Source organism: Anser cygnoides, chromosome 3 (assembly GCF_040182565.1).
Source record: "Anser cygnoides isolate HZ-2024a breed goose chromosome 3, Taihu_goose_T2T_genome, whole genome shotgun sequence".
Classification (NCBI taxonomy): domain Eukaryota; kingdom Metazoa; phylum Chordata; class Aves; order Anseriformes; family Anatidae; genus Anser; species Anser cygnoides.
The window spans coordinates 42,234,943-42,290,985 of record NC_089875.1 but is presented as its reverse complement, the minus strand read 5'-3'; the positions used below and the strand labels follow the sequence as shown (position 1 = coordinate 42,290,985).

At 40.8% G+C, this 56,043-nt stretch overlaps 2 protein-coding genes across 5 annotated transcripts; one reads left to right on the top strand and one right to left on the bottom strand.

Annotated features, from left to right (window-relative positions):
* The first annotated feature begins 276 nt into the window (after window positions 1–276).
* On the top strand, window positions 277–23,417 carry TBCE (tubulin folding cofactor E). 2 transcript variants are annotated; one of them, XM_066994028.1, is made up of 16 exons: window positions 277–477; window positions 2,049–2,133; window positions 10,797–10,986; window positions 13,125–13,209; window positions 13,926–14,025; window positions 15,436–15,538; window positions 16,451–16,527; window positions 16,830–16,925; window positions 18,300–18,364; window positions 18,454–18,518; window positions 18,988–19,140; window positions 19,589–19,742; window positions 20,260–20,328; window positions 21,290–21,349; window positions 22,704–22,795; window positions 23,039–23,417. In XM_066994028.1, the coding sequence occupies exons 1-16, from the start codon at window positions 378–380 to the stop codon at window positions 23,129–23,131; spliced, it is 1,587 nt and encodes a 528-aa protein (XP_066850129.1). In that variant the 5' UTR covers window positions 277–377; the 3' UTR covers window positions 23,132–23,417. The 2 variants fall into 2 exon arrangements, with proteins under 2 accessions (XP_066850129.1, XP_047903875.1); XM_048047918.2 differs by having other exon boundaries at window positions 279–477; window positions 10,797–10,982; window positions 13,121–13,209.
* B3GALNT2 (beta-1,3-N-acetylgalactosaminyltransferase 2) lies at window positions 21,904–53,949 on the bottom strand. 3 transcript variants are annotated; one of them, XM_066994030.1, is made up of 12 exons: window positions 53,710–53,949; window positions 43,228–43,375; window positions 41,828–41,928; window positions 40,515–40,708; window positions 38,869–38,964; window positions 33,161–33,271; window positions 32,503–32,581; window positions 31,099–31,279; window positions 29,288–29,413; window positions 25,381–25,540; window positions 24,938–24,994; window positions 21,904–24,566 (listed from the first exon to the last, which is right to left on the bottom strand). In XM_066994030.1, the coding sequence occupies exons 1-12, from the start codon at window positions 53,810–53,812 to the stop codon at window positions 24,432–24,434; spliced, it is 1,491 nt and encodes a 496-aa protein (XP_066850131.1). In that variant the 5' UTR covers window positions 53,813–53,949; the 3' UTR covers window positions 21,904–24,431. The 3 variants fall into 3 exon arrangements, with proteins under 3 accessions (XP_066850131.1, XP_066850132.1, XP_066850130.1); XM_066994031.1 differs by having other exon boundaries at window positions 31,099–31,282; window positions 43,228–43,321; window positions 53,710–53,948; XM_066994029.1 differs by having other exon boundaries at window positions 31,099–31,282; window positions 53,710–53,947.
* Between the last annotated feature and the right edge of the window lie 2,094 nt (window positions 53,950–56,043).

Genomic DNA, 56,043 nt, shown 5'->3' with positions numbered 1-56,043 from the left:
TGTCGGCCTGTGCTGCCTGGCACTGCTTTTTTGCCCTTTTCTTTTGCATTTTTTTTTTTTTTTGCATTGCTTTCCTTGCAAACGAACTCCACGCGGAAAACCTCGCCTTGCCGAACTACACTACCCATAACGCCACACGGCGCCGGCGCCTCGCCCCTTTCACCCGCGAAGGCGACTCGGGCAGGGCCGGAGCCGGGTGCGGGCCAATGGCGGCCGCGACGGGGCGGGGCGGGGCGGGGCGGGGCGGGCGCTGCCAGTCTGCGCAGCGCGGAAGGCGCCGGGGCCCGCAGGCGCTGCGTGTGCTGCTCTTACTGCTGCTGCTGCCGGCGCTGCGTGCCCTGCCGGCGCTGCGTGCGCTGCCCCTGCCGCTGCCCGCCATGAGCGGCCGCCTGCCCGCCGAGGCGCTGGGGCGCAGGGTGCTGTGCGGCACGGAGCGGGCGACCGTGCGGTACGTCGGCGGCCTGCCTGCCGCGGCGGGTAGGTGGGCGGCACCGGGGCGCTCCTCGGTGGCTGTTAACCAACCCCTAGCCCTCGGAAGTCTGTGGTTGTCGGTTTAGAAGTCCGAGTTGCCGCGAGGGTGGGGCGGCTGCTGGCGCCTGGGGGAGGATAGAGGAGGCAAGAGAGGTGGCCGGGGACCTGTAGGCTCATCGGCCTCACCTGAGAGACCGCAAAGGTCATGGAGCTCGTGCCCCGGGGATACATTTCCAGGTGTGTGAGGGGCAAAATGGTAGCTGGGGATGCTTGTCAGAAGGGACAGGTCCTTCTTGGCCAACCCGGATACCCTTGTGATGATAGGACGGGGAGTGTGGACAAACCAAACGGGGGATATAGTATCCCTTGACTTTAACACGGCTTTTTATGCTTTCTCTAATAAAAAATTAATTTGGAAGCTAGGTAAATACAAGGCAGATGGAAGGACTGTTAAGTGGGTTGAAAGTCCGCAGGTCTGTCAAGCAGAAGTGTGGTAGTCAATGACATGACATCTGGCTGATATCTGGTAACATACAGGTAACCCAGAAGTAAATTCTGGGGTCTGTATTGTTCAACATCATTGTCAGTGTCATGGGTAATGAACGGAGATCACCCTCAACTGACTGGTGTAACAAAAACCAACCCACTTAACAGCCCTTCTTGTTACAGCCTTGTATTTATCTAGCTTCCAAGTTAAAACCCAAATCACCCTTAACTGGCTGATGTAACAAAAAGCAGAACTGCAATCCAGAGCAAGCTTTACAAACTTTAGGAGTGGGCCTAAGAAATTCAAGGGGTATGAATTTTTGCATGTAGTGTGAAATAAACCCATGTATTGCACTAATAACGTACAGGATGTGTTGTAAAGCACTTGGGAGGTAAGATGGCTGCTGTGATGGATATGAACCAACAGTGAGCTCTTGTCACAAGCAAGATGTGCATTGGACTGGGTTACCTTGGAATGCTGAACATGGCCAACAAACTAAGGGAAGCTGTTGTCTCCCCTCTGAGGACAAAGGTTTTAGATAAGGTTGCACTTGGAATAATGTGTCTGGTTCAGGTCATCCCAGTTCAAGAGGGATGCAGATAAACTGGAGAGAATCCAGTGGAGGGCTGCCAGGGGGGTCAAGGACATGGGCAACGTGTCTTGTGAAGAGAGGTTGAGGGAGCTGGGCTTGGTTAGCATGGTAAAGAAGGGAAGTTAGGTGGCATCAAATAGTTGTCTATGGGCGTTTGAAAAATGGTTGCAAAGATGATAGAGCCAAATTCTTTTATAACAAGGAGCAACAGCCACAAACTGTGTCTTGAAAGGTTCAGATTGGACAGCAGGAAAATCTTTTTCCCTACAAAAATAACATGGCTGGAATAGGCTGCCCAGAGAGGTTGGAATCTCTTTTCTTGGAGATTTTCAAGAGCTGGCTCAGTAGAGACTTAACTGTCTAACCTGATCTAGGGCTGGTCATAATCTCCTGCTTTGAGAGGGAAGGTTAGGCTAGATGAACTTCAGAGGTTTGTTCCATAACGTTTCTATGGCTATAATGCCTTACATTTGAAAATGTATCTACCGTATTTTTCAGGAATTTGGCTTGGAGTGGAATGGGATGATCCTCAGAGAGGAAAACATGATGGTACCTACGAAGGAACGCAGTATTTTAAATGCAGGTGAGTTGATTCCCATTGTTAACATGTCCCGCATATTAGCTATATGGTTATGCCCTTTGTCAATTTCTCAGGCAAATCCTGTTGTTATCAATTGGCTGATATTTAAAAAATAAATTAATTTGAATGCTGTGACAACCTGTGCCAGCTCTTGCATTGTTATTGATCCAGTTGTAGGGATTAGACTATGGTAAACAGTTGGAAAATACAAGTTGTGGTTTCAGAGGTGGGTAATGAAATGTGATTTTTTGGATATTGTTAGTCTTACCTCAGTAGGCCTTTATCTTCTACTTCAGTAAGAAAGCCAGTATGTCCTATTTACCTTTCTTATGTAAGTGAAGTATTGGTCTGTATTAACTGTCTCAGATATAGTTTTGTTTTGGATTTAAGATAACTTGCACACGTATTGTTAAGAGAAAATAGTAACTGATAATGATTGGATGATACTTGTACCACTCAGTTACTGTTAAGTAAGTTCACTTGTGTTTAATGCATGCAAAACACAGTGTAGCTGTGTGGACTTCTATTTTTATTTAATTAGTATATGCATACATTAAATATAATATTGAAGACTCAAGCACTTAACATGTTTGAAATTGGGGAATGCAGGACTCCAGGGCAAACAGCTGCAAGCTGTTGATTGCCCTGTCAGGGGACACTGCAGCTGCTGAAAGTTTGGGTTAAAGAAAATACCTGGGTGAATTCATAGAAGAGAAGTCCATCAATGACTCTCAAATACTCACTGGACTGCTAGCTCAGTAAGTTCCAGAGCAGACAGTTGGTGAAGGATAAGAGAATACTCTGAGGCTGTATCATTAAAATACTTGCCTTGCTTTCACATTTTTCCCAACCACTTTCTATTGGCTGCTTTTGGAGAAAGGGTGCGGCATTACGTGGATGTTTGTTCTGACCAATGGATCAGAGCCGATCTTATATTAATGAGACAAAATGGAGACAAGATTTATACGTCTTTTTTGTCTTCCTCTTATGTTCCCAGGCTGGTAGTAACTGTAAAAGGTCAGTTTGATTACTATTTGTTACAAACTTTGTGACTGCTCATTCAGGTAAAATAAATCTAATATGAATCAAATTCTGTGACAGTGAACACTTACATTTTCAAAAGCCTTCAATTCATTCTGAAGGAAAATGACAAAAGAAAATAAGTTGTCTGTGGTCTTGCTTTAGGATGTGTGTTTGCTTTGGTTTGTTGGAAAATGTAAGACTTCTCTGAAATTAATTCCTTGTGTTAATTATATTGAGAAAATTAAAGTCATTGATGAGAAGATAAGCAAATTGTCTTTTCTCCAACTTGCATGTGAATGAAACTCATAAGACTAGCTGAATGAAGTCAGTCCAAAGATTTGTCTGACAATGGCTAATAGCAGATGACTGCAAGAGCGTGAAAGAACAAGAAAAGTATGTAGCAACGGTCTTGCTAGCTTTAGCTAGACATGGTTCAAAGACTTTTCTGAGCTTGAGGTAGTTTATTTGTATATCTATTTTGCTCTCAATGGATGATTCAACGGAAAGAACTCTTTTATGTGAATTTCCTCCAAAAGAATAATTAAAAACATGTAGTCGTGCTGCATGTGTTTGCTAACTCTAGAGCATGTGTTTTCAGCTTGTGGAAACTGTAATTGTTTCCATTTTTATGAGCAGATGAGTCTTGGCACCTTCTCCAAACTGAATTATAGCTCTATGATATGGAAGGGACTGAGAACTGTACTGTTGCTGTATGTCACATAGAAGAAAAAGAACTGAGATCAAAATTATTATTTCTATATTGTGGAAAAAAGTCTTCTATTGGCTGAAATATCTCCAGGGGGACAAATGGAATACACTGAGGTAGCAGAAGAGGCTTCTGTACTTGGGTCAAGACCTGATAGTAGTTCCAGGCCTGTTAGAGAATATACTCTGCTATCAGTTCACATGAAAGTTGTTCTCAAGCCAGCAAGCAGAGCTGTTTGGTCTCAGACTAAATCAACAGAATTTACCTATTAAATAATTCAAAACTAAGAAGTAGCTATTTTGAAATCCTTTCTGGGAATACTCTCTGCCACCCTTAGCCAAACAGGGAAGAGGTAGATTGTGTTCAGTAGTGCAAATCAGAATTCTTAGTCTGTGTCTTCTTAACTTCCACATTTGTGCATGGTGGGAGCCCTGGAGACCTCATTATGAGAAAATGAGATGATAACATAAAATATGGTCTTTGGAAAAAAACGAAGAAATATGAGAACTGATTCACTAGGTACAAGGAAAAAAAAAGACAAAAATAAGGTGAGGCTTAAGGAGGATAAGGATATTTTTGATGGAAGAGAAGAAATTCAACATTCCTGGATTTTTCCTAGCTAAAGAATAGAAAACTATGGTCTTTAGACAACAGTGTCTTCTGAATTTGTTAGCAGAAGTTCCTTTTTAAATGCCTTGAATTCAATTGAAGCAGTTTCCAAGGTAAAGGTGGTTATTTTCTGCAGTACGGGAAATAATAGAAGTAATCATTAGTATGCTCCCAGGAAACATGAGCTCAGAGAATGCACTCAATTTGTGTTGTAAAAAATCTGCTTTCTGAATGAAACTGCACATATCCATAACAACTTTAAATGTAGTGATATTTGAATATGTTGTTCATACAATAGCTGTTCTTTGTATTCTGCTTTCTGGAGTATGTCTGAAGATTAAGAGAACAGACATAACTTTCTGTATAAATGAATGCCTTATTTTGTCAAGAAGATGGTTTAAAAAAAAAAAAAAAAAAAAAACACCAAAACCTCCAAGTATCAACTCTATTTTTTATCAAACAATAGTAGTAAATTTTTACATTGTTTCTTTTATAATGAGTATATATACATATATAAGAATAAATAAAACTTCTATGTTTTTTTATATATATATATACATATATAATCAAACCTTATCAGTAGTATCCTTTGCTTAGAAGCCTGCTTCTCTAACGCCTTGAATTCTGATGAGCAAAAGCAGCTGATGGAGTACCTTAAACTGTAAACAAATGCAATGAAAAGACAAGTTTTTATTTTTAATTCTTCCTAAGGTAATTTTGAAAGGGGTGCTTTTTAAAAAAAATAAATCTTTCACAGTGATGTTTCAAGATGACATCACAAGAAGAAAACAAAACTGAATATGAAATTTTCCTTACCGAAAGATCTTCTTAGTAGACCTCATTTGGATAAATCAGTGGGTCTGCAGACAGCTATATGTAGCCTTTGGAGTATGTTTTGTGGAAACACCATCTAAACCCATATGTTTCATGGCAATATGTATGTCTGAATCATATATTATGTGATATGAATTCAACTTCATAAGAATCTGAGAACCAAAGAACAACACAGCAGTGCTTCAAAAGTATGCAGACATCATGAGCATGTTCATCAAATCTGGAGTAGCTGGAAATGACAGTGCATACTCTAGTGGCATTTTTTTGATTCTTCTTCCTGATAATAAAGTCTTGTTTCCTAATAACTGAGGAAGCTATTATTTTACCTGTCAGCTGCACTAGTGTATCGTGTAATAAAGTAAGCTGTGTTCTACAGCGCCTCGAGGGAAAGGAGAAGTGAATAATCGAGCCTTAAAGCAGTGTTAAAATGTACACACAGTGATGAACTGCTTTCAAAATGAAGTTCTGGTCGCACACCCCCTTTCCCACAGTGACACGCGTGTCCTGCCCTGGCAGGTGTGGGTTACAGGGGCAGGCACCTGCCCTGGGCCGGCGAGTCCCCTAGGTGCGCGCACCTCCTCAGGGGGACGCGGGCACTCCAGCTTTCATGTCCCTGCATTGCTTCCTGCAGTCTGCTGGTGCGTCTGCAGGTAGGAGGCACCCCCAGGTTCCCACCTCCATGTTGAGATGTCGGGCATACAGTTTGCTCCCCACCACGTCCATTCTCTCGCTGGGCACAGGCTCACCTCAGCACCTGACCGCGGGCAGCTCTGTCTGGCCTGGGGAGGCCTGGGGAGAGGTCGGGCTGCTGGCAGGGTGACTTGGCAGCTTCAGACTGGGTCTTGACTGCTGGTCTCATACCCTCTTCCCTCTCCCCCCAGGTACAGATGTTTAGGTTTCTTTTATGCTTCCTTTCAAGCCAAGTCTTACCCCCCCACCCTGATTCTCCCCCCCCAGAAAAAGTCTCTGTGTAATTCCCTGGTTACTGCTAAATCTGGCAGAAAGGTCATCTTCCTCCTTAACCGTACGGGGTTTTTGGACAGACATCCTCTCAGACAGTTTCAGGTATCCCATTCACACACAGTGTTTACACGTGCATGGCTGTTTTAGCAGCTGGTTTTTATCCACACCATTTTGCTGGGGAGATGTTTGGATTCCCCTGTGCTAGCTGACATACTTCTCTGCTTACCACATGAGCTGGGAGTGGCGTCCTGTTTTACCACACAGAGTTGATTCACAATTGGAAGGGATGTGTTCTTTCCTGCTAAAGAATAGCTTTGTTCTTTACAGAGGAATCCTGATTTTATTTGGTTTGATTAAGAGCAGTGTGCTGTGCCGAGTGGGCATCCGCGCTGGGCCGGCATCCATATGGTGGCCTGTACCAAAAACAAACCCACAACCTTGGCGTTATCAGCTGATGCTATTGCTAGAAGTATTGACCCCATGAAATTGTCACCTCTTTCCCCAGGGTTGCCTTTCAGAGGAGGACAGAGAAAAGGAGGAAAGTGCAGTAACTGTAAAACTTGCTTCTGTGATGCGTTCAGCCAGGCAGAATTGCAACTGCTTCTCAGCTCTTCAGGACTTGTTTTTTTCCCTTTGCTTTATTTTCTTCTGGTGGGAATTTTGACTGTATATTTTTGTAGTCCTGAAATGCCAAGCTAGCCTTGCAAAGGCATTACATGTTTTCAGTTTCTTCTTCAATGAATTTTATCAGTTTTGAGGGGCATGTTTTTAAATTTACAGACAGCACTTGTGACCATCAGCTGTTACTGTTTGCATGGCATTTATGTTCCTGCCTAAAAAAAAAAGATCTGTTTATATTAAATTAGACTCTCCTTCAGGAATGACAGATTCACCTCCAGGAATATCTGCTTAGAACACAAACAAATTCTTCAAATACAGGGAGATGTCAATCTCATTTTAGTGTCTATGAAGAAAAAGCAACTTAATAAGGGGAGTGTGCATTCCCAAGATTCCTTTTAGCCTCCAGAGATCTCAGATAGGAAATTTGGATTGTTTCACTGTGTGGTGTTCTACCCAGCTGAGATTTCTGCTCTCTGCTGGCAATGGAAGGGTGTTGAAACAAAACTGCTGGCCCTAACCATTATTCAAATGTGTCATGTGCACCAGCAGAGCCTTCAGATGAGCATCTGGAGCTGCAGATGTCGTGGTTTTATTTTTTTTCTTTCCTTGTTTTGTGGAAGCTGAGACAGCTTTCATGTCTGTGTGACTGAGGTAAACTTATGAGAACTTCAGTTACTTGCTGATGTTTGCAAAGCTTCAGCTGTACAGTCAGGAACTTGATACACCATAGCAGATTAGTCCTGGGTGTCGCTTACAAACCTTGTTTGATGTCACAGCTATCACTGTCTCTATTCAAAAACAAATTGGAAGGGCTTTCTTTACCAAAGTGTGTAGATTCTTCTGAAAAGAAGTCTGATCTATTGAGGACCTTCCCCTTAAAGGAAAAGACCTCTTTAGAGTTCATCCAGACAAGATAGGCACGGATTCAAACAGCTCTGATTGGTGACACCCTCTGATCCGTGCGGTGTGTGTGCCTCCAGCCATGGTTATAATTGCCTTGAGGTAGTTGTTGCGAAACAGCCAGTCCTGAGCAAAGAAACCCTTCCATCTACCTTTACCATCCAGGCAGATAAAGCTGAGAGCTCTCCTTGGCTGAGAGGCATGCTCAAACGTGTACCTGTTGGCAGAGCACAGCTTACATACAGCTGTGTTGTACTTTGGGCACTGAGAGGTGCACGTGTGTGACATCCACTGGCATGTGAAGAGCCATCATGTACCTGTGATGGTAGGCAGTACTGCTACTTTGTTCTTCATCATCAAATAAGAATGATGCCAGATATTTATTTTTTTCCCCCCAGGGAAATGGTTAAACAGCGGAAACTGATAGCTTACCTGAATTTTAATGAGTATCCTTCAAGGGCCCTGAGCATGCTAGCAGATGGGCTGTATTGCTTCAGGCTACTGAGTTGGGAATAGAAAGTGCCCTACAAACTGTCTTCTGAGATTGGGGTCAACCTTCCTATTTTAAAAGTCAGTAAGAAGTGTCACTCACTCGCCAGAGCCAGGTGGTTGCCAGAGCCCCACTTGGGCATATTCCAGATTTTCTGTTTAAGGAGCTGGGGTGTGTCCACGCCACTTCATTTCTGTGCGGTGCATTGTCTTGGTTCTCGGACCTTTTGCACACATCAGGGCAAAATCCCTGTTCTCTGACTTCCAAACACTCGGCTTAGGTCAGGTTGATGATTAGTACTCATATCGTACCATCTAATGGTGTGCACACTGGGTGACTCCTTGGGTTAGGAATTACCTGCTTGTTTCTCAGTTGCGGAGACTGATGGCTGATAGGTGTGCTTCTTCACGAGTCCAGGTGCTGTACATCGGTTGTGGGATACATACATGTGGCTTGTACAGCTCGTACCCCCTAGCGTGAAACTTAATACAGGCAGTGTGTTTTAGGGAAAACAACTTACAGGTAAGTGACCTCTCTCCTTGAACATGTAGTCATTTTGCCTGAAAATAGGTTCTTATTGCAGCATCTCCTTTTCTGTCCTTCTCTGTGACAGTTCTTTAAAAAGTAGATCAAATTAGTAAAATAGAACTGAAAAAGAAACTTAGTCTGTGGAATGGATTTGAGTATATATTTGAGTGCAGAGGAATAGAGATGACAAAATGGGAAGAGTCGAGGTGATAGGAAAAGGGATAGCAGATTTTCAAATAAACATACAGCAGGATCTAGGGTAAACTACAGGTAAACAGAACAAGAAACGTTATTTATGGAGACCCTAGTCGAATCTTGCAGCATCTGCCATCTACAAAGCTGTTTAACTTAAGTAAATGCAAGTGTAGGAGTGATGTACGTCACGTGTAAGTGATGTTATAATTAAGGAGTGGAAATGTGATCTTTTGTTTAAAGAAGTATTGTTAAGAACAAGTCACATAATTTTTACATTAGAGGAAATTTGACATTTGAACTAAGCAAATGTTTGCAAACTATGAAGAACTTCAAAGAAATGGAAGGAAAGGCTTAAGAGAAGTTTACTAGATCAAAAATGTCGGTAATTGAAAATGCCTGTTGAATATGAATATACACACTGGCTTTACATTCTCTGGGTAAAAATGCCTTTCTGCATGTTTTGTAACCATTGTACTCTAAATTTAGTTGCCACAAAACTAGACTGAAAATTGTTTTTAAGTAAATAATATGTTGGTTCTATCTGGTTCTTTAATTATGATATGAGAGTACTTACTTAAATAAATACTAGAAATGTTAATGAATAAAACTGGCACAGACAATTTCCAGTACTGATCTTTTAATGAAAATGTGAATATGTGGTGCCAAAGCTATCCCATCTACTTGCAATAGGTCCATAGGATTCATGGCCTCTAGTTACTGTTTTTCTGAGAGAATTTTGGACTCTGTAGAGTTGATGATGTATATTATGGTTTGCTAATGAGCCACTTGACGTTTACATGCTGTTTTGAAAAGAGGAGTTTTATTTACGTAAGTGGTTTCATCCTCCTGAGTACTTTCCAACCAAAGTCAGTGCTCTTCTCAGCTGGAAGGCAGGCAGGTAATCATAACTACCAATTTTCTTCCTGCTGTTTTCTGGCTGATCCTCCTATCAGATGCTCCATCTGTTCTGTGATACCATTCCCACAACTTGTCTTTGCCAGTTCATCCTACTGTTTCCTTTCTAGTTTTGATAGAAATTGTCAAAGCAATTGCATGGCAAGAAATTGCCATGTGTTTTTGAGCTCAAGGGAAAACTAAGAAACTTCATAGGACTCTGTAGAATGTGCATTAGCCAGGTAATTTTGTTGAATATTCACTTTCAAAATTCTACCAAGTTAGTATTAGATTTTTTTTTTTTTTTTTAAGTTTGAGTTAGTATAACAAGAGGTACAATTTGCATCTGATGTCATTTGACAAAGCTGCATTCTCTTAGAATTATGAGTGAATTATTCAAGTGAAATATAGTGAGGGAATGCTGACTATTCTGATTCCTCTCTTCTTCCTACTATTCTGAGTATTCCTCAGCCTTAAGCTGAGCTAAGGCTCCAGACAAGTTTGTCATATGATTTAGGTATGTTTGTGTTTGTCCATAGGTAGAAACTTATTTTCTGGGAAAACTCAGTTCACAGTGAGTTTGGAAACAATGGAACGGTTATTCCTGATAATGGCACTGACATGGTAATCTCGATGTGTAAGCACGTTTGGAGATGTGGTACTTCAGTTCTCATAGCATCTCACAGCGCCAACTCGCTGGGTCAAACGCTGTCAATGATACTTTGCAAGTCTTGCCTGGTTTTGCTGAGTGGGAGTGGTGCTCTAAAATTAGCCTGTAAAATTTCCCTTTGACTGCTTTGGTTCGTGGTATTTTTAATAAAGTAATAATCAGTACTTTTTATACTTTCTTAGTTTATCATTCCTTTGATAACTTTTCACTGTTTCCTGGCTGTTCTTTTCTAGGCATCCCAGAGGAGGATCATTTATCCGGCCAAACAAGGCAAATTTTGGAGTAGATTTTCTCACTGCAGTAAAGGACCGATATGGGTTGAAGGAGCAAGATGTTCAAAATGGGACAAAGAATACATTAGTATTGGGAAAGAAGACCGTGGAACTTATTGGCATGGATTCTATTGCAGAACAACAAAGGCAAGTGTGTTATATCAAAATCTAGGATACATTGCTGTTCAACCATAAGGAAAGAAAGATTATATGTTCCTCAAAGACTAGGGTAATTATTCCATAGTTCTTGGAGTACTGTTTCCTCTAAGAACATTCAAGAAAGTTGGTGATGAATTATAAGGTTATTTGAAATTTCTGATACTGATTGTATAATTTTACATGATATACTTTATCTGATGTGATTGTAAGCTACTGCCAAAAGAGATAACCTTACTTGTTCCCTTTCTCTGTGTCTGCTGTTTACTTGAACATGAGATCTGGTGTTACGGAACCAAAAGGTGAACTGGTTCAGCTCATTGATCTAGTATGAAACCATTCTTTGTTTTCTGGGTTAGTTTTCCATTGGATCAGTGAATTGGCTCAAATCGTACAGCAACCACATAGTTGCCAAATCAGAAAACTCTAGGAGAATGCATAGAGGGAAACAGGTACATTTCTCTTTTGGCAGCAACTGGTAATTAGACTGGATTAGGTGAAGTGGCAGGCTTTCTTTAGGCCCCTAAACTTACTCTGAAATTTCGTGTTAAATTAGTCAAGATCTTGCACACAAACTACATTCAAGTAACTTGGGTCTACAAATACTGCCATTCTTTATCATGTTGGTACATTTTTATTTTAGTGTGGCATTACGGCAGGACAGAGAACAGGTTCCTGCCGATGATAAATGATAAATATCATGTTATTGAGATGGAGAACAAATTTCATACAATAGACAATTGCAAATACAGTGTTTTTGCTTGAGATTTCAATGAATGGATGGTAAACTGAAGATTTGGATAGCACACAGTTAAGATGATCTGCATATCATCAGTAATGTCTTTTATAACCTTATGTTTACCTATACACTTTGGTGGTCCTTTTAAAAATGATGGATTTTTATATTTTCTGAGTATTGTACAGTATTTCTTTTTTCATCTTTGTTTAATCATATCAGCACTGACTATGTAACTAAGAGAAGGAAAGCAGAAAGTCACTGTACTGCTAGTAAAGATGTCTTTCAGTCAGTTCATGTCAATGCTCATTTATCTAGGAGGCTAAGAAAAAATAAATAACATAATGATGTGTAGTAGACTGCAGTTCTAATGACCTCCACCACCAGAGAGGTAACAGCTCAGTAGGTGGCAGTCTCCTCTCTGGGACCACTGATGTACTCCCTTTGCCTCCCATAACATACTTATCAGTAAAAAAAAATCCCTCATTTTTTTTTTTTAAAGTTATATAAAGAATGCTCAAATAACTTAGAACCCCTTGCAGAAAGTATTACCAAAAACAAGTTTAACTTGGAAACTCTAACTAAATTCCATTTTGCATAGCTACAGTTTGTTTTATGACTCTTTTTTTACAGTTGGGTAAGTATCAGTTGTTGTTGTTTTTTTTTTTGTGAGGAGGCAGAGGAGAGGGGAGTGAAGGGAAAGAGGAAGGTGGGGGAAAAGTAAGAAATCGTGATTCAACCAGACCTACTTTGCAGTATGAGAATCCAAGGAAGTATAAATATCCAAGAAAGATACCAAAATGTTCAGTGCTAATTCATAGCATCATCTAGGTTGGAAAAGACCTCTAAATCATCAAGTCCAACCGTTAACCTAGCGCTGCCAAGTCTACCACCAAACCATGTCCCTAAGCACCACGTGTACGTGTCCTTTGAAGACCTTCAGGGATGGTGACTCAACCACTTCCCTTGGCAGCCTGTTCCAGTGCCTCACAACCTTTTCAGTGAATAATTTTTTCCTAATATCCAACCTAAACCTCCCCTGGTTAACTTGAGGTTGTTTCCCTTTGTCCTATTGCTTGTCACCTGGGAAAAGAGACCTACCCCCACCCCACTACAGCCTCCTTTGAGGTAGCTGTAGAGAGCACTAAGGTCTCCCCTGAGCCTCCCTTTCTCAAGGCTAAACCACCCCAGCTCCCTCAGCTGCTCCCCATAAGACTTGCTCTCTAGACCCTTCACCAACTTCGTTGCCTGTCTTTGGACACACTCCAGCAATTCCAAGTTCTAAAGGAGGTATTTATGAAAATAATATTATTTGGTTGTAATAGCCAGGTGTTTATATAATGTGCTTATTTCTGTTCAAAGATAACTTAACAGAATGTTCTTTCTCATTTAGCCAGCTGAACCTACTGGTAGATATCTCGGTGCGTGAGTGTGCAGTGAGCCATGCTGGTCAGAAAGAGGAAATCAGCAGAACATGTGGTAGTATCCTTTTATGAAGGTGCTATATAATATGATACCACAAAAAGTATATATTTTAGCATTCCAAGTGTTCACTTCAAAGAATGAGGAACTGTATTTGTATCCTTTTATTAAAAAAAAAAAAGTTTAAAACCATAGTTTATGTTTGGAAGCTTATTTCAGTGCTTGCAGAGTTAAAATGTAGAAGCCTACAACTTTTGAGAAGGAATGCAGACTGGATGAAAATAGCAATGTTGTCATAAGTTGCTACTGTGACTGCAGTTCCAGACGTTTCCAGCAACGCGATTTTTTAAATTTTACTCTAGAATAGATAACCACATAAAAATACAATCGATAGGTTCTGTAGGTACCCCAGGTGTCAAATACGTAAGAAATAATGTATTAAGTATACTGCATGTTGTAGCTATATTAGAGAAACAGAAAGCATATTTGTTCATTTGTAAGGATTGGTAAGAATTCCCGTCAGCACAAAAATTAATCCATTTTTAGATTTATAAAGTTAAGCTCTCTTAAGTCATTTTCGTACCACAGAGCAATGTACCACAGAGCAATTTGCTGTAACTGAGTGGTAGTACCTCTTAGGGCAAACAAACGTATTCTATTTCTGCTTATTTGATTAAAAACAAAACAAAAACAAAAAACAAAACCCACCCTAATTCTACTGTCTGAAAAAGGAAGTTCAGATTTGAGATGATTCTTTTCTTAATATGAAATTTCAGATATCAGACATATAAATCTATCAAAAAATCTGTTGTCATCTTGGGATACAGTCACAGATATTGCTTCTCAAGTTCCAAATCTGGAAACACTTAATATCAGGTATATTCATATTTGGGTTTCTGTACCTTTGGGGGTAGGGACAAAAAAGAAGAGGCTCTTTTAGATACGAGGTCAGCTTTCGTAAGATAATTGAATGCCTCAGTACTGGTTTTAATTGGAGCTAAGTTTTTAAATACTTTTTTTTTATCATTATGTCCTTAAACAACAAATACATATGGTCGTGTATGTGATCTCTGTTGTCCTATTACCAGCTTCGAAAGCCTTCATTGTGCAGTACACACAATGCAGCTAAAATAATTTTAAAGTGATGTAAGCTAAATTGAAATAAATGCCATGTTAGTATAATAACGATGCGAGCACAATTTTTGTATTTATTTTTATAGATAAAGTGACAAAAACAATTTTTAAATAGTTGTAGGTGTTCCATTTTCTTTAATATTTTGCACTGAACAGGTGTTGCAACCTGGGTGCTATTTGTAAAATTAGGATCTAACTTTGCATGAAGCATACGTAGTCATTTATTATTATCAGCATACGTGAGAATACGGGAAATTTATGTTAATTCATTAGAATAATTATTTCATTTTAGCATTGCTGAGAAGTGTGGCCTAGGCTAACGGGTTTTCAGAAGTTATTTGTGATTTATTTGTGATAAAAGTGGGATGTAAAGTGGAAATGATGGTGGAACTTGAAGCTTATGACTACAAACTGAAATAGTTTGAATTTGTTTTTTTTATTGTTTTGGCCTTCTGTTAAGAGTTTACTTTAAAAAAGAAAGACATTACCAAGTAAGTCTGTTAATGAATTTTTTGTGCAAGGAATGTTGGAAGAATAAAATTGATTACCTTTCCACCAGCTCTCTCAGAGCTTGTTTAAACGGGAAAAAATTACTTACAAATATGTAAGTATAACTGCATCGAGAGATTTTTTTGTCTTAATATACAGGTAGATCATACTTCAAGAAAGAAACAAAAATGTCTTTGGGGGGCAGGTTAAGAAAGCTAGTTTGAAGTCTCCAGTTTTGAATCTTTTAACTATTTGATAGTGATATTTTTGTTATCGACAGTGGGTATCACATCCTTTTGTTTTACATACATTTTGTTTCAATCTAAATAGCTTCAATCAACACTAAGGAGTTTAAGCCCCAAATCAGAGTTTGTTTCATTTAATATTAATGAAAGTCATTCTTTTCACATTCAAAATTTAAGGAAAGAAAAGGGGAGGGAAGCCATAGATGAATAAATATGCATTTGTGAATTGGGAAAGTAAATAAGGAAAAAAGTTTGAATATAAATAATATTTTGTAATATTTTTAAATATGTGAAACAATGTCAGTGATTTTAAAAAAATTGCTTACATTATTTTTGTACTTCCTACATAATTCCAAATTAGTGACTTAAATAATTGTGTTTATTTAAGTTTATGGTGATAATTATTCTTTTTACACAGTGAAAACAAAATGAAATTTCCATCTACATCAATTTCTGTATGTAATGTATTTTCAAAACTGAAGATTCTGGCACTTAATCAGACTGAGATAACATGGACAGAGGTAATGACCTTCTTGATTTTGTTTTTATTTATATTGGTAGGTTTTAAAACATGTAAAGCACATTAAATATTTATACATTATATTCTTCTTCTGAAGTGTAATCATCCTCAGAAAAGGTGCTGTGACTTAACTGTATTTGTTGGAAATGTAAGTTATATTGGCACTGGAGTCTAATGAAAAAATGTTTAACTTCATTTACATTTTTAAATTAACGAGTCAAGATTAAGCAGTTTGAAGTAAAATTTAATTTCACGTTCCAAAGGTTGAAAACTATTTGTTTCCTTGTACTTAGTAAAAGTTTATCTATATTTTAATGCATATATATGCATACAAATGCATATATACAAATGCAAAGAGAAAGAACATAGGTCAGTATGACATGAAATACTTGTTTTGGCATCACTTTGCATCAACATGAGATTGGCTTAGTATCTTTGCATCTACAGAAAATGCTTGAAATACATGATACCTAGTTACATGCAACACAGGCACAGCACAGAATAAACAAAGCTTTGACTTGTTTTCAGGGACTGAAACGTGCAAACATTTAAATGATTCTATTCTAACATCTTGTTTCATTAAGGATGAAGTCCTGTTGTTAAATACGTTAGCAGCGGGCTGTTTTGGGGCTATAGGGCCTATGAAGCCCATCTCAGTAGTGCTGTCTTCCAAGTTTGGAACCACAAATTGTGTGGCTGTGCAGAACCCCTTTGATTTCATCTGTGCTAGTAGACCTAGACACAGGAAAGCACCAGCTGGAAGAAAAGGAGGGGTAGGCAATCTCCAGTAGTTATTTCTGGTTTTGAAACCTACGATTTGTTTTGAACATGTTCTGAGGAAATCTGCATAAAGTGTAATCTCTGGAATAATTTTTCTCAACTTCTGTTATATTAAATTAAGTTTTGCTCTTAGGTCCTTGTTTGTGCTCGAGGATGGCCAGCAGTTGAAGAGTTGTACCTTACTTCCAATAATATTACAGTTTTGGAAAGGTAAGATAAGTAACGTACATGAGCTTTTTGTGACTGATGTTCTGCGAAGTTATATAGTAGATAGAGCTACGTTCCTGTAATGTTCGCATTACCATGACATAATTGTAAAATAAATGGTGCAAGCTTCATGTGGTGTACTTCAAAACATTTAAATAAGTAGGCAATTATTTGCATGCAGTTATATGCCTAGAAAACTAGTGTTTTCATTAAAAATAACTTTAAATATTCTTATTTATTTATTTATGTTTATTTGGTGCGGGTTTGTTGATTTTGTTTGTTTGTTTGTTTTTTCAATGTGGCAGGCCTGATAATGTCCTGCAGACCCTGAAATTGTTAGACCTCTCAGACAACCAGTTACTGGATGGAAATCAGCTGCATCAGATAGCACATCTCCCCAGGTAGCTGTTAAACAAATTTGCTGGAAATTCTTTGTTTTGTTCTTATTCATCTTCATAGTTTTTGTTAATGGAAATATGATCATTTTTATGTTGCATGGAAGGTTTATGGAATCTTGAAATGGAAGCATTTTGCCCTCTTGAGGAGAGTAACTGCATTATTTAATTGAGCTATACTAATATAATCTCTTTTTTTATTATTTTTTTTATAAGGAAGACATTCTTAAGCTGTTTGTTATTAGATTTTTATTATATACTTATGAAACTAAAGTGATTTATCACATTACTAAGTTCTGTATATATTCGTATGTACACCTTTGTATCCAAGATAAAAGGACTGGAGTTTTTCTAGTCTGGCAAAGTAAAAGAGATGCAGAAGTGGCTTTTTAGGAAAAATTTTCTGACCACGACAGTGTCATAGAGGTTCATTAGTAGCTGCACAGCCATCTCGTGGTTGTTTGAGTCTGCAGAACGCTGGTGGACAGGTTGTTGGCAGGTGTTACTCCTGAGACTGGCACATTAAAGATCATCGGTGATGGGCAGTTTCCAAGAGCAGTTTACACCCATGCTCTCTACCCATTTGTCTTTTGTAAAGAAAGCAAAATACAGTGAGTTTGGAGGGAGTTGGCAATAATTCTCCTGCTTCTCTGTCATCTGCTTGCGATTGTTAACTATGGTGAAGGTTACAGTTGTTACTCTACTGGTAGTGTGTCACTATGTTTATATTGGCGTGTCCCCTGCACAAGGACTCTGTTTGGAATTTTCAGTGCTTTTTGAGGGTAGGTTAAAAACTTTGAAAGATGTGTGCTTCAAATTCTATTTTTAAAAAAAGAAAAAAGTATAATTTTCATACTGCGTAACATAAATGTATTTTCGCTTTATTAAATGAATGTGGTGGTACCCTTTACACAGATTCTTCTGCTTTACTGTACACTCAGTAGCAATGTCTTTATGGTATTTATGGGCTTGAACTATGATTTGCTGCTCTGGCGGTTATCCAGGGAAAGTAGTGTTCCTTCGTTTTAAGAGCACCTCAGTTCCAGTGAATGGAATATTGTGGGACAAATGAAATAGAGTTGTTAATTTGCAGAATTATTATCTTGAGCTGTATGCCAAAATAGCAGCCATGAGGAATTAACAGCCTATTTTTAAAAAATTATATGGCAAATCACACCATTTAAATCCAGGAGTTATTTTGAAAGCTTGAAATTATTGTACTTATTCCTTGAAAAAAAAGTATTCTCTGAAGTGTGGGTACTATCTATAAAATTGCTATTCATGATGCCAAAAGTTTATTAGATCTTTGTTTAAAATTTTTTTTTTTACAAAAAATGTTCTGTACCAATTACAGTAATCATTGTATCTATTAAATTTCAGATTAGAACAGCTAATACTTAGAAACACTGGAATATCTTCCATACACTTTCCTGATAGTGAATTTGGTATGTAAAAGAAGCAATTTATTTATAGTTTTATAATTCTGTTTATTTAAAGTTTTCATTATTGTCTGTAAACTTATTCTTTTTCCTAGGACACAAGACTAAAATGTTTCCTTCATTAAAACGCCTTGCAATAAATGACAATAAAATATCGCAGGTAGGTTAGATTGTGATGGTTTTGCATTTTGTATATACATCTATCTTTTTTTAAGAGTAATTCACAGTTTGCTATTTTAGTTTTTTTTGATTGCTTGCATAAGATCTTGAGACATCTACTGAATTCTTTGATCACCACAGAGGGATGATTTAGAATTTTAAAAGATTCTTGGCGTCTCGGTTAAACAGGTTTGTGGTAGTTAGTCCTATCCCTCCTCTACCTCATAATTCTTCTTGTGGAATTCTAATGATCTAAAATGCTGAGTAGTCCCTGGTCTGTTTAGTTTTTTAATTAATTAAATTTACTGCAATTCATAGCTAACTGAACAGGATGAAAGTACTTGGTTCTGCTGACCAAAAGAACAGTTTCTTTCATGGTCATTGTACAGGAAAAGTCGATGTTACTGTTTATTGTTCTGAAATGAAGTATGCTTTATGTTTTCTCAAAAGACTGTTCCCCTCCATTTCAGTGGTCATCAATCAATGAGCTTGAGAAACTGCCAAGTTTGCGGTCACTGCAGTGTCACAATAACCCTTTGATGGACACAGAGAAGAACCCAGAGACCCTGAGACAGCTAATTATTGCCAAGATAAGTCAACTGGAGGTTTTGAACAAGTCTGAGGTACGTGATGCATCAACAAATTGCATGAGTCTACGGAAAAATTGTTTTTAAATCATTGCCGTAGGAATTTATTTCTCATCTTCTTTTAAGATTGTGTTCAGAAAAGTAAAGTACTGATTATTCCATCGCCTTTAGCATAAAAGAGGGCAGAAACAGCATCTGTTCTGTAGCTACAAAAAATATCTGCATCATAATACAAGTTAACGTCTTGGCTTAGATACTCATCTATGGATCAGACAGTACATAGAGGTACAGAGCTCATAAGATTCTTACTAGCTTTAAAATGTACTGAATTTATGGATCAGTTAGTACTTAGAAATGGGGTTTGTAAGCTTATTGGTAGTGCTAACATGTACTGAAGTGATTGTAAGGGTCAGTGTCATGAAATAGATTTTATTTTCTGGAAAGTCGTATCATTTTATTGTGCTCCGTTCCCGTGTCAGTACAGATCCTTCCTGCTGAAAGAAAAGGAGCAGAGCTTGATTATCGCAAAATATTTGGAAAAGAGTGGCTAGCAGCTGGCGGGAATTGGAACCCAGAGAGAAACAAACCGAGTGAAGAATTTCGTGCTGCCCATCCCCGATACGCAGCACTTTGCCTTAGTGAGTACAAGTAAAACGAGCATTTCCTCACTTCTGGCATTGCAGTAGCACTAGTTTTTTCTCTCTTCAGTTTGCTTCCCTTCCTCCTGATGCTTTTCCCTGTGCTCCTCCTGCCTTAGAAAGCCCACCTGTAGGCAGGCCTGCACACGACTGGCTTTTGCTGCTGTGGGGCAGCTGCACGGTGCTGCTGCTTCGTAACCTGTGCTCACTGCTTCAGCTGACATCTGCGAGCACCTGCCCCAGAACACTACTGGTGCAGCACCGGGGGCTCTTGGAAGTGGGAGTGTTAGGCAGCACCTCCACCTGCCTGCCGCCTGCTCCGCTCCCTCCTAAATTGCACATTTCAGTGTTTTTATACAGTGTTTCTGCTGCTTTGTGCGCAGCATCCCAGCTGCTGTGGGAGCTGAGGCAGCAGGCTTGTGCCCGATCCAGCACCGTCACTACTGCTTATCTTAGGGCTACTGTTGGGTTTTAGTCTCAGAACTGCTCACGTCAATGCGCGCTTTCCTTCACACAGAATATGGTGCACCTGAAGAAGGAGAACTGAAGGGACAACAGCCTTTGACTCTGAAAAATCAGCTTCTGAGTAAGAGCCCAGAAATGGTCAAAATTATTCTTTCTGCATTTGAAATATTTTATAAATTTTGTGGTTAGGGAGAACAAAGGGTTCAGAAGCCTCTGAGAGGTCACAGGGTTGCAGCATGTAATTCTGTTTTCTAAAAAATAAAGCGTTATCAGTGAGTTTGACTAGATACCTGCTTCTCTGTACTCCATCTCCTTTCCTCCCTATACCCAACCTGAATTATTTTCTTAAATAAGACTTAATGAGGAATAGATATATTTAGTGCTCTATTCTCACAGTCTCAATGACTTTTCCACAGAAAAGATTTGAGATTTTAACCTTAACAGCTGAATTGTTTTCTGATTTTTTTTTGTTAGCTTCTTAATTTTAGGACAGTCAAGAAAATTACAGCTAGCTTTGGTATTTGGGGCTGTTTACATATTTAAGCTAGATTAACATCCCAGATGTACAAAGTCACTTAGCTTTGTTTCCCATTTGATGGAATTGATCATTTTTTACTCCCTGTCCAAAATAGTATTTTAAGGCACTTAAATTTTAAGGTTTAGATGGAAGACTAAATAGAACAAGGAATGTAGTTGGCTAGACATACTAGAAACTTTTCTTAAGGGGTCTTAATTTCTAGTTAATTTCCTCAAAGTATGTTTGTATTATATTTTTAAGACAGTTTAAAGCAGGTTTTTGACCTGGATTAGGCAGTTTTAAATTTTACTGCAGGTTACTTTTATAAGTTAACTAGAACTGAAGCATTTTTAGGTAAACTTACAAAGGACAAAAATGAAAAATTAATTTTAATTTTTTAGAGAACAACTAAATGCTATCATAGCTGCTCAGACACAGGCTTTGTTGTAATTTTTTGAGAAGATCAGGTTGGGGGGGAATTGTATAAAAACAGACTAGAAAGTCTTTGTGCTTCTGACAGAATAGGGCTTACCTTATTCACTAATGCTTCACTGTTCTCCTTAAGCTTTGACAATTAAATGTCCTGACAAACCTGAACAGAAGCCAGTAGAAAAAAAGCTACCAGGTAAGACGTCTTCTCTCTTGTTTCAGCAGGTGATTTGTAGCTCCTTTTGAAATAACTGTAATAGAGAATGACAGCTGCCTCTCGCTTTGTCAGCTTCTGAAGATTCTGTCATATAAAGGAATGACAAAGGTAGAACGCATTTGAGAAAGTCATTATTTTTCTGACCTTCACCCAGTTACTTACTTTCAGTCCAGTTTGAAAATTGAAAGTTGATGCTTGTGTTACCATGTGTGCTGCTGGTTTCACAGTTAATGTGTATGAGGCAATCAAAGGCTAATTAATGGGTATGAACTGGTGGATGTATTTGCGCAGTAACAAGAACACGAAGTGGTAAGAGCCAACTATGTAGTCTGCAGTTCTAGATATTTAGGTCTAATATCTTACAAATTACTATAAATTACGTTAGAAATCTGATTCTGACCTGTATCAAATTTGTCTTTTGTGAAATTTTAGTGCCTGTAGTGTCTACTAAAATGAACAAATGTTGTTCTAAATCAAACTGAAGTCTCAGAGATGTATCAGAATGTTGTCTGAAAGAACAGACTTACACAAACTTTATTCTAAAATAAAAATCACATTTATTATCACAAGTTGCATAAAATCAGATAGATACAGCTTTTACAAAAACGTTTGATAGAAAAATATTTGTCTAAGTACAATGTGTGGTATTACAGGAATAACTCACTATTGCTGTGCCTTTAGGTAAAGCTTTAAAAGAAGTAAAAGTTCAACCAAAATATTAAGTATATCTATTGCAAACACAGGTATCACCTCTGGAACAAACTACATTTACTCATTCAAGATCCATTACAAAAAATATCCTGCCATGTAACTGACTTCATAATAGAAACCGCTATACAACTCTGCTGGCAATTTGGTTGGGATAAGTTAATGTAGCAATATTTCTAAGAATGGCACTAGTTCCACAGTGACATTCATTTATTTGTGCTGGGAAAGCCAATTCCTGGTATGAAAACTTCAAGGAACAGTTACCAGATGCAGGTAGACAGAACTTGACTGGTACATGTCCCAAAGGTCACTTAGTTTAGCGTGTAGCAAATTCAAACTCAAGGCAAATTATGAAGCCGTAACACTTTAATTTGGCATGTGGGATCAAAACGCTTCAAATGTAGTAGCTTATTCTTGTCTGACCCACCAGAGATTGAACCGTTTTCAATTTGACATTAGCAGTTATCATTTCAGGTACAAAATACATTATTGCAGTGTTAGAACTGAAGCAGCAATACAGCCTTTCACTGTTGCTATGAGCAAGTATAGCTGAATAACTGGTACTTCGCTACAGCTCAGTGGTAGCAGCATTTTTCTAACCACTTGGTTTCTTTCCCTTTTCCAGAGTCCATGACTATTCAAAGGGTCAAAGGATTGCTCTATCGCCTACTTAAAATTCCTGGTTCGGAACTGAAACTGTCCTACGAAAGTTCTAAAGTGAGTTAAAATTAGGTAATTCAGCAACAAAATACTTCATGCTGCTAAAGGTCACTAGCATGTTCTAAAATACTACCTAATGAAATTGATTTCACTTAAGGAGGGCAGTCTTCCTGCTGTTAATTTAGGACCTGATTCAATGCCTGATCCTCCCTGACTGCAACTGCCTGATCTAAATTTGGTTTGCAATAACAGAGGTCTGGTAAGACTTAAACTGAAATCTTTTTTCCTTTCTTATTCTAGCTGGCAGGAAAAGAAGTTGAACTAGACAATGACTTAAAGCCTTTGCAATTTTACTCAATTGAAAATGGAGACTGTGTGCTAGTACGGTGGTAACAAGGAGCTCCCTTGATAGACTGAAGGCAAAACCAAGACGGGAACTGCAGAAGAGTTACGGACTGCCTGCAGACAGCGTGTACAACATGTGCCTGAACACCTATGGGAGAACACGAATTTCATACATGGCACCAGAGCACTATACAATAATACTTCCAGCTCCTAAACTTAGTAATTAATCTTTATGAAGGCCTTTGCTTTTGATTGAAGTGTCTTATGTGGGAGATACCAAATAGTGCTTAAAGTCTTCAATTGAATAAAACTCGAGGTAACCCTTTTGCCAATATTTTATACTACCTTCCCACTGCAGTGGTGAGAATTTGTTTGTATGGAACTGATACATGATCTGGTTGTGATGTCCTCACTTGTAATAGCTCTAGGACAAAATTAGTGCGGCACTGAAATAGGCTACTTGCGCTGTTTTCACCTACTTCCAAAGATCCTAAAGCAAAGAAGTGAAAAACAGCAGTAATTGTAGAAGTATCTACACAGCCTTATTTAAGTATTTAAGTATTTAAGGTCAAAATCTGACAAACCTTAATTCTACCTGCAGAGTTAACATACCACGGTGTAAGTCAGTTCTCAGTATACTGCAAGGCATTGATATTTCGTTTACATTCTTTAGTGTGCAGTTCCTCAATCTTATTTTACTTTCACTTGTGTACCACCAACTTCATACATGACAACACACTGAGCTACCAGAAAAACCTCTTAGTCAGGCTAAGTTTGCAGTACTTCAAGATTTGGTATAAGCAAACTTTGATTTATTTTTTTTAAAATATATATATATCTAAAGTGATAATGGTATAAACAAACTAAACCTAACAAATCCCAAACCCTAGCTGTCCCAGCCCCTGCACAGATGAGAGCAACCCCTCAAACTGCATAGAACCTGCTGCAGCAAGACTTACCAGACGCCCTGGTACTAAGCACAGCTCTCCAGTGGATCCTGGAACGGCTCTATACAGAGTTAAATCAGTAGTACTTTAATTTACAAAAAACAGGCTAGTTGGCATTCGTATGTGCATTTATTAATTACAAGTAGGTCTTTGACTTTATATAAAAAGGAAACTGTTTATTTTAAACATTTTGGTTTTTGTCAGATCAACATCTATACTATAGAAAATGAATAGTATCAGTCCACTTGTAATTATCAAAAGGGATGTGCAAATATTGTTACGCTTTAGTTGAAACCCAACATTAAAAGATACCTTAATATTCTGTATTATTCCAAGAAGGAATCCCGATGTACACTTTTCCATCCTTATTATACGCTACCCTGTTTTCCAAGGCAAGTTCCTCATCTTTCCTCACATCTACAAGGATCTCCGCACAGCTCCTTTACTCTCCAGAGCTCTCTCAGTTCCTGGGGAGAATACTGAGGGGAAGACAGCATACCACTCTCACATGCCTTCTCACACAACCAGAGACTATCCTGTTAGAGAGACAACAATTTCAGTAGTTCTTAGAAAGAATTCAGCGCTCAACAAACTTTACTTCCAAGAATCAGGTCTTCATTGTTTATAGCAATACATTTTGCACACAAAGGTCACCAACTAGAGGCATACTTCCCTTTCTGAGCTGCTAGAGCTATTCAAAGAACGTGCAGTTAGGGGATGGAGGGTGGTTTTGCGTTTTTTTGTTTGTTTGTTTTAAATACATTTTAACAAGTGTTTTCTGGATTTTGATCCAATGGCTGTTTCAATTTTTGTAAAAAGAAAACATGATCCCCCTATTTTATTTTTGCTACTTAGAGCAACAGTCATGATCTCTTCCCATAAGATTTGAAAATTTCTGCAGACTTACTTGGTATCGCTTGGGTCCTATAGCTGCCATCCAGATGCCCATGCTCACATCTTCACCCTGAGACAACACGTGGAAAAAAAAAAGATTATCACCAGGAGAGCATGAAGCACGTACCTGCACTAAAAAGGCAACTACAAAAAGCTATGCCTGAGTAGCTTACAGGTGTCCAATTAATCCTCCCCACCTTTTCTGTGATAAAATTGTTTTCACAGGGAAGACAGTACTAAAACAAGATTATCACACCAGATTCTCAGTCCAAAACAGCTGTGATTTGAGCTGGAGCAGACACTAAGCATAGTGACCAAAAGCACTGCCAAAAGCTGAAGCATCAGCTGGGAGACCCCGACACTAACACTCGAGCTGCGTTCTTTCCCACTCATCCAGTGGGCACGCTGCTCCCCAAACCAGTTTAAGATAGAAGAACCGAAGCAAAGCTGTAATACCTGGTAAGTCTTTAATCTTTCAGAGTTGCTTGCCAGCCACTGAACGATGTCTTTGGAGATGACATAGCCGGACCCACAAGCAAAGGCTGGATACGCAGGACTTGGGTACTCCAGCTCTTGCCACTTCCCAGTTCGATCAACTGCCCAATTTAGTCTGAAACTGAAGAGCACGTTAGACCTGTGAGATGTTTGTACAAAGCCCTCCGAGAAACCTATAAACACAGCTACCCACTGAAGTAACAATAATAATAAGCAATACTAAGGGGAAGAAGTAGGAGTTCAGATAACCTCATTTCTCTAGAGCACATATCTAATTCAGCACAACACCTGAAAGTGCAATTATTGTCTGGTTTTGATCTTGAGGAGGGTCTCAGAATCAAACACAACACTGACAGTCGGGTCTTTAACATGTCTGCACCACTGCTATGTTTCGGTCCAGACAAGCGTGAACATCACTGTGTAGGTTCTCTGACAACCACGTCTGTGCCCAATCCCCTTTGGTTACAGCACCACACGAAGTCTGCCCCCAGCAGGCATGCAGTTACAGCAGTGTGACACAGCCCATCTTCCTCAGAAAACCTGGGGCTGCTTAAAAAACAGGAAGCAAGACAAAGTACTGGATTTTTATACACTACCAAAAATAGCCATGCTAGACCAAATTTCTACCAAGAAAACTTAGTCATGATTACAGCAGATGAGACCATCTTATCTTTCGGAAAGGGATGCCAGATCTGGCTTTATTTCCTCACCGCTGATTTGCTTTTGAAGCTTTCGGGGAGCCACCACCTTCTCTAGCTTTTTTCCAAATGAAACTCAACCAAGCGGATGTTCAACAAAGGCTGCCATCGCTGAACGACAAACACCATCCTGGCAGTTTACTTCCCTAGGGAACGTTTTATTTACTACTAGATGCACGCAGAAAGCCAGAAGCGCAGCCTGCACAGTCCCATTCCCAGCCCGCGTGGCAGAAGTTTGGCACGCTGTCACAGCACGCAGCCCTGCTGCCCCTGTTAGGCTGCTGTGCCTGCTTGTGCTGTTCAGGAACAGGCTGGGATCACGCTCCTCTCACCTTACAATCTAACTGGCATAACTGTGTCGATGCAGCAGGTTCTCCCTGCTTTTTGCAAACGGGTTCAAGCATTGCTGAATTTAGTCATCAGCATAAGAAGCTAAAACCTTTAGTGAGCTACGAAGAACTGCCACCTCAGAACCAGCCCCTTGCAGCGAGGAGTTAGAGCAGAGTGGCAGACCTGCTATCAGACCTTCCATCACAGCTGAAGCTGACGCGTTAAAGCACCCAGCAGGTAAGCCACAGCCAATGCCCAGATCCACTTCAGACTCTGTATCCTCCGCTCTAGCAAGTCACAGCAGGAGGGGTGTAGCCCCCTACAAACCGAGGGGTACCTGCCTTGCCAATCACTTCATATTCCTGAGTGATTTCAGCTTTGTTCATTATATCTCACGCTTGTCTTACCGGAAGACTACAACCATTAGAGAATTTATGCTGACGACATTACCTGTACAGAAAAGGTTTTGTCCAACTCTTTCCCTCACAGCATGACTTGTCTCTTCCTTTTAAGTGACCTAATAAAATGACTTCATACTTCAACACGCTTTCTACAGCAAGACTGATTTCATATAATGGCTATTGGAAGGCAAACCTAGAAGTCTGGTATTAGAATATGAAGCATGTTACACTCAACAGTGTATCTTACACCGCAGAGAAAGCAAGGACTGTATTACAAATGAAACAGATCTTCATGGAAATCTTCCGATACCTGGAATATTTTGGTCTAACTAAGGTCAAGAAAAAGCACCATTCTGAAATCCCATTGCTTTTTACAACATGGTGGATGAGCCAACTTCAGTGAATCGCCTTTTCGTTTACAGCATTCACATCGGACTCAGTCCCTTCAGAAACAGCTTGGTATTTTCTACCCGTATCATAAAATCTGGTCATTTGCAGACATGACAGGCAGAATTATCTGTGAATGACTAGTCTTTTGACTGCAGCTTTAAAAGAACAGAAGAGCAGTAACTAAGAAAAGCATCTTCTCTCTAAGATGACATGCAGTTCTGGAGTAGGATCCCTAGATTATTTGCTTTTCTAACCATGCAGTCCTGAAACACTCTAAATTAGCTAAAAAAGCTTTTTAAATGGTGACTTAAAAATAGCGAATAAAACCACCATGCAATACGAAGTGTCGGACAAAAAAGGACCATTAACTGATAGCACACTTAAGTACTGCTCCATCCAAAGTGCCCCAGCTCCCAGCTTCATTGAGATCTCATTGTTTCTACAAAATGCCAGAGTAAACTGGCAATTTCAGAATTCATGAGAACTCTGATCAGTCTCTCTAAGAATGATAGAATTTATCAAGTATTAACAGATTAAAGAAACACTGGGCAACAAACGAGACACTCGTCTAAACTAGAGAGAGCTTAATAAGGAAGTCTAGGTGAAGAATGCAAAGTCTGATTTCTCAGAGGAGCAGAAGGAAGGGAGACCGCCAATAAAGCCGCGTCAAGAGCCAGATAGATTAACTGCTTTATCATCTGCTCAGGAAGTCAGGGACTCCACACACCAGAAACAGCTCCCTGAAAAGCCTAACTGCATTTAATTTGCACTTTGACCGATGTTCAAATCTGAAGATACAAGATGTCACAGAGCTGAAAGGTAGGAGAGCATGGGGGATTCCCTGAAGCCACTCAGAAGGCTCCTGTACACTCAGCCGGTACCCAGAAAGTTGAACAACCATCCAGAAACCTCTGGCCAAGAAACAGGCCCATGGCAGGCAGCAATGCAAAGGGATGCACAGGTGGGAGACCAAGGAGAAGGACAATCTCTTCGGTATCAGAACCTCGGGTCTTACAGCCAAAAACACACTCCAGAAGAAATTTCCCTACAGCAGCTGGAACAGCTGCCCAGGCAGCTTACCTCTAGCTCAATTTTTCCTTTTGCAAGTTGGTTTCCACCGAGTGGATTCAAGTTCTCGACCTCCTACCTTGCTAGAACGAACCCAACTTCAATATTCAATATTAGTTTTACCTTGTGGAAAGGTAGTCTCAAGAAAATCTAACAGGCAATTCGCCCTTTGGTTGTACACAGGCTAGCGACCACATGCCCACCACTCAGATCACTGAGACCACCATGACAGCCAGCTATACCCCCCACGTTTACACTTCACTCAGTCACCTTACAAGTCATCAACAGTCAGTACCAGATGTGTGAAGCGAGACACCTTGAGCAGCAAAGGACAGCTCTTCCGTAAGCTGATGGCAACAGAAAGACGCGTTGTGCCTCTGCACTACATTGGGTGCAGCGTAGCAACGCGTTCCATGGATGGAAGGGGAAAGATGGGCTATGTTGATCCTCCGAGTTACTTGCAGACTAGTGAACTTCACTCAGGAATTCATTAATCAGACAGCAGGAGAAGAGACAGCAATGCCTCACATTCAGACTTCAAAGTAATGTGCAGGCTATAAAGTCAGTTTTGTTTCTTCTGTTTACCCATTTCCCCAGGCATCCAGCCACGTCACAGTGGCTTGAGAGAAAGTAATGTTGACAGTTTTAGCATTTACTCACATTTTAACTTTCTTGTACTACTGTAATACTTTTATTTACTTAAGTACCAAAACAAAGACATATACATACAACATATTTTAAAAACTAGGTAAGGTACACAGCAAGTTCAATCTATTGTAGAGGAACATTCTGGAACATCTATGTAAACTATTGATTTCTGTATTCTAAGATTCAAAGTGCTACATGTACAAAAGTCCTGCTTTTTATAACTACATTACAAGTGCGGAAGAGGGGAACCCACATAAAAAAAAAGTCTTAGCGCAGTAAACCATTCACTAAAGACAGTTTCTCTTAAAAACAAAAAGAAAATATATAACTCACTTTCCCCACCAAATGTTTGGCCTGTCCAATTTCTTCTGCATTATCCTATTAAAAACAGCCTCCAAATCAATGTAACAGTCGTCATCCGTCTTCAGCAACAAATCAAAACTCGTTGTTTCAACTGTCCTGTAGCCAAAAAGAAAAGCGATGAGATGCTGAGCTGTGTAGCCCATGGACTACAATTTTGTAACAAAACACTCCACAAGGGTTTTTAGCAAAGCAGAGTGGGAAGGAAGAGGTAAGGAAAAATATTCCCTCCCTCAACTTTTAAATGGTTTCCCTATCGACTAAGGTATAGATGCAGCTGCATCCTATTTTGATGGATTTATATATCCATCCTTATAGCATGGATTTGTGTAAAAGCTGAAGAAACTTGCAGTTTTGTTCTCCAGGACAGATGGTGGATTTACTAATTAATCTGTCTTAAACAGTATTGACCTCAGAAGGATGTGAATGCCTGGTGATGACGGCAGCACAGCTGTTAAAAGCCAATGGCTACATGTTAGGAGTCTATTCTTCAGGAAGAGACAGATCAAGGGCAGTACAGCTGCAGGGGCTTGTATGGAACATCTGTGGAAAGAAACTTGGTACGTAGGCTTCCTCAGGAAAGCTCACTTCTAATATGTAAAAAAGAAAAATTTATCTGTCTGAAATACTTTAATATCTGTCACTTGTAAAATAATCAAAGAAGCTCAAGATTCTAGGAATTATTCCTTGGTTTATTCAAACATTGTTTTAAAGGGTAATTTCACTTAGCCAGAAAGGCATTTTCCTTAAGCTTTTTATTACTAAATTCTGAAGATTTTGCTAACCTGTAAGAAATGATCACTGAGATCTAAGTCTTGACATTTAAACTGCCTTTTTAGAATTCAAAGCATGTTTCAGTTTTCAATTACATTCTTACCCATGAAATTTGTTAAATAAATGTGTAATCTTACAAGCAACTAAAACTGTCAGCTGTATTTCTTACTCTGTACCAATTAATTGAAGTGATTGTCTCAGAATAGTGAGAATACTTGCAACTTAGAGGTAATAACTTACTAGATTTACTGCAGATAATATAATGCAGTACGGAAATTCTTTCTCTCACCCTTCCTTCCCACCTTTACACAAAAGCTCCCTCTACCCTTCCCCTCTATCCAGCACTGCTGAGGCCACAGCTGAAGGACTGCCTCCAGTTCTGGGCTCCTCAGTACAAAAAGAGACAAGGGTGTACTGGATGGAGAGAGTCTGGTGCAGGGCCACTAAGATGACTTGGGGCTGGAGCACCTCTCCTGTGAGGAAAGACAGAGCTGGGACTGTTCAGCCTGGAGAAGAGGAGACTCAGGGAGGATCACATCAACATCTACAAATACCTGAAGGTAAGGTGTAAAATCGACTGAGCCTGGCTACTTTCAGTGGTTCCCAGTGACGCAACAAGAGGCAATGGCCACAAACCAAAACACAAAGTTTACAAGCTGGCCAAAAACCATCCTTTCGAAGACTAAAGCTGCTAGTTTTCAGTTAGAAACAACTTAAAAGAAATTCAAGGACACATGACAATTTTGACACCTAGAATCTGAGAGCAGAAGTCTGTTTTGCCAGGTCACACTTATTTGAGACACCAAGGGTGAGCATCCAAGAAATACAGATCTCATTATTTTATTCATAAGATACACTATGTGCCCCAAAATTGAGAGAAACACAACTTAATGAAAGAAATCACATTACATATGCATTTTGTGGAAGCTGTTGGATGATGTAACATGCTGGATTATCTTACGCTACAAACGACACCAATCACAAGAGAAAATGCTGTCTTTTCAACTTACCATCGGTAGAAGTTCAGTAGTTTGGCTGGAACATTTCTGTAAGTGTCAATAACATCTACAAAAACAATATCATCGTAGGTACTGCTTTCTTCCTTCAGTAAAGTATCTTCTCTTTCAAGACTTTTTAAATGACTTGTAAACCTTTCTGGGCGAGTATGGAGGCTTTTTAAAAGAGCATCACCTTCTGAAAGAAACAGCACCCATCATTAAACAAAGATGCGTATCTACATAAGAGTTTACACATTTCTCTTGGATCATACGCAATATACTGAAAAAGCAAATCTGAAAAGGTGTGTTCAATGAAATTATGAAAATCCTACAATTAATTCACGAATTTATATTAGGTCAAAAGTTGCAGAATAACAAAAAAGTAAGTTTACATAGGGTCTGATACAGATTATATAGTCTTTAAAGTAAAAAAAAAAAAAAAGTACTCCTTTTCAGTAACAGAACGATTCAACTTTATAAAATTGTTTAGTATAAAGAGCTGTCCACTCTTACCAGCAGATTAGAAAAGCTATTGTTATATAAAACCCAAAACAAACAAAAATATCCTGTTCTAAATATAACCAAACTGGCATTGCTTTGATATAGGCAGTCCCTGCTGAACTTCATCACATAACTGACCATGGGTAAAAGCTAAAAAGATCTTGAAGGAATAGCGAACTTCTTGGTAAGATGATAGTTTGCAGTACTGAAGAACTTTTCACAGACAGGATGGATGGGCCTTAGCACCCCTCAGTTTATGTTCCTACACAAATGACAAGATGAGAGGACTGCTCAATTTTATCTGCTACACCTAGCTACAAAAACAGGAATAACACTCTCAAACTCATTGCTTGTGTTAGCTACGGCAGGGAGATGAGAATACACGACAGGGCTGTGTGTCCAAAATCCTATACCTTGGAAAGGGCTCCTACAGGGTCTCTGAACGTCCCACTGAAATAGGTATAAAACAGCAGCAAAAGTGGTGAAAAAGCAAGCTATTTTAGGTAATGGCTGTTTGTCAGTTGTTAATAATAAATATTATAACACAAATTCTGGAAGTAGCAGGACTGGAACAAATATGAATGTTACCCAGGAAAAATGTTCTGAGGGCCACATTTCAGAGCATTTTTAAACTTGGGTTTGGGTAACAGAAAACAAGGGCAGAGAAGACATTGTAGTTGAAAATGTTATTCTTGTTAATAAAAAAACAATGGGATTAAAGTCAATTGGAGTGGCTGACAAAGGGTAAGCAAAGAAACCATATCAGGTATCATTAAAAAAAAAAGATTATTTTTAGCAGAAACAAGTAAGTTGATGGGGTTCATAGAGAACATGAATTTTACGCTCAAAAAAGTATTTTAAAGTTCCTTTTTTTTTAATCATAACGTCAAATGTGATACTGTTTTGCAGACTTACCTTGAATAGTGTAGATAAAACCACCTGCTATACCCTCCACACCTTCTGTGAGTTCATGTGGCAATGACCCTTCCCCTGCCTGTTAAAGACAGATTAACGGAAAGAAATAAATTAGTTCGTCTGTCGTTAGTGACCCATTTTCCTCTGATTTTAAGGTGTGAAGTTTTCTGGAAACTGAGAATAAAGTAAGTTGAAAGCAATTCTGAACACCTGAGACTACATCATCTGTTTTTCCCCATATGAATTCCAACCTGCATAATGAAAGACTAAGATTTTTAACTGTAACGTTTTGGGTCATTTTTAAAAGTTTCACTTAAAACTAGTGGCACCATGAACACAAAGCCACAGCAGCACTCCATACCTCAATTACACTTATTTCACCTACTAAAACTTTAAGAAAAAGTAGTTTTGGAGATGAGAGTAAAATTTAAAGTTTTTCTGGCTAAACTACAACAGCACAGCGTGTTTAAGTATGCAAACTTTTGACAGAAAATAAAACAGTCCTTTTCCCAGGCAGAGCAAAACTGTGCTATGAGACAAGAGGAGAAGCCCAACTGAATTCATGTTTCATGGAGAAACACAGGAAAGCAAAGTGCTGAATACGTGAGACTTCTGGGAAAAATGGAAACATGGTGGAAGGGAAGGTGAGCTGACTCACCGTAATGATCCTGAAAACACCCCCTCCATCATTCACCGTCACTTTGTGAAGGTTTCTTGAAACAAGACCCTGAAGATCCTGGCTTTCCCACACAATGGTACCTTCAAAACTCTGTTAAGAGAGCATAACATTGTTACACAGGTATTTAAAAGACTTTAAAGGATGAAAATCAAACAGTTGTTGGTTTTTTAATTTTAAAATAATCAACTTCACAAAATGGATAGCTTCACCACGCAACAAGAATGTTTTACTTACACTTCAAAAAAGTCAGATAAAAGAAATACATCTGTGAAACTCAGTAACACTATCGTGCTTTTAGGACTAATCATGAATCTGCATTAAGAACATTAAACTTTTAACAGGAATCTACTGTAAAAGCCTTTGGCTTTTTAATATCATTAAGATGGCATTCAAATGTGAACTGACTTTTTTTATTTTAAATCAAATACAGAATACTACATTACAAGTAGAATATGTTAAAATAGATTTGGAAATAAGTGCTGCTTTTTAGTTATCTGTCAGAACCAGAGATCAGAGACACGGTCCTGACATCAGCAAAACTCAAAGGAAAACAGTTCCACCTTTATCCTAGCAAAGCTGCCACAAGCTCCTGTAGGAGAGTCACAGAACTCTGGCCTCACATCTTGGCAGGTAGGGAAAGGAGGAGAAAAACAAGTAAATCTCTTTAAAACTTTCTATTTTTAACTCTCAATTTAAGTTATATTACTGCATTTTTTAATATATTTTTTCTTGCATTTAAAAGCATTTCATTTCAACTTGAAACTAATCCCCCTAACAGTCCAACCTATTTCAGGTAAGACTTTCCTGAAGACCCCTGAGAACATGCAAAAGGACAAATGGTATGTTGAACAGCTAAGAATAGTGGCAGTATTATTATATTTTTCTATTTTCTCAAAGCAATCTCACCCTTATTAAGGGTGTATGGAGCAGCTGTGGGGCTATTACACTCCTGGCTGCTAAATGAGTGCATTCAGTTTTGTTTCTCCCAGTTTCATAGGAAAAACACTGGTAAATGGTGTGGACCTCAGAACAGAGAAATGACTTATAGAATCATTAGGGTTGGAAAAGACCTCCAAGATCACCTGGTCCAACCACCCCCTACCACCAATGTCACCCACTAAACCATGTCCCTAAGCACCACGTCCAACCTTTCCTTGAACACCCCCAGGGACGGTGACGCCACCACCTCCCTGGGCAACCCGTCCCAGTGCCTGACTGCTCTTTCTGAGAAGAAATGTCTCCTCATTTCCAGCCTGAACCTCCCCTGGCGCAACTTGAGGCCATTCCCTCTAGTCCTATCACTAGTTATCTGTGAGAAGAGGCTGAACCCTAGCTCCCCACACCTTCCTTTCAGGTAGCTGTAGAGAGCAATAAGGTCTGCCCTGAGCCTCCTCTTCTCCAGACTAAACACCCCCAGTTCCCTCAGCCGCTCCTCACAGGACTTGTGTCCCAGGCCCTTCACCAGCTTTGTAGCCCTCCTCTGGACATGCTCCAGGACCTCGATGTCCTTCTTGTAGCGAGGGCACAAATTCTTGTTTCAAGTACTTGTAGTTACATCTCTCTGTTGCTGTTCAAAGTCTGTTTACTTGTACTAGCCTCTCAGCTTTTTCCCATTTCAGCTTCCTTGTACTTCAGAAAACTTCTCCAGAAGCTCTTCAGTTACTAACCATGACGTCCAGCTTACAGTACAGCTTAACTCGTTGCTTGTCTCCAGAAGTACATCTTACATCTTAACACATCTGCAGCAGTCTTGGTATTTAATTAGAGCAGCATATTTCAGAAGGTTCTCATCTATTATTTATAATGCCAGCTTTATAATAATGGAGTCAGTGTTTATTCAAGCCTGATTTGCATGTTCAGTGTCTGCCCCTTGCTTCTTTAATTACATCATAGAATGACAGAATGGCTCGGCTTGGAAGGGACTTCAAAGTTCACCCAGTTCCAACCCCTTTGCCCTGATCAGGGACACCACCCACTAGATCAGGTTGCCCAGGGCCCCATCCAACCTGGCCTCGAACCTGGCCAGGGATGGGGCACCCACAGCTTCTCTGGGCAGCCTGTGCCAGTGCCTCACCACCCTCTGAGTGAAGAATTTCCACCTAACATCTAATCTAAATCTCCTCTCTTTCAGTTTAAAACCATCCCCCCTTGTCCTATCACTATCTGCCCAAGCTCTTCATCTCTTTTTATAAGCCCCATTTAAGTACTGAAAAGCTGCCATGAGGTCTCCCCAGAGCCTTCTGTTCTTCAGGCTGAACACCCCCAAATCTCCAGGACTCTGTAGATTTGTTAGATCTGTGTCAGAATTGCTGAAGTTTTATCTTCCAAATGAATAAGAGGTCTGTGTATACTGTACATTAACAAGTGATGAAGAGGACCTCACCAAATGCCTGCTGTGTATTTGTGTTTCTGTAAGCAACAGCTGTAAATTATGGATTGAAAACTTTGTGCAATATCAAGCCCTAAGTCCAAGAGGTATTGAACTGTACTGAAGCAGGCTAGGAAGCAGTTGTTAACTTTAAATTATGTAATAGAATAAGCTGCATTTTCAAGAAGAAAACCCCAAACAGAAAGACAGGCTTCTACATATTTCTTCAAAAATATCTCTGTGAAGGGATAAAACACCAGATTTAGAATAAGATCTAAGGTAGGACTTCAAGGTACAGTAAAATGCAGTTCTGGCACTTGTTCCAGGAATACCAACAATTGGCTACAGTCACTGTATCAAAGTGTTGTGATTAACAAGACAGAAAGCTGCACAGTGGTCAAGTAAGATGACATGCTAGCGATTTGCCAGAGCGTGGGTTCAGGAAGATGTCATTTGTCACGATCAGCATTGCTATTGCAAATGGACCACCACTGAGACATTTTTTAGTGTCAGGACCCCTAAACACCCCGCACACTAAAACCCATACATACAATTTCTTCATCTGTAGTGGCTTTCATCTACCATTCTTTTTTTTTTTTTTTCTTGCAGTAGAGACTGGGCTTTATTTAATCCCACTTACGTGGTTTCTATACAGACACAACCTTTGTTAAGTTGTTTTAAGTAAGGCTGTAAGTCCTTTCACTTTTCAGCAACCAGAAACATTAAAGTTCTTACCACTGAGTATTACTGACACTCACTTCAAACATGTACCAAGAGTTTTAAACAGTTATTACCCGTGAACCCTGAATGCAAGGTGTTCTAAAGCTGCAAACTATCATTACTTTCCAGGTTGAGAGACTTGTAAGCAAATTTTCTAATTACTTTAGCCTTCAGCTATTCTTACTCTAAGCTGTTTAATGGAAGCCGCGGCCTAAAAATGCTGAAAGCGAAGCACTAGTGGCACACCTGAGACTACATCATCTGTTTTTCCCCATTTAAATTCCAACCTTGTTGCTGCCAGAATGCAGCAGCAATTACAGTGAATACCGAACAGGTGTACTGACATAATGTAGCCCTGCCAAACTCCCTTCCTGATGTTAAACAGTGCTGTCCTTTTTGTTTCTCCAACTACGCCCCATTAGTAGCACTGAACACATAAGGCACAGAGCCCCATTTTCACACAAGTGGCCTGTGGCTTTTTGTCAACAGAAGTGCATCGCTAAGACTTGGCTGCAAGAGCCCCACGTACAAGGTTTAGTTATCTGCCAGTAGTTCTGCTCTTCTGCGCTTTCAGTCCTTGCAAAGCTGAATGATCAGTTCTGTCTTTGGCAATCTGGCCTGCCAGATGCTTATTCTAACGCTGTGTTTCCCTCTCTTTCCCCCCGATGAGGAAAAAGAGCAGCACGTCAGCTGGAAGATGAATGAAGTTCTTCAGCAGTCTGTACAAGCCATTACTTCGTGAAGGTGCAAGGACAGAGAATAGATATTGTCTCAGAAACCATCTTTTGACAATTAAACTGTTCACTAAATTTACTGCTCTCAAACAAGTAGGCAGGAACGTGTGGGCGTTCTATCTCTTCTGAATCATCGTGTATGCTTCAGCATCTTAAGTATCAGAGAAGACTACATGCTGTGCATAAACCCTATTAATCTACATTAGAAACATCATGTTATCCTGTAAGCATTCAGCGGATGACATATATCAGATTAAGGTTGCCCACACAAAGAAATATATGAATACTAATATCCCCTTTCTAAATGAAATACTTCCCATCTGCCTTTCATGAAAAATGCCATCAGTTATAGCTAAATTACAACTGCCTAGAATTTTAGTAACTCGGAACAAAGTCTTACAGGAAAAGACTTACATGTTATATTAGCAAGTTACTGGAGGAGCAAAATGTTTAGAAATTGTTTAAGATGACAAACCAATTAATCAGCTGCGGAGTTTCCTTAAGAAGAACAGGTTTCCAAATGCAGTCATTTGTATAAAGCCAGAGGAATTAACTGGGGAGTAAACTGGCCCCAAATGTCTTCCCCTCCCCTTCAGTCTTCTCTCTCACTCCGTTCTTTCATAAAACATTTAATATCTTCCACAATAAAACAACCCAGACCACAGACAACTTACAGAAATAGCAGCAAAGGCCCAGTAATTTGAATAATATTTAAATGAAGAGAAACAGCCTAAAATGGAAGCTTATTTAAAGAGATATTGGGAGTCCACCAGGAAAAACTCCTTGTACCTGAGAGCATCTACTGAACTGGAATTCTCATTCCGAGTCAACTTGTATTCATTAAACCTTCACTGTAACAATATCAGGATTTTTTTCCTACTTATATTCTGTTTCTTCCTGTTTAATAATTTTCCTTCCTAAGCAGCCACAACTATAGCTCTATACCAAATCCCAGCCCTAGGACTCCACCTCCTAAATGCAAAAAGGATCAACCAACCAAAAAAAAACAAAACTTTATAGTCTGCCTTGATAGCTTAGCTAAGGGTTTCTAGGCAGGTTTCTCAGGACAATTGAAAATGCTAAAGCTGTTATTACTGCCCAGAAAGCAGTATTTCCCCAAAGTTCTGAGCAGCTGTTGACAAGTTTTGAAACCCCAAATATCAGCCTCTGTGACACATACTCCATCTGCTATTTCACATGTAGATCCTACCAAAAACCTCCTTGAAGCCTTCTTGCATGGCTCAATGAAGGAACAATATCCCCACCGCTGCTGTCAGACATGGAACAACCGAAATTTCAGAAGCCCTAAGTATCTCAACTATGTGCATCTCAGCTATGACTATTCAACTCATACTGTCATTGCAATCATAACACACAATATGTTGCTGTTGTGTCCAAGGCATCAGAACCAGAAACCTCTTTTCCACCTGTTCTGTAGAAATCTGTGCCAGCCTATCCTCTATATCTCTTGTACTAATGTCAGAAAAAGCAGGAGGCAGAAATAATTGTCCCATTCTCCGGTAAACTTTCCCACACAACCTAAGCAGGTACAATTTTCACTCAGAAAGCAAAAAAAGTTTCCACAATACTGAAATTGCTACTGATTGCCAAGTTGTGGGTTTGGTTTTTTGTTTGTTTTTGTTTGTTTTGTTTTTTAAAATCACTTTGTATTTTCATTTTTCTTTATAACTACTGGTGATGATGAGATGATAAAAAAAAATCTGGACTTCAGCATATCCCCCCAAATACCACTCTAGAGGTTTTTGTTTCGCCTTTTTTCACTGCCTCAAGCAAAGGCCAGTTTTACCTGTCAGTCTCTCTGACAGATTTGAAAGATCTGCAAGCACTTCTGATACTGCACATACCTCTGGCAAAATGAACTGCTCTACTGGCTTGTACCACAACCTGTTCACTTGCACTCCACAGCTTGGCGGGCTAAAGCGGGCACTGAAGAGAGCTTCCTGTGAATAACAACAACAACAAAAACACATTGCAAGGACTGTGAGATTATACAAATCTTGATCATCTCAGTTACAATGGAAACAGACTTATTGATTGTATACAACTTATACAATTTTCTTCTCAAGACAGTCTCACAGAGTGCACAGAATTCAAGTGTTGGGCTGAGATGGTGGAAGCAAGCAACAATGGAACAAGAGTGCAAGTTCAGCTACAACCCAGCCAACACAGCACGTCATCTGGAAGACTCAGCATCCTAGATAACAGATTAAAAAAAATCTTCTGTTTATATAGCTGACTACTATTAAATGCAACAGAGGACGCTGACCCCTAAAACTTAATTGTGACTACATTAAATAGGCCACCAAACAGTTCTTAGATGGTAACATGCGAAATAAAGATGCTGCATTGCCTGATTCCCAATCTGCAGAAAACAGTCTCCAAGCTTTCCTAAGATCATAATTCTTCACCTTCACTGTAAGCAAAAAGCTAATGCAGATCAAGTTATTAGGTTGTCAACATTTACTATTCTACCATTTTGCAAACAAAAACATGATTATAGTATACTTTTTTTTTTGCATTGTAAAACTAACTCTTTGGATGTCCATCATAAAAGCCATACCTCAGTATATTTTCTGTACTTAATTATTAACTTAAATTTAAAATTCTTTCTGTATTATTGTCAGAAGTCTTTACATTTGCCCATCAAGTTATTAGAAGAGATAAATACAATATACTAAATGCAATGAACACCACAGGATCACAGAATGGCTGACGTGGGAAGGGACCTCTGGAGCCCACCTGGTCCAAGATCACTGCTCAAGCAGGGCCATCCAGAGCAGGCTGCCCAGGATCATGCCCAGGGGGCTTTTGAATTTTTCCAAGGAGGGAGACTCCACAACCTCTCCGGGCATCCTATCCCAGTGCTCCATCACCTGCACAGTAAAGAAGTGCTTCCTAATGATGCTCAATCATTTTTTTCCCTCCATGTTTTCATTCCACAAGCACTAATCTAGCCTATTACACCCTAACTGAGATTGGGACTGGGAGGAATTATCACTGAAGTTTGATTACTACCTGTAAAAAACCAACAATTTCTAGAAAAGTCAAAATGTCTTGCCAGAGGACAGACAAGAAGAAAATTACAGCTATACTGCATCTCTTTGTCTCAAAGGCAATGTGTCTTTCTGTGAATGCGTTTTAAATATATTTAATAGTTTATTTTTTATTCCTTAATACCTATCAATATTTCAGAATCTCATATGTAATCAAAATTGTATATTTGAATTAGATATTAGTGTTCTTTCAGAAAGCATTCCAATTAATTCATAGTACTTTGTGAATTTATTTTTTTCTACCCATCTGGGATATATATAGCTGTGAAATAAGAATTTATGATGCAGCAGAAGAAAAATATAATTCATATGCTTGCCAGTTAAGTACTTCTCTTCTAAATCATCAACACAGCATGTTGCTTTCTGTAAGAATTTAATCCACAATAAAGAGACAATATGCCTTAATTCACTCTCAAACGATAACTACAATACTCCACCTCATGTTCTGCCTGGTACAGTTTGACGGTGATGTTCCTCTGGAATCCCACCCCATCGGCCTCATAAAATACCCCAAGACTGGTAATGACAATGGGGTAAAGTACACGAAAGTTCACACTGACAATTCTGTCCTCAGATAGCACAGAAGGTACGTCCTCAGGGAGACTGAATGCTTCAATTTCCTGATTCAAAGCTGTATGAAAAAAGAAAAGACAGATAATGTGAGAAGATTCCATAGTCCTGGAACTGGATAAACAGAAATCACACTAAATACACACAACGCATGCTGATTAATTAGCACGGCTGGCAAGTGCACAAGGATAACTAAATACTGGAGGAAAAGAAAAGACAACTGACTGCAGACTGCAGTAAGGAGAAACTCAAAGCAATGCAGCAGTTTGCAGGTTACCAGCAATTGCAAGGCAATGCCTATATATCCACAGAGAGAAGACTAGAAACACAATAAATCCACAGAGGGAAGACAAAAATTCTATTTGATTGCATGAATTTCTGTATATTAATATATTAAAATAACTACATACCAAAACGGCATACACCTCCACCTTATTTGGCTGCCTGTTTTTTGGCATTATGCCCTCCCCTAAGCCCTGAGGTACGGTTTATTCTCAGGAGGTTGGCTAAGCAGTGGCTGTTGCCATTCAAAGACAAAGTAGCGGATGTTTCATGTTACTGTAAATCCTGGCTTAAGGGCTAGACAGTCCCTAGTTAACTCTTAATTAAAGAGCAAAAATAAATTTGGGAAAAAAAAAAGGTGACAGGAATAAATTTATAGTTTTAGTTCAGGTGTTTTCGTAAGGCAGCATTTCATTTTTCCCCATTGTACTTTACCTAATTGTTCCCGTTCTACGGCAAGATCTGGAAAATCTGTCAGCCAGACTTGATGAAAACTCGATTCACCAACACAAAAGTTCGCCTGACACTCAGGACCCCTTTCCCAGCCGTGCTACTCTGTTCATATATGTTACTGGACTGGGTAATTCCAGCTCTCCCCAGCTTCTTTTTACACAGGGATAACAGTAGAAACATATACTGCATGGGAGACCATTCCTTGACACAAGGAGAATGCAAATTCATTAGAATTCAATGGCCTCCCCTTCAGACCCTGAAAGGTCTCTCCTTTTCACACCCATACTTGGCTCTTTCAGGAACGTTACACAACTGTCATGACAGCAAGTTCTAGGTGAAGTTCATTTTCAAGACTAGCTCTCTCAGTTAAGCACACCAAATTACTCTCATAGAAGGTTACTAGTTGTAGTTCAGACCACAGGATTTTAAAAGTTAGCTTCTGTACCTGGGTTACTGATGTTCAGAAGTTTGCAGGAATAGGGGTCTTCTCTGTCCTCCACTGGCACAGCACAACCACGCGCACCTATTATAAACTTCACAAGGACACTAAAATAATTTGGTTTTATTAACACCAGTTCTCTTCCCTCCTCCCTCCACCCGCAGTAAACTTATTTCATCACAATGGCCTGTCTTTCACAGGGTTAAGATTTTGAACTCCTTAAAATCAGCAGTGAGGGTCTCTATGCAGAGCAACCACACGCATCCCTGCATGGGGGCTCAATTCCAAACCCACATGAGCCTTTCACACCTTTTACATGAGGGCACAGGAATACCAGCAACGGGATTCAAGACAGACAATACAGTAAGAAGAGAAAGTCCTGTCTTTCCCTGCCTCGTTCTGTTACTTAATTCAAATCTGGTTAAATATTCTGCATTCAAAAGGCAATAAATGAGGTAATACTAAAAAAGACACGATAGCGCCAAGGGAGGGACAGGGACTCCAGAGTACTCGCTACAATGAAATGTCTCAGCTTTGGGTTGTAGTTGAACAACAGGTTGCTCCTTACAGCCCCGGTGCTGCAGTCAGGAGACACCTTATGCCTCCACCTTAGCATCCACCTTAGCCTAGTCTTTCAATTAGCAGCTAAATATCAAATTCCTCAAATTCCACATAGGCTATGAAAGATCACGTTTTTAGATGACTGAAGCAGCCGTGCTTCACTCCAAACCGCACATTGACACCGAATTTGTGAACAGTAAATGGCTTTCAGTGCAAGGCAGGTACCGAGAGGTGAGGCCTATAGAGATGACAACGTTTACGGGAACGAACTGCAGCAGAACTTCCTCAGCAGAAAGAGACCGACTGGTCTGCAGACTGCCAGGTCTACGCAAGCAACGAGGAAGGGTTCTGCTGGTCACTCACACTGCAGCTATTTGGGATACCTGGTTCAGTGGGAAATAAGCTGAAACTCTACAGCTGAAGCTGTTGCAAAAGATTTTGTGGTTCTCTCACCAAATACGACCCTGCTTGCTTCAAGTATCCTGAATTACTAAGTATTTTGAAGCGTACACTGCAACACAAAATAGGGAGTCCTACACATCACTAATGAATAATGGCAATTCATTGCAAGAACAAATAGCAGCGAGCAGTTGAACAGTTAGAAGTTTCTGAATACAGTTGAACAATTAAAATTACTTCTATAAAAAATATTTCCAGCCCAGAATAAGGAGTTTTATTTAGAACTAAGCAGATTTAAAAAACGATCAGAGCATAAAATGATCACAAATGAAGCAAAAAAAAAAAAAAAAAAGAAATACTTTCCAAAAAATTATTAAATCAAGATATTTGTGCATTATATTCTTTTCTCCTCAAAGCCCCAAAAAATACAAAACACTAGAGATTACCGTTGGCTTAGTGCAGGATGTCGTTTCAAGTGCTTGAACCAAGTGTTCCTTATAACACTGCGCAGTTCATGATTGTGTCGGGCTGACAAAACACCTACAACAACATCATAATGTTTCAACTTCCACTGAGGAAAGAAGGCCAGTGGACCTAGAAGTATAAAGTGACAACAGATTTATTACATGCACACATTACCACAAGTCTGAGTTGCAAGCAAGAATTAAAATACACATCAAAAGTAAGAGGACCGGGTACCTGGAACACCGAAAAACAAGAGGTAGAATTACTATTGCATTCTTGGTTCAGAATCAGGAAAACATTTTCAACACATCAAAACCTTCCCGAGCAATCTGAGAAAACTCTACTGCAATGAACTAAACGAGTCACTGCAGGAAAACAAAACCTAGAAAGCGTCACACACAAAGCAGGCAAGAATGTAAGCCTTGGTTTTCATTGACACCATTCTTTAAGCACTTGCCTGCCTCTTGTCTGAGCAAACTGCCCCCTGAGAACGTGCTCTTGCTCTTTTTCCTCAAGCCATCGGAAACCTTATAGGCAAGACACAAGGTCCTGCTGTCCGCTCTGCAAAAAAGAGATTTCAGACCTTCTGCTTGTTTGTTGATACCTCCTGCAGCACCATTCGTCCTAAAGTCTGGGGGCTTGGCATTGCTGGTACCAGGCCCTCACTGTTACAACTCACCATTATTCTATCTTGAAAAAAATATTTAAATAAAGCCCATCAGACTCAGAAATACACCAATTTTCCCTCCATTTCTTCTTAAAGCTGCTGGACCCCCCTGCTTCACAATTTCACTCTTGTATGTTAAGGTCAATCGCTCCTAGCCTTCTGAAGCTGCACACCACTCTGCCTTCACGCAGGGTATTACATCCCTACACAGAGGAATGCTCTGGCTTTAGTCATAGCTGGGTGTCACAGCCAATTCTTGTAATCCATGATTTAGCCTGTGCTGTTTTAATTTAGAGATCACGAAAGCTGGACTTGCTTTAAAGCAAGACTGTCACTAGATAGAAACCTGAGGAGCTGTGACTTGGCGCCTGCGAACAGCCTGGCGAGTAGCTGAAGTGAATCTGCATAGTTCAATTTGTCCGACACTCTGGAGTTAAGAGGAGGATTTATATTTAGCTCTAGCAAAACATTGCTTTCATCTCATCTCACTAAACTTATTTTTCATTAGGCAGCAGATAAAGAAAACAAATGTAAATGCGAAGGTCCTCTAAACTACCGCATACAGCACAGACGAGATTTTTTTTTCTAATCTAATTTTAAAGAGACCAAAAATATTTCCAAGTCTGTATTGTGTACTCCCACTAGAAAGTGAGTTATTATCCAGCTTCCACTTTCTGTGCCAGCTTCCACTTTCTCCACTTTGAAAGGGGGAAGATGGATGGGTCTCGTTACAGGGCCCCGCGGCTCCGTCAGGAGATCCACGCCGCAGCTCGTCCGGCCTCAGAGCCTGCCTCCAGCCTGCACTGCAGCCCCAAGAGGCCTCGTCCTGCGCTGAATCCACATCAAGAGACCTCGGAGGAACATCTTTTAGCTCTAGGGCTTATTGAGAATGGCTTGCACCCAACTCCCCAGACCCAAGGCCAAGTAAAACAGTGCTCTGCCACCGGTTCTCAGGAGGGAACAAGAGCAGGGCAAGCAGGGAGTGATGTTTCCAGAGGCAAACCTTTCCCAGTCTATTTCCCACTAAGTACTTAGTTCTAAGCATGTAGACACTGATTTTCAGGAAAAAAAGGTTTAAGTTCCATAATTATTTAAAGGAATCTGTACTGACATGTACAAGCTTATTGATAACTTAAGCTGCACATTAACCTATTAAGCGAAGTATACATCGGCTTATGCTCAAAAGGAATTAAAACCCAGGCAGTAGGCCACTATTTCCATTCTTCAGTACCAGTTTTCACTGAAGTCAATTGTTATCTCTCTTATAAAAAGAACGGATTGAATTGGTGGCAAGGTTCGGGAATATGATTTGTTTGCTGATATTGCTCTATAAAACATCTGAAGAAACCTGTGAATTGAACACATCATTCAATCCGAACACAATTTAGCCTTCCAGTGTGCTGGTAAGTACCGACTACCCAGAGCCTCTGCATGTCTTCAGAGGCCACTATATATTGAAGATCTGCCAGGACTCCACAGCAGAGGTATATGATACAGCCACACATTTGTAAGACTACAACATTATAACAAATTCTCCTATAGTCTCATAGCTCTTTCTCACACACCCCATTTCTTTCTAGGCTCTCCTTCCATCCTTTGATTATTCTTCAAACTGCCTCTGCAGCCTTAGCTGCAAGCCCTCCGATATAAACCTCAGGAGGACTAACATGTTTGTAGACTGCATATTAGGCACGGTTTACACAGATTCATTCTTTAAAATATCACTTAAAATTCAAAGCAGAGCAATTTCATTAAACTAAAATTTAAGAAAAACAAAACTATGAGCAGAGGTCTGTAGGTTGACTGGACTCTGAATACCATAAATTGGCTTAAATCAATTTAAAAAAAAAAAGCTACTTGAATAAAAAAATTGTACTTTCACTCAGTTTATATTTTAAAATGAGTGAAGCTTTTTCTGAGGAACCATTCATGTGGAAACAGCATTAATGTAACAGATGCTTCAGAATTAATACCCTAGTGCTATTAGAACAGACAGCTTTCTCTTGTTTTAGGCCATCTTCAGCCTTAGTAAGGTAGCATTACAGCAATCTATACTCAGAAGATTGTCTTTTCTGTCCCACAGGTTATGCCATTTTACTTTTAATACCTTTGAAAATGGAAAAAAGAAAAACAAGAAAGAAAGCAAGACAGATTACTTTTGCAAAAATCTGACGAATAAGCTCCCAACTTGTTAGCAGAGGTTTCTACTTCTGACTGAAAAGCAGTAATAACACTTGTTAAACTTTCAGGAAAACAGATTGAGATGTCTCTCTCTGAACTAGTACTATCAAAAAAGAGGGAGACAGTCAGAGACAGAGGAATAAAAGGAGGAGGCTATTATTCGTTTATAAAGACAATTCAGATATGTGCATGTACATGATCTGATGTAGCAGAAGTTTAGAGAACATGCTGACCTCCAAGTCAATAGTAACAAAGTATTTATACAAGCAATCAATACTTGCCACTGGGGACCAAGGTGAATTATCACATATTATATTCTCATGCATTCTTAGACCAACATTTTAAATGATAATAATAGGCTTAATATATATATATACAAAATACATTGCTCTTAACCTAGCACTGATTGTGCAAAATTACAAGGGGTAATGACTTTAAACTAAAAGAGGGGAGATTTACATCAGATGTTAGTAGGAAATTCCTCATTCAGAGGGTGGTGAGGCACTGGCACAGGCTGCCCAGAGAAGCTGTGGGTGCCCCATCGCTGGAAGTGCTCAAGACCAGGTTGGATGAGGCCCTGGGCAACCTGATCTAGTGGGTGGCATCCCTGCTCATGGCAGGGGGGCTGGAACTGGATGATCTTTGAGGTCCCTTCCAACCCAAGCCATTCTGAGATTCTATGATAATTAAGCCTTTAATATTTCCAGTTCCAAAAGCAAAGGAAAACCTGCGAATTTTGTGGTTTCTGAAGATGTGGGAAGCAGGTCACCAGAAGCCTAAACCCAGCTATGCTATTAGCTTTCTGCATGATCCAGTGTATGTCTCTTCCCCCTTCTGTTGTTCACACTTTCCATTTGCTTAACAGAGAAAGTACCTTACAGGGATGTGGCCACTAGCTTACTAACTGTGAAAAGCTATATAGGAAAAAACAAAACAACAACAACAACAACAAAAATTGGGTATCACATTCCTTGAGAAATCCTAGATGTGTCTTTAACTGAAGGGATGCAGAAGGAGGAGAAACATTTCCGATTAAAAGGCCATGCTACCATTAGTTGCCTTGCTTTTGAATTCTTATTGTCTTAAAGCTGCATCTCAGATGCATCAAGCAGCCCAAGACTTCTCTGTGGAGCGTATGTAGCCAAATGGCAATGCCTACCCCACACTGGGTGCTGCATCTGGCACAAACAGCTTTCACTTTGCTCTTTTGCTTAAGCTGGTTACCCCACAGCAAAGACTACAAAAACAGGAATGGAGGCAGCCCCCTCTCAGCTGCTGAGATCCACTTACAAATGGATCTTGACAAATTAGAGAGCTGGGCAATCACCAACCACAAGACATTTAACAAGAGCAAGTGCTGGATTCTGCACCTGGGATGGGGCAACCCGGGCTGTATGTACAGACTGGAGGAGAAGAGGCTGGAGAGCAGCCCCGCAGAAAGGGAGATGGGGGTTCTGGTGGACAGCAAGGCAGGGAGGCGGGTAGGGGAGGCCTCACGGCGGCCTGCAGCTCCCTCACGAGGGGAGCGGAGGGGCAGGTGCTGAGCTCTGCTCTCTGGGGACAGCGACAGGACCCGAGGGAACGGCATGGGGCTGGGACAGGGGAGGGTCAGGCTGGGGGTTAGGGAAAGGTTCTGCACCCAGAGGGTGGTCGGGCACTGGGACAGGCTCCCCAGGGCAGTGGTCACGGCACCGAGCCTGACAGAGTTCAAGAAGCCTTTGGACAAGGCTCTCAGACATCTGACTTTTGGGTGGTCCTTTGGGGACCCAGGAGTTGGACTCAATGACCCTTGTGGGTCCCTTCCAGCTTGGGATATTCTCTGCTCCTATGATTTAATTCTGCACAGCAACCATAATGAGTATTTCTGTCAGCACCAGGACTGGCAGAAGTCCCATCTGCCAGCCTTGTATCAGATGGTTAATCAGCTCTTACTGAAGCTTTCCTTAGGCTGGGGTATTTGTAAGGACACGCTCCCGTACAATTCTCTGATGTCTGACCACACATGTATTTCTATTAGCGCAGTTGTTCACCTCAGCATGACCTACCATAAGCTTTCACAGGATTTTCAGTCAACAATTTTCACGAAACCAGGGGAAAACGCGTCTTTGGGACCTCCACCTGTCTGTCAAGCTTGACAAAGAACTACCAACTAATTAAAGTCAGGGAGAGACACAGGAAGGGGTAAATAAATGCATACAGAGAGCACAAAGCTGTGCCCTTGGAGGACAAGATTAAAGACACAGAAGTTTGTCTCCTGCGGAGTTGACCACGGTAAGAGATCCCTCCTGGCAGGCAGCCTGCTGGCCCTAGTCAGATTTTAACCACCTCAACCGCTGTCAAAGGCTCCAGAAGTTTTTCAAAATCCCAAACTACAAATATTAGCATGCATCTCTCCTTCCTGTGAGACTGACTCTCAAGTAAAATGTCAAGTCAAGCCGTTAATTATATTTACTGCCATTAGAAGGAGATGAAAAGATTGAGAGATCATTTAGCTTGATTTTGTCAATAAACAAAGTAAATGTGATCTTGCTGCACATATCTCCATTGATGAGTCCCCTAACAACTACTAAATCTGCCAGGTGTTTTCAGTCAAGTCTGACAAATAGCACAGGCCCCGAAGTGTTTCAGTTCCTACATGTTTCATGGAACCAGACTGGATAGCAAAGGGACTCCTTGTTGGTGCTTCCACTGAAAGACACGGCCGTGTAGGCTTCCTTGTACTATCAGGCACCAGAAAACCTCCAGCAGCAACTGCTAGAATAAGAGAGCTCCACAAAAAGCTGGGCTTTGTATCTTCTGCTAAGCATGCAGCTATTCTCTTTTTAAAAAAACAATTAATGGAATTAAGTAGGCCAGTCAGAAGTTATTAAGAATATTCTAAACTAAGCCACTTCACAAAATAAGACTAAAAAGGACCCCACACACCAAACCCACATATTCCAGGTGTTATCTCTGCCTATTCTTATGACTTTGCAACCATATCCCTGTTTTTAAATGCCTTTCTCTTCTGTGCTGCTTTGTAAAAGGTCCAAACAAACACGGAGGAAGGAATTAACTGAATATAAAGAAGGTTTGTATTCACAGAGTGCTGACACATGCAGAAAAAGAACAAACCAAAGAGCAAAAGCAGCTCTCCCCCCAGCTCTAATCTTCTTCACTTGAAGTAATCTGCTATAGCTCATCTGCATTACAGGTTCCTGTGCAAGCAGAGCTACATGACCTCACTGCAGGACCTACTTTATACCACAGCTAAAAATCAACAAGATGTGCACCCCGGTTGCTGCAGGAGCACAGTGCTCCTTGACACAGACAAGCCTTTAGACAAGCTTTTAAGCAAGCTTTACAGAAACCTCTGTAGGCAGAAGATTTATTTTTTTTTACATCAACAGCATTCCCTTAAGGAAATAGAACAGCGGGGTCCTTCAAAGTTGGAAAGCAGCAGTAGTAATACTGGCTGGATGACGGTGCTCTAAACAACATTAATGATATAGCACTTGCACACTTCCAGACAAATCTGGGAACAATGTGCCAAGCATCAGAAGTGTAGATGCAAAAGGAACAAAGCAAATCCTTTTTTCAACACCTAAACCGATGTGCATCTTCTGGAAGCACAACACCTTTATCTTTGAAAAGTAAATTAGCAATCTTTGGTGACATGGAACAAAAGCCTGCTCCCAGAGAAAGCTGCTTGCCCCCTTCTGGCTGTTCTAGTCAGTGGGCAATTTAGAAGAGAATGGGTAAAGACCTTCCTTCAGTCACAAGCCTCGCTGCCCAGCTCTGGCAGAACCTGGACTCTTTGGCCCTTGCTTCAATGCCAAAATGCATTAAAAAATACAGCTCCAATGTTGTTCATCAGTAGTTTGCAATGCATCAGGCAGAATAACTGCAAGTTGAAAAAAATCCCAAGTCAGTTGCCAAATATTGGATTTTTGTCAACTATTTCAGGCCCATCAAAGGTGAGGGACTTGTTTCTGTTTGGGATGGTCCATCCCTGCAGCACAACGTTCTAGTAAGATCTTATAGATCAAGGCTGGGGAACAACTTGCATTTTAGGCAGAACTGCACAGCTGCTGCCACTGCCAAACGTGACCTGTTGCCAGCAGGTTTCAGTTTCCAAGGCCATCACACTAATTAGTCTTAGCATGCCTACAAAAGATGAAATACCTTAATGACCAAGCAATGTACAAACTGTATATTGGCAGACAGGGTCATAACAGATCTCAAGAACACCTTAAGAAAGTATGACTTTTTGGCAGAAATTCTCCTTGTGGAGCTAAGTATTATTCATAGCCTCAGGGGTTGTTTCTACATTTTGTTGTCTTAGTACTGAAAAGCCAAAAGCAGGTTAAGCTCTCCCTCCTCTCTCACGTACGCAGGTTAGTCCATGCAGGACACAGCCCTAATTCTGCACGGTAAATCACTAAATGCCAGCCTGACCAACCCTGTATGCGGTTCCATTAGGCCAGTGCTGGAGAAAGTACGTGCTGAACCACAGGACAACAGATGGCACACAAGCAGTTTCTAGAAAATGGCGTTTCTTAATCTGTTCCACAATTATTCAGACTGACTCTTAACATAACCAAAAGGGTCAAGTTTTAGCTGCCACACACCCTCAGAAATATAACAGGAATTATGTTTGAAAGGGCATTACCCTCAGCAGAGAAGTAGCACATTATATTGAGTGTGGGGGGCTTTTGATTAGGTACAGTAACTGAAGCCCTACAATTCATAATTTCCTACTCAGTACGACTCACACCATCAATTAAAACCTACAATTAGCAATGAAGCAATAAATCCACATGGAGTGCGAAAAGCAGGTCTGTCTGTTCTTTCTCAAGTTTCTGAGGTCATTTTATAATTAGCTTTTATCTAAGATTTTTACAAAAATTAACTAAAGCTTCCTACCCACGAACTTCCTTTGGATAGCACCTGTTTGTAACCAGTTAGACTTCAATTAAACCTAAAAGCATGTTCTTGCACATGGTCTTGCTCAGAAGTGTGAATTACAGTCCCATTAACTGATAAATAAAAAGAGAGCAGAGAGCCACCGAAGTCAGGACACCAAGGCAACGGTCAGTGCCTTTGGTCTCAGAACCGATCCTATTTATTTTCCCAGTTAATGAGCACGGCGTACACGAAGTATACTGTCTTCTGTGACACCGAGGTGAAAGTCATCATGAACACAGAGGAAGTCTGAACACCACACAGTGAGAGATAGATGGATGACTCCAAGGGCCAAAGCATGCAGGCAGGCCTTTCAGATGGGGCAGTCAGGAAAAGGGTTTTATTAAAGGAGGCACTTCCAGGAGGAGGAGAAGCAGTAGAAGGAATGAGCAGAGACTGGAATATGAATTATTGTCTATAGATCAGGTGACTTTAGATGTAAACAACAAGAATTCACTGCTACGACGACTAGAAGCAGAAAGCCTATTTTATCAGTAGAAATTATAAGTACCTGGCTTGTCCAGCTTAGGAAAACAAAGACTTAAAACAGGTACCTTTGCTCTCTGTGGTTGCACGATAAGACATGTAGTTGAAGGAGGAGAAAGACCCTTGCAGCTGAAAGGCTTAAGCACAGAAGGGCATAAACCAATTACAAGCAAGTTTAGGCCAGAAATGAGGAAACATTTCTAAGTAGGACCATAAGCTTCTGGAACAGCCCCTTCCAAAGAACACTAGAATCCGAGTGAACAAATAAAAAGCAACTTCGACACTTCACTAAATAAATATAGGCTGCCTAGCTGCCATTTTAAGGCAAAGATCGAGAGTTGCTTATTAGAAAGGGTGAGCTGAATTGACAATTTTGATGTCTATTCCAATCTTGTGTTAATAAGTTGAACGTGTCGAGGTAAATAATCATTAAACGGGTTGTCAGCTTCTTAATAGCAATTTCCATTCTGTGCGTGTGTGCAATAATTATTGAGAGTGGAATTATACTTCTTAAAAAAAAAAAAGAGATGTACTATTGCTTTTGACCTATGCTGGTAGCTGTTTTTGCAACTGTTGAGACACAGGCAAATGACATATGAGGTGTACACAAATAATGCATTTTTATGCCACTGCTACTGTGAAACACTGTCCTGTGATCAAATTGAATTCTTATTCATACCAGTGACTGCAGGCAGTATGTAATAAAGAACAACTGCAGTAGGAAAAAAGAAAAAGAAAGATCAAGGAAGTCAATAATGAAACATGCCTGGCTTTATCAGGTAATTCCCGATCTTCTTAAATAGTCTCAAATTCAAGAAGTATTTTAATAAATAGGGACATCTCACTCTTGTATACTCATTTATTAATGTTCCTAAAACACTCTGAATAATAAAAAATATAGTACAGAAGACATCAGAGATAACAGAGGTCCCTTAGCTCATCCTCCTTTCTTCTGCCAAGGCAGCCATACCTGCAGCTTGTACACTTCGCAGTGTTTTGTGAGGACTCAGGGCAGACTCTTCCTTAAATTATAATGCGAAGATTGAGTCTATGGAGAGACAGCTCATGTATCATCTTGAGCATTTTCCTATGGGTGATGGAAGTTCTATTTTTATACAAAGCATCAGTTTTTCTCTCCTCGGTGTCAATACATTGCTCAATAGGCTACAACTCAATAACCCTTGCACAACCAAAATGTACGCTTACTTTTACTCTATTAAAAATGTACTTTAAAAAAAAATAATAATCTAGTTGTCATTATTGAGTGCACATAGTTTCACAGTAACAAGCAAAAACTCCAATAACAAGTGCAGGTAACAGTGAATCCCTGAGGAGTTAAGCTCCTTCCCCCTTTCCCCAACCGAGAAACTTCTGGATTTTCTTATAAATCTCAGCAGAAAATGTCATCGTGAGACTCGGTGTTGCCGATTCCAACTCCAGACCAACGCACCGAAGTTACAAAGGCAGCAGCACGGAGGAAGGACAAGAGGGCAGTCCACACAACCCAAAGGGACTCGCTCGGGGCTCCGAACAACTCCGGCTCTTTCAGGATCCGAGTGCCACGCCACTCATCTGCTAGATGGCCACAACACAGAGCGACACCTGCGCAGCCCCGCAGCCCTTGGGCTCCCCACATCCCCCGGCCTTGCCCCTTTGCCGAGCACCACTGGAAACCAGCAGACAGGCTCCTGCTCGCTCGCAGCTGACGCTGTGCCGGGAGCAGAAGTGGCCCTGGTGCGTGGCTTTGTTACTGAACGGGCTGCCGGGTCCCTGCACAGAGCCCTAGGCAGACCTCAAAAAAAAAAAAAAAAAAAGAAAAAAAAGAACCCAGTATTCCCCCACCGGGTTCCAGGCACCCTGTAAAAAGAGCCCCTCGGTGTCCCCAGACGGCATCCCCGGGCGCCTGACCGAAGTTCCTCTCCCAGCTCGTTTCCCACACTCGCGCGGACTCGCGGCCCGAAGCGCAGGAGCCGCGCCACGCAGCGCCCAGCCCCGGCCTCGGGGCTCTGGTCCCGCTGGGGCCGGACCGCGCCCGCCTTGGGGCCGGGGTCCCCCCCGCCGCTCCCCCTTTGAGATCAGCCCAATTTCAGCCCCCGGGCGCCCCGCTCGCTGCCTACCCCCCTCCCCCCCCCCCCGCAGCCCGTTAACCGGCCGCAGCCCCGTCCCCTCGCCGCCCCTTCCCTACCTGCCGCCTGCCTCCCGGGGCCGCCGGGGCAGCCGAGCAGCAGCCAGAGGTGCAGCGCGACCCCGACCGCACAGGGGCACAGCAGCACCAGCCAGTTTCGCATTGGCCGCCGCCGCCTCCTCCTCCGCCGCCGCCGGCCCCTTCCCCTCCGCGCCGGCCTCTCCCGGCGCCGCCGGGGCTCCGGGCAGGCTCGGCCGAGCGCGGCTCCTCCCTGCTCGGCCGGGCAGGGCCGGGCCGTGCCGGGCCGGGCGGCGCTGCCCCGCGGCCGCCGGGAGCTGCAGTCCCGCCCCGGCCCCAGCGGGCGGCGGCGGCGGGGGAGGCGGCGGCGGCCGCCTACAGCCCCCACAATGCCGCGGGGCGGCCCCGGGAGGCCGAGGGGAGCGGGGCCGGGGCCGCCGCGCACGGCGGGGCCGCTCCGGGGGGGAGGCGCCGGGGGAGGTGCCCTGAGCTCCCCGCTCCTCGCTGCGGCTCTGAGCGTGGCACCGGGAGGCAAAAGGAGCGGCGATGCGAGATAGTTGTGTAACGCCGCCGAGGAGGGGCAGCCTGAGGGTGCTTGGACCCTTCCAGGCTGATCCCGTCCTGTCACCGTCCGCTGGGCACCCTCACGCTCCCCTGCCGGCCCCCGCGGCCATCCCAGCGGGGACACCCTCTGCTTCTGGGGAGGAGAGAGTGGGGATGGACACTGTAGGTGTTCCAAGCTCCCAGAGTGACTGACTCCGTTTTAGCTCAGCATCTGGTCATCCCTTGGTGGCAGCTGGGTCCTGCCATGCTGTTGATTGTGTGGCCGAGCAGCCTCGAGGTCCTGCAGGACGGTCACAGCTCTACGAATGACTTCTGGCTGTGCTTGGACCGTAAGGGGCTCAGCAGAGGCTTAAAGCTCTTCATGATTTGCTTTTTCATTCCTGCACCCAGCATAGCTCAGAAAAACTAGGAAAACAACCTTCCCGGTTATTTTTTGTTTGTGGAACACAGTTATCTGCAGCATGTCCCTCATTATCTGCAGCATGTCCCTCTCAAGAAGTTATGCTGTAATAACAAAATAGCTTTCCAGAACAATCCTTTAATAATCCAATAATGGCAAGAGAGTGCTTCACTTTGGCGAAGAACGGCATCGACATTAACAGCACTCAAGCACAGTTGTGCTTCTGAGTGGAATATTTTATTCCAGCAAGGAATATGTTAGTTGGCTAAAGTCTCCTGGGAGATTTTAGACCATCAAGGTGTCATTACTGCAACAGGACGATGGCCAAGAAGTGATGGTAACATTCATATTCCTGAGAAAGTGTGTTAGGAGATGTTAACAGTCCAAGATCAGTCTTGCCTCTTACCTTCAACCACCACTTTCTTAAGTTGGATAGCTGGACTGAACAGCCAAGAGGGTAACCGTCTGCAGAACATCACTCTGGTTAAATAGATTTCGATAATATGAGATGAAGGAGAACACGAGTTTATTGGCGCTTTAAGAAAGTATTTGTCTCTGTGGCCCTTTTGAACGCAAATAGCAAAGACAAATGTTTCCTTGTCCTTGTGCAGAGTGAATCTACCTGAAAAAGCGATGTGGATAAATAAGCTTCTCAGAAGTTAAAGCATAAACTGGAAGTTATTGTGTAACAGGTGAAAGGCTTAAATTAACGCTTGCTGATGGTATTCTAGCAGAAACACATAATCTAGTAATAGAACTGTATGAAGTATAATTAAAAGAAAGGATTGAGTTTTTAGGAAAAGAAGACTAATTCTGTTTTTGAAAATCCTCAAGCTGTGGAAATGATTGGAAATGCTTAAAGTCCTTTTGCGCAGCTTAATTAAAATTCATTCTTCAACTGGAGTGAGATATTGGAAGGAAAATCAATGACTTCAACCGACATACATTGGGTTTAAACTGAAAAAAAAGTAATAAAAAGTGTTGGAAATACATCAGCTTTATTTTGTTTGCATACGTGAGCGTGTTTAATATGCATTTGAGTGTATATTTGTCAGGAAATAATAGTACTAGGAAAAGTATATTACACAAATTTGCCATTTGGTATTAATCACTATTTACACTTCACTTGCCTGTCAGCAGGGTCAGCTGCAGAAATAAAAACCGGTGCAACTGCTAATATTCCTATACCTTTGCCTGTTTTCCTTGTACTTAATGTTAGGTTCCCTCACATCAGTTCACTCCAGACCAGGCAAACTGATGTGGAGCTAATTTATAAACCTGTCCAGGAGTGATACTTACCTGCAGACAAAACAGAGGACTCAATTCCTTAATACCTTGCTTTATATACAAGAATATACCAACAATGTGTCATTTACTCAAAAATATACCACTTTCATTCTGTGCCTTCTGGG

What these genes read in the sequence shown, in the direction of transcription:
- B3GALNT2 (XM_066994029.1), bottom strand. Translation starts at nt 53,812, where the DNA reads ATGCGAAACTGGCTGGTGCTGCTGTGCCCCTGTGCGGTCGGGGTCGCG. An exon ending in CATCCTGCACTAAGCCAACG is followed by an intron (nt 41,929 to 43,227) that starts GTAATCTCTAGT and finishes AAATTATTTTAG; the next exon opens with TGTCCTTGTGAAGTTTATAA. An exon ending in GTGTTTTCAGGATCATTACG is followed by an intron (nt 32,582 to 33,160) that starts GTGAGTCAGCTC and finishes TGTCTTTAACAG; the next exon opens with GCAGGGGAAGGGTCATTGCC.
- TBCE (XM_066994028.1), top strand. Translation starts at nt 378, where the DNA reads ATGAGCGGCCGCCTGCCCGCCGAGGCGCTGGGGCGCAGGGTGCTGTGC. An exon ending in ATGACAATAAAATATCGCAG is followed by an intron (nt 18,519 to 18,987) that starts GTAGGTTAGATT and finishes CCTCCATTTCAG; the next exon opens with TGGTCATCAATCAATGAGCT. An exon ending in TCTGAAAAATCAGCTTCTGA is followed by an intron (nt 20,329 to 21,289) that starts GTAAGAGCCCAG and finishes GTTCTCCTTAAG; the next exon opens with CTTTGACAATTAAATGTCCT.